General features: G+C 38.7%; 1 protein-coding gene across 1 annotated transcript; it reads right to left on the minus strand.

Moving 5' to 3' along the window:
* Positions 1–26191: 26191 nt before the first annotated feature.
* Positions 26192–27136, minus strand: LOC101415070 (olfactory receptor 2V1-like). The gene has a single exon (XM_004453744.3). It carries the CDS (start codon positions 27134–27136, stop codon positions 26192–26194), a length of 945 nt encoding a protein of 314 aa, XP_004453801.3.
* Positions 27137–72089: the final 44953 nt, after the last annotated feature.

The following is a 72089-nucleotide window of genomic DNA, read 5'->3' on the forward strand; positions in this document are numbered from 1 at the left end:
GTAATTAATAGCCCTAAAACATGAGTGTGAATGTGTTTGAAAGGGGAATTTTGGTGTATCCTAAATAAGGAAAGCTAGAGAATAAAATGGGTGACTGTGTAAATCAGTGAATTCTTTAGAGGCCAAAGATTGTGGTTATGAATACAGATAAAAAAGTGTTCTTTCAGGATTTGTGATAGAGGTGCATTGCTGATGTGTGTGTTAATAGAGGGCTGATGTGTGTGGAAAGATACACCTCAAGCATGCTTCTGTGGGATGGGAATATGTTCATATTGTCATAGATGTGTTTCCTTGAGAGATAGAGGCCCACAAATCAGCTAACAAAATTTTGAATTTCCATCCTGGGGAAGCCTTGTTACTTTTTAAAATAAAATGGCAGGGATCTCTGTAATACACAATCCATGCCTAAGAAAAGCAGATAGACCTATCTGCTAAGTCCTAGATTTTTATGCTTGTGCATATGAAACTTCCACTCTAAAAATGAAACTTACCCAAATTGTAATTAGTCCCTAATAGTTACCTCCAGAAACCTCCTTGTTTCTCAAATGTGACCTCCTTTAAGCCAAACTCAGTATATAAAAACACTACCTTTCCACTTATTTGGGCATGACTCCTGAAGTTGATTTCCCAGCACCAAGGGATTATTACCAAATGCATATCAGAGGTGCATTTGGAAAAAGACTTGACCAAATGGGAGAAATAGTAAATACAAAGGAGTTTTTATGGTTATGGTTACGGTTATGGTTATGATTGTTTTTCATATCCCCATTTACTTTATTTTTTAAGATATTTTTTATTTTTTTACAAAAATACTTAGATTGCATAAATGTTATATAAATATAGAGGGGTGCGGTCACCCCTCGGGCTGAAGTGTGGTTTGCTGGCCTGGCAGGGGAGCGGCCGCGGTAGGCCTAATTCCGCTGCCCCCATAATAGGGTGGTTGGTCGGGCCCACCGCCACCCCTGAAGGAAGCTCGGCATGGGCGCAGAGTGCCCTTGGGTCTCCCCTTCTCGGCAGCCATGCTTCCGCGGCCACCCCTCCTCCCAGATGGCGCCACCCGATGCCTTGTGGGGCGGCACCCTTCTTCTTCCTTCTCCCTGCGCAGGCGCAGGGCAGAAAATTCCAGTCTGCCCTTTTCCCCTCCCCCGACAGCAGCAACAGCCAGGTGTGGGCAGAAAAATCCAGCCCGCCCTTTTCCCTTCCCCCGACAGCAGCAACAGCCAGGCGTGGGCGGGAAACTCAAGTCTGCCCTCCACCCCAGCAACAGCAGCCACCAATCCCTAAACCCTGCCCCTTCCCCCAGCAACAGCGACAGCCAATCCCTAACCACCACCCCTCCCCCGTCCAGTACCGCCCACTGACCTTTCGCCGGCAACCAATCAGAACAGGGCGTGGCTTCGACCAATCAGCCTTCCCCAGCCCCTATAAAACTGTTGCCTCTCCCTCAGTAAAGTGGACTTGCGTGTTTACCTTGTCTCCGCGGTAGTTCTTCTGCCGTGCGCCCTCCAGTCCTGAGAGCCCCCGACAAGGGCCTGGCCTCCCTTGTCCCCAGTTCGTCGCCTGCTTCTCCGGGCGACCCCTTCGTCGCCGGCTTCGCCGGGCGACCCCTTCATCGCCGGCTTCGCCGGGCGACCCCGTCAGCCGAACCGCGCAACCCCTTGTGAGACCAATCCCTCGTCTGCTGCCGGACCGACCCCTCGTCCCAAGGGGGACCGACCCCTCGTCCCAAGCGGGACCGACCCCTCGTCCAGAGCTGGACCGACCCCTCGTCCACAGCCAGACCCCACCTCTACCGACCGAGCAAGCCGCCGCAGAGGGGATTCCCATATGCCCCACTCCATACACTTCCCACATATTCTCATATTAAAAAATCCATCACTAATGTGGTACATTGATTAAAATTGATGAAAATATTGTGGAGCATTACTGCTAAGCATGGATTATAGTTTACACTCTTTCACACAATTTTGTAGGTTATGGCAAGATATTTAATGGTCTGCATATGTCTTTTTAATGTTATTCAGGACAACTCCCAAGTCCCCCAAATTGCCCCCATATTATACCTGTTTTACCCTCTCCCTGAACTTAGAACATCCAGTGGTCACTGCCTCAACATCAATGATATATTTTTTTCCCATTCCTAGAATCACAATAAGTCTATAATAGAATATCAGTAAGTCTACTTAATCCATAGTTCATTCCCCAATCCTGAGGATTCTGCGATGGTGATGCCCACTCGACCTCTAATTGAGAGGGTGCTTTGAACCAATGAGGCAGATGAGTGGGATTCTCTTGCTTGCAGTTGTAGACTCTCTCAGTTCCATGATGATGATGGCTGTCAATCATCATCTCCTCATTAATCCAATGAACTGAATCCAATGAACTGAAGAGTAGGTATTGCAACTCCATTGAGTTTCAGGGCCCAACTGGCACATGGACAGCCTAAAGAATTTAGTCTCTTTGATGTACACCTAGAAACCCTAGTACTAATTATATGTTCAAATAGAAGGATCAGAAGTGTCATGTTTAGGGAAAACACAACTGAGTCCATCTCTGTCTCTGTCAGGGCACCAAGCTCCTGACATGTCTGCCTTTAGTATAGTGTTTGGATGTCTCCAGAGCCCTCAGAAGCCCCAGAATTTGAGGTAGTATTTACTTTGGCAGTCACTGAGATCCTCATGAGATGTGTATAAATGTAACTTCTGGAATGACTCCTGACTAACTTTGTAGACTCTTAACCATATAAACTCATTTGTTTTTATCTTTTCCTTTTTTTGGTCAATGCCTTTTTCCAGTGCATTGCTAGCTGGTTCTTGGTAGTATCCCTTAGTGCCATGGAAGCCCATCCCCAGAAGTCATGTCCCACACTGGGGAGAAGGTAATGCATTTATTTGCTGAGTCCAGTTTTGAGAGAGGACACATTTGAGCAAGAAGGAGGCTCTTAGGAGGTAATGATTAGGCACCCTATAATTCCAGGCTATGGTTTAATTTCAAAAGTAAAGTTTTATAAGTATAGTTGTCAATACTAATGGCCCATCAATGGACCATCTTCCTTCACTAATCATTGCCCCTTTTACTCAGGAGACTCTGGCTGTTCCATTAGAGAAAGTGGCAGATCTCCCCAGAAGGGGATTTTGATATTCTTTTGGTTATTGTGTGGTTCTCCACCAATGAGGAAAATGCTCTATGAACATTTGGACATATTTATATGTCTTATATGTATGCCCAGGTGAATGTCCTCCTATGTATCCCCTATCACTGACACACCAGACAAATGATCCTCTCCTGTCATAGTTGTAACTCTTCTGTGATCCAAACTTTTTAAAAAAAATGAAGCCAATTAAGTAGCCAAATGTAATTAATAAGAAAATGAAATAATGGTAGTTTTAAAAATTAGAAATAACATGAAAATCATTTTGAAAAATAAAAATAAAAAATTGGAGCAATAAAAATTAGTGAAAAATATTAACTTTTTTCGACATCATGTCTTTCATCACTGTAGTATCTGTTGCCTTGTATGTATAGTGACATTTTATTTCATTTATTCCCCCATTGTCTTCCTTTTTCCATTTTTCTTCCAAGAAGTTTTAGGTAACAGAAAATTCATGCACAGAATATAGCAGATTCCCATATATCCAACATCCTCCCCCTTTTCTCCTTTCCCCTAGTAATAACATGTTATATGTGGATGGTACATTTGTTAAAATTGATGTGCAGATATTGAAACATAGCTACCAACCATGATCAAAGGTATACATTAAGGTTTACATTTTGTACCATACACTTTTATAAATTTTGAAGAAATTTAACATGGCATGTATCCATCACTGCAGGATGATGTAGAACACTACCATTGTCCCAAAATGACCCATGTTCCATCTATTCTACTCCTCCTTAGTCTCCTTCAGTGCTCATGGCTACCAACAGACTTCACTCCTTAAAGGACAAGATTCATATTTACTTGCACATTGAGGGTTAGACATACTTCTCTATCATCCCTGTTTTAGGCACTGACAAGATGAACACACACACTCTGTAGGTGGCTGCCCATTGTGTGCCCTGTCCCAAATGCCCCCCACAACCAACACCATAAACCAATAACCCTCCCCTCTAATGTTGCCAAAAGAACATTAGCAACATTGTAGTTTTAACCGCATACCCGCCAATTCCCATTGTTTGCCTGCTTCCTCCCCCAAGCATCCCCCTAGTTCTATGGACTGTCCAACCAACCCTCCCCACCTTACCCCCTGACAAGCCAGCACCACTAAACCCAAAAGTATCACTGTAACACTGTCATGCCCCTCTGCTGCACACTTCCACCTTATCTCCTGTAAACCTAAATTTCAGACTCTAGCTGTGAGTCAGCTCAGTTTACTTAATTCATGCCGGAGAGGTCATGTAATATTTGTCCTACAATGCATGGCTTGCTTCACTCAACTTAAGTTCTTCAAGATTCATCCATGTTTTCCCATGTGTTAATACTGCATTCCTTCTTACAGCTGAGTAATATTCCATTGTATTTATTTGTTTATTTTTAAAGATTTATTTATTTATTTCTCTCCCCTTCCCCTCTCCCCCCACCCCCACCCCGGTTGTCTGTTTTCTGTGTCTATTTGCTGCCTCATCTTTGTCTGCTTCTGTTGTTGTCAGCAGCTTGGGAATCTGTGTTCTTTTTGTTGTGTCATCTTGTTGTGTCAGCTCTCTATGTGTGTGGCACCATTCCTGGACAGGCTGCACTTTCTTTCATGCTGGGCAGCTCTCCTTACAGGGCGCATTCCTTGAGCATGGGGCTCCCCTACCCGGGGGACACCCCTGTGTTGCTCGGTACTCCTTGCATGCATCAGCACTGTGCGTGGGCCAGCTGCACATGGGTCAAGGAGGCCCGGGGTTTGAACCGCGGATCTCCCATGTGTTAGACGGATGCCCTAACCACTGGGCCAAGTCTGCCGCCCTCCACTGTATTTATATACCACAATTTGTTTATGCATTTATCTGTTGATGGACATTTGGGTTGATTCCAACTTTTGGCAATAGTGAATAATGCAGTTTTGAACATTGGTGTGTACATATGTGTTCATGTCCTTGCTTTCAATTCTTCTGAGTATATACCCAGCAGTGGAATTGCTGGATCATATGGCAGTTCTTTAATTAGCTTTCCGAGGAACTATATGGCTAATAGATTTTTAAATGGTTCTGGAGGTCATTCCAAAGTTTACATTTATGCAGGTCTCAGATTTGCAAACTACCACTGTAAACAATACCTCAAACAAGGTTGCTCCTGAAGGATCTAGGGATGTTTCATTAAACCAGCAGCCCTTCAGCAGGCCTTATTTGGGAATATATGATAAGCTATTTCATATTTTTACTCATTTATATTTCCTCAACTTCTTTTCTTTGAATCTAATATTTTCAGTGTACCTGTTAAGTATATTTCTCATACACTTAAATCTTTGGATTGTTTATATGCTATATGAGTACTGTATCCCAGCAGAAATATGATGAGCCTCTACTCACCAGTCTTGGGCTGGGGCTGCACAACCAACAAAACAATTCTAAAACAAGCTACCTTTCAGAAAATAAAGGTTATCTACACATATAAGCAAAATAACTCCTTACATCTGCCCTATAATATCTAAAAACTTTTGCAGCCTGATATAGTCAGAATGGACATCATGCTAAATCACTCAAGATTTGGGGGGAATGTAAATGCTGACCACAGTAGATATATTATAATTGCAGTTATCTTGTATTAATGGAAGAAAGGTAACCTTGATAAAAAATATAGTGATTTATAAGGATTTAGAAGTGTGCAGGAGACATGAATGGGTGGTGATATTTTTTTGTATGCTACTGCAGTAATAGACACACAATATACATTTAAAAAGACCTGTCAAACTCTACAGCACAAAGTGTAACCATAATGTAACCTGTAGACTTTTTGTTAGTAAGAGTGCTTCAATATTGTTTCATTAACTTCAGTAGAGGAAGCTGTGTGTGTGAGTGTGGGGGATTCTACAATAATTCCCTATATTTTTAAAAAATATATTTTTACTGAAGAGTATCATTAATACATAAACACACATAAACAATAAATATATAATAAAGACTGTGAACTTACAAAATAAACATACACAACATCACACAGGGGTCTCATACACCACCCTGCCATTTTTTTTTTTGCATTGTTTTGCATTGTTTTGAAATACTTGTTACAAAATATGCAAGACCATCATCAAAATATTACTACAAACTATAGTTCTTATCCTACATTTGGTGTATTTTTCCCCCAACCTACACTATTTTTAAAAAAATATATTTTTGTTACAACTGTTGTGAACTTGCAAAACAATCATACAGATGTGTAGATTTCACATACAACTCCACACCCTGGTGGAACATTTGTTACAGATTATGAGATAATATAATCAGACTATTACCACAAGTCACGGTCCATAGCATACATTTGGCACACTTTTTCTATACACCTCCATCATCAACAAAGTACAGCTTTTGTATTGATGCAAGGATATTATAGTATAGCTGCTAACCACAGTCTGTAGGTCACACCAATTGTACTTTCCCCATCCTTCTCCATAATCCTCTTACCTGCAATAGTTATGTACATCTGCTCTAGCTCACAGAAGAACTCTCTTGCATTTGTACCTTCAAGCACTATCCTCATACACCTCTGGGTTCTCTGTGTTATTCAGTCCCTGTATTCTTCTTTAGCTTTCCTTCTATTGACATTTACTTCCCCAGACTATACTTTTAAGCCACAATCTCATTTATAAACCAGCTGCTACTCACTATAATGTGTTACCATCAACTCTATCCATTTCCACACTTTTACTGTCTAGTTAATTAAAGCTTCTACATACATTAAGCATCCATAGTTCTTCTCAACCCTCCTCTTATCTCCTAATAACCTATACTCTAGGTTTTAATTCCATGTGTTTATTAATCATATTTAGTTTGTATTAATGAAACCATGCAATATTTGTCCTTTTGTGTCTGGCTTACTTCACTTAGTTTAATGTCTTCAAGATTCATCCATGTTATCACATGTGTCCCAATTTCATTTCTTCATACTGCTGCATAGTATTCCATTTTATGTATATACCACATTTTGTTTATCCATTCATTGGTGGATGGATACTTTGGTTGTTTCCATCTTTTGACAATTATGAATTACACTGTTATGAACATCAGTGTACAGATGTCTATTCATGTCATAGTTTTTAGTTCTTCTGGATATATTCCTAGTAGAGGAATTGCTGGATCATATGGCAGTTCTATATTTAGCTTCCTGAGGAAATGCCAAACTGTCTTCCAATGAGGCCGCACCATTTTACACTCCCACCAACAGTGAAGGAGTGTTCTTATTTCTTGACATCCTCTCTAGAACTTATTTGTTGTCTGTTTTCTTAATAATGACCATTCTATGTGGTGTTAGATGGTATCTCATTGTTGCTTTAATTTGCATTTCCCAAATAGCTACTGATATGGAACACTTTTTCATGTGTTTTTTTTTGGCCATTTGTATTTCCTTTATGGAGAAATGTTTATGTAAATCTTTTGCCCATTTTTAAATTAGATTGCATGGTCTTTTATTGTTGAGTTGCATGATCTTTTTATATAAAATGGAAATCAAACACTCATCGAATAAGTGGTTTCCAAATATTTTCTCCCATCGACTGAGCTGCCTTTTCACCTTCTTGATGAAGTCCTATGAATCACAGAAGAGTTTAAGTTTGAGGAGGTCTCATTTATCCATGTTTTCTCTTGTTGTTCATGCTTTCAGTGTAAGGCTAAAGAATCCACCACCTACCACCAGGTCTTGAAGATGTTTCCCTACATTTTCTTCTAGGAGCTTTACTGTACTTATGTTTACATTTAAATCTTTGACCCATTTTCAGTTAATTTTTGTATAAGGTGTGAGATAGGGGTCTTCTTTCTTTCGTTTGGCTACGGATATCCAATTCTCCCAAAACCATTTGTTGAATAAACTGTTCTTCCCCAACTAGGTGGGCTTGACAGGCTTGTCAAAAATCACTTGGCCATAGATATGAGGGTCTATATTTGAACTATCAGTTGGGTTCCATTGGTCTATATGTCTATCTTTATGCCAATACCAAGCTTTTTATACCACAGTAGCTAGGTAACATGATTTAAAGTCTGCAAGTGAGAGTCCTCCAAAGTCACTTTTCCTTTTTAAGATATTTCTGGCTATTCGGGGCCTCTTACCCTGTCAGATAAATTTGATAATTTTGTTTTCCATTTGCTTAAAAAATGCTGGTGGAATTTTTATTGGGATTCCATTGAATCTGTATATCAATTTGGGTAGAATTGACATATTAATTATATCTAGTCTTCCAATCCATGATGATGGAATGTTCTTCCAATTATTTAGGTCTTTTAAAATTTATTTTAGCAATGCATTATAGTTTTCTGAATATAAGTGCTTTACATCCTTGGTTAAGTTTATTCCTAATTATTTAATTCTTTCAGTTGCTATTGTAAATGGAATTTTTCCCGACTCCTCCTCAGATTGTGCATTATTAGTGTATATAAAAACCACTAATTTTTACACATTGCTCTTGTATTCTGACAGTCTAGTGAAATCACTTATTAGCTCTAGCATCTTTGTTGTAGATTTTTCAGGACTTTCTAGATATACAATAATTTCATCTGTGAATAGTGAAAATTTCATTTCTTCCTTTCCAATTTCGGTGCCTTTTATTTCTTTTCCTTGCCTGATTGCTCTAGCTGGTACCTCTAGCAGTATATTGAACAACAGTGATGACAGTGATCATCCCTATATTGTCCCTGATTTTAATGGGAATACTTCAGTCTTCACTATTGATGACAATGTTAGCTGTGGGGTTTTTGTATGTGGCCTTTATCATGTTAAGAAAGTTTCCTTCAATTCCTAATTTTTTGTAATATTTTGTCAAAAGCCTTTTCTGTATCAATCAATAGGATCATGTGATTTTTCTTCTTTCACTTATTAATGTGGTGTATTATGCTGATTTTCTTGTGTTGAACCAGCCTTGCAAGCCTGGTATAAAATCCACTTGATCATGATGGATAATTCTTTTAATGTGTTGTTGGATTCAGTTAGCAAGTATTTTATTGAAGATTTTTGTATCTGTATTCGTTGGAGAAATGGATCTGTAATTTTCTTTTTTTTTAATATTTTTATGTGGCTTTGTTATTAGGGTAATATTGGCTTCATAGAATGAGTTTGGCAGCATTCCCTCTTGTTCAAATTTTTGAAAAGCTTGAGTAAGATTGGTATTACATTTTCTTTGAATGCTTTGTAGAACTCACCTGCAAAATCATCTGGTGCTGGGATTTTTATTTTTTGGGAGCTGTTCAATGACTGTTTCAATCTCTTTACTTGCGATTCGTTTGCTGAGGTCTTCTCCTTCTAGCTTCATTGTAAGCTGTTTGTATATTCTAGGAATTTTTCCATTTTATCTACTTTGCCTAGGTTTTTAGCATATAGATTTTCATAGTATCCTCTGATAATGTCTCTTATTTCTGTGTGGTCAGTAGTAATGTTCCCCTTTCCATTTTTTATTCCATTTATTTGCATCAGCTCTCATTTTTTCTTAATCTAGCTAAGGGTTTGTCAATTTTGTTAATCTTTTCAAAGAACCAACTTTTGGTTTTGTTAATTCTTTCTGTTATTTTTTTTCTCAATTTCATTTACTTCTGCTCTGATTTTTGTTATTTCATTCCTTCTATTTGCTGTGGGATTGGTTTGCTGTTCTTTTTCTAGTTCTTCCAACTGTGTAGCTAGGTCATTGATTTTAGCTTTCTTCTTTTTTAATGCAAGCATTGAGGGCTATAAATTTTCCCTCAACACTGTCTTCATGACATTCTCTAGGTTGTGATATGTTATATTCTCATTGTCATTTTTCTCGAGATATTTATTGATTTCTCTTGAAATGTCTTCTTTGATCCACTGATTATTTAAGAGTGTGCTGTTTAATCTCCATATATATGAATTTTACCTTTTGCTGCTCGTTGATTTCCAACTTTATTCCATTATGATCAGAGAAAAGGCTTTGCATAATCTCAATTTTGTTGAATTTATTGAGCTTTTCTTTGTGATCCAACATATGATATATCCTGGAGGAAGATTCATGAGCACATGAAAAGAATGTATATCCTGTTGCTTTGGGGTGCAATGATCTATATATGTCTGTAAGATTTATCCCATTTATCATATTATTCAAGCTCTTTGTTTCTTTATTGATCTTCTGCCTTGATCTTCTATCCAATGCTGAGAGTGGTGTACTGAAGTCTCCGACTATTATTGTAGAAGTGTCTATTTCTCCCTTCAGTTTTGTCAGTGTTTGCCTCACAATCTTGGGACATCCTGGTTAGGTGCATATATATTTATGATTGTTATTTCTTCCTGGTGAATCATTCCTTTTATTAATATGTAATAACAGTTTTGCTTTTAAGGTCTATACCAACTGATGTAAGTATCACTACCTGTATTAGTCAATCAAAGGGGTGCTGATGCAAAATACCAGAAATTGATTGTTTTTATAAAGAGTATTTATTTGGGGTAGGAGATTACAGATACCAGACCATAAAGCATAAGTTACTTCCCTCTCCAAAGTTTATTTGGAACAAGATGGCTGTCAACATCTGTGAGGGTTCAGGCTTCCTGAGTTCCTATGTTCCTGAGGCTTGCTTTTCTCTGGGTTCGAGTTTCCTTTCTTCCAGGGTAGACTTCTCTTTCCTCTGTGTGCTGACTTCCCAGGGCTCCAGCTTAAGTCTTCAGCATCAAACTCCAACATTAAAACTTCAACATTAAAAGCCCTCAACTCTGTTATTTGTCATTCCTTTCATCTCCAACATCAAAACTTCAAAATTAAATGCCCTCAACTCTGTTATTTGTCATTTCTTTTATCTGTGAGTCCCTACCCACCAAGGGGTGGGGACTGGGCAGGGATTCAATGCCCTAATCATAACTCAATCATGCCCAGGTACAGATCAGAGCACAAGCATAATCCAATATTTCTTTCTGAAATTCATCAACTATATCAAATTGCTACACCACCCCAGCTTATTTTTCAGTACTGCATGCATGGAATATCTTTTTCCAACCTTTCACTTTCAATTTATTGGTATCCTTGGGTCTAAGGTGAGTCTCTTACATACAGCATATAGATGGCTTGTATTTTCTTATCCATTCTGCCAGACTATGTCTTTTGATTGGAGAGTTTAAATCATTAACATTCAATGTTATTACTGTAAAGGCAGTTCCTATTTCATCCATTTTGACCTTTGCATTTTATCTGTCATTTATTTTTGACAATTTTAGTTATTGTTACTGATAGAGTCATCATTTGTAGACTCTTCCAGGCCTCTCTGTCTGGTCTTTTCTTTTCAGGCTGTAACAATCCCTTTAGTATTTCTTGCAAAGCTGGTCTTTTTGTTTTAAACTCTCTCAGCTTCTATTTATCTGTGAATATTCTAATCTCACCCTCATTTTTAAGAGATAATCTTGCTGGGTATAAAATTCTTGGCTGGAAGTTTTTCTACTGCAGTATCTTAAATAAATCATACCATTGCCTTCTTGCCTCCATGGTTTCTGATGAGAAATTGGCACTTGATCTTATTGGGTTTCCCTCATATGTTATGCATTGCTTTTCTCTTGCTGCTCTCAGAATTCTCTCTTTGTCTTTGGCATTTGACATTCTGATTAGTATGTGTCTCAGAGTTGGTTTATTTGGATTTGTTCAGATGACAGTGTGTTGTCCTTCTTGGACATAGATATCTATGTCCTTCAATATGGTTGGGAAATTTTCCACCATTATTTTTTCAAATATTTCTTCTGCCCCTTTTCCCTTCTCTTCTCCTTCTGGGACACCCATGACATATATTTGCATGTCTCTTTCTGTAATTCATTTCCCTGAGACCATGTTCAATTTTTTTCCATTATTTTCTTCATCTGTTCATTTGTATGTTCACTTTTGGAGGCCATGTCTTAGAGCTCACTGATCCTTTCTTCTGCTCCACAAATTGGCTGTTATATGATACCAGTGTATTTTTAATTTCATTTATTGCACTTTTCACTCCCATAAAGCCTGCTATTTTTTTACTTATGCTTTCAAATTCTTTCTTTGTGTCATCCAATATCTTCTTAATATCCTTAATCTCTTTAGCCATTTCATTGAATTTATTAAGGAGATTTGTTTGACCATCTAAGATTAGTCATCTCAACTCCTTTATGTCATCTGCAGGCTTATCTTGTTCCTTTAACTGGGCCATCTCCTCCTATTTCTTGGTATGGATAGTAATATTTTGGTGTTTCTGCATCCGGCTCAGTAGATGTATTTATTCTGGGTTCAGTTTCTCCCTTTAGTTTAGGGATTTCTTGTCTTTTCTCCCTTGCTGGTTATGTAGTAGGAGCCAAGGATATAGTTGGTGCTGTAAGCTATGGAGGCTGAAACTGCCCATGTTTCCCCAGGAATTGATGAAGCTTCTCACACATTTCTCCTCTGTCAGGGGTAGGGACAATGCTGTGACTGTGTATAATAATCCAAGTTGGGCACAACAAGACTGTAGTCACCTGGAGACACTAATGAAGTTTGACACCCCTTCCTCCCCTACTTTTGGCAGGGATGGAGCTATAGTTTTAGTCAACAATCTATGTTGTCTGGGTCCAAAATGACCACAGTTGCTCAAATAATCTGACCTAGCATGAGACCCTCTCCCTGCCAGGGATGGGAATGGACTCTGGAGTGCTCAACAATCCAAGCTCTGTGGGCTAAATATGTGTGCAGTTGCCCTGAAAGGCTGAGGAAGTATTGTCCTTTTTACCCTCTAGGGGGTGGGAATTTAACCACCCATGCTCAACAGTCCAGTCCTTGTAGGCTGAAAGTACATACCATTGCCCAGAGAGGCTGAGGAAGCATCAGCCCCCTCCTATCCTATTGGGTGGTGGGGGTGGTTCTATGGTCACTCAACAATTCAGCCCCTTTAGGATGATAATACCTACTGTTGCCTGGAGAGGCTGAGGAAACACCAGCCACCTTCTTTCTTATTAAAGCATGATGTTGGGTCCACTAGCACCCAACAGTTCGGTTCCTGTTGGCCAAAAATTCCCACTGTTGTCCACAGAGGCTATGGAGACATCAGACCCCTCCTATTCTATTGGGGGTAGAGGTGGATTCACAGACATCCAATAGTGTTGGAAATTGAGGCACAGTGGCCTCTCAAGGAGAGACATGCTGTCTCCATGCTAGTGCTGTCTCCATGGCTACACTTGCAACCTAAGGAATGTGGTAATTAAGAGTTCCTGGCAAATGGGATGAAGCTGTTAAAGGCTGAAAGAAAAGATGAGCACATACCTTTTGTAGTGAATAGAACACTTAGACTTTGTACCTTGAGATAAGATTTTTTAAATTCCTTAGACTATGGGTAATGTTGAGAGATAATACGTGTTGCTGCTTGATGACACGTAGGCTATGTGTTTATGCTTATTGGCACATAGGCTACGTATGCCTGCTTCTTGGCACGTACACTGGGGTATATATAGAGCCCCTTGTAAACAATAAAATTGTCTGAGGAGTCATTACTTGCAGGCCCCCTGATCCCAGCTCTCTTGTTCTTTCTCTTTGTTTCCTTCTCCCTTTTCTCTTTCTTTCATTCCCGATACTCTTTGGGTCCAAATCTCCAACACAATAGTCCAGTCCAAGCATGCCAAAGGTTTGCCATTGCCCAGAAAGGCTGTGGAAACACCAGCCCCCATCTTTCCTATTGAGGGGTGAGGGTGGATCCACAAGTACCGACCAATCTAGGCTGTGTATGCCAACAGCACCTGCAGTTACCCAGAGAGGCTGGGAAAACACAGTCCATCTCTTGTCCTTTTGGGGATGGAGGTTGAGTCACAGGTGTCTAATGGTCAGGTTTGTGCAGGGCAAAACTGCCTGAAGTTGCCCTGAGAGTTTGAGGGAACTCCAGCCCACTCCTATCCTATGGGGGGACAGAGTTGGAGATGAGGTCAAAGGCACTCAACAAACCTGTTTGTGTGGGCTGAAAACTTCTGCCATTGCCTCAAGAAATCAAGGATACCCAGCTCCTCTCCTATTCTCTTGGGATGTGGGAATGCAGCCCCAGGTGTCCAACTATTCAACCTGTGCCAGCAGAGAGCACTTGCAGTTGCCTGGAAAACCTAGTGCAAGTCCCACTAACAACCTCTCTGCTGGAGGTGGGGCTGGACCCTAAGCTAGGGCTTCAGTCAGATCTTGGTGGAAAGAAGCCAGTCCCTAACTTCACTGGATTTTCAGTCAGCCAGGCTTCCACTCATACTGGGGTGGAGTCAAAATGGTGACTACTGGACTCTTTCCCACTTGGACAGGCTCAGACCTTAGCTGTCTCTAGAATTATACTTTAGACAGTCATGTCCACTAATCTGTAGCTGAGGTCAGTGGACAACTGTTTCTTCCTCCACCATTTAAGGGAAATGGAACTTCCAACTCCAGTCACAGAATAGCTCCTGAGGTGGCTTGAACCCCTAGAATAAGGCACCAGCCTCTGCAGGGTGACTTGCAGCTTCTAAGAAAGTTGGTGTGGGTCCCCCCATCTTCCTCCTTGCTATAGGTGAGACTGGCGTTTAGGCTAGACTTGCAATCCAATCTGGATGGAAAGAAGCTGGTCCTTACAAGCACTGTGATTTTCAGTCAGCATTGCTTCCCCTTGTGCCTAGGGTAGAGTCAAAATGGTGGCCACTAGCTTCCCTCTGACCTGGATAGGCTCAAAGTTTAGTTCCTAGGATTCTACTTCAGCCCACCGAATTCACTAATCAATAGCTGAAGTTGAGGCCATGCCTTGTCTTTCTTCCCTGTTTTTTTGGGTGGAAATGGAGCTTCCAACCATGAAATGGCTCCTGAGGTAGCTTGCATGCCATGGGCACTGACCTTTGTGGTGTGGAGGGCTTTACTTATGAATCCTCTGTGCACATGGACAGTCTCCTCCCTCCCCACTCTCAAGGATGTTGCAGGATACACTACTGGAATGAAATGAAAATGTTTAAAAGCATAAATGTTTGCAAAACTCCTTAGTAATTAAGGTTATACAAAGTAATGCCGCAAGGACATAGTACTAAACTGTCATCAAATCCACAGTAATTTTAAAACCTTAGAGAACACATTGTTTATACTTTTGTTATAATGGGAACTCCTATTTTAGAAAGTTCTTAATTAATATAAGTAAATTTAAATAGAATTGGGCTCTTCCTATTAAATTTTATGTTTAGCATACCTATTGACATGGCAGATATATTCATAGGCATTCCCTAAAATAAAATGTGTCCATTGTTAGCAGGAGACACATATAGAAATGGTAGTGGGAGTGTTCAGAATGGTAAAGAACTGGAAGCCATCCAACTCTCCACCAATGGAAGAATAATGAATAATTTGTTTATGTTCATTTTATGAAAGGTAAAGTCTTAAAAATAAAATACAATTAAATATAAAGGCTAAGGCTTGGAAGAATGTCACTAGCAAAATTTCAAGCAAAGGAAAGAAAATAGAGAAAAGATACTTAAAGTTGTTTAATTTATATTAAAATAAAAATATTCAAAGTGTATTCCATCTGTTTTCCAGAATTGTATTTTTTGTTAATTTTTTAAATAAAATAAAGCAAAATTCCTTCTATTTCTGGTTTTATCAAGAAAGTATGCTGGATTCTATCAAAAGTTTGAGATAGCTGTGTGTGTGTGTGTGTGTGTGTTTGCCTATGTTCTATTCAAGTAGTTCATTATGTGTGCATGTGTGTGTTGAAATTCCCCTGCATTCCTGGGATCAGTCACACTTGGTAATGGTGAATAATTTTTGTAATGTTCTTTTGGATTTGGTTTGCTAATAATTCTAAATTCATAAATGAAATATGTCTGTAAATTTCATTTCTTATAATGTCATTCTCAGGCTTTAGCATCAGGACAATTTTGGTATCATATGATGAGTGAGAAAGTGTTTTTCACCTAATACATTTCTGGAAGATTTTAAAAAGGATTGATGCTACTTCAGTGAAGCCCTCTTGGCCTTGAATTTTCCTTGCTGGGAGGCTTTTGTTATTATTTTAATCTCTTCACTTGTTATTGGGTTTTTGAGGATTTCTATTTACACTTGAGACAATTAGGTAATTGTTGGTGTATTTTTGATCTTAGTAAATTTATAACCCATTTTTACTTCTCTAAGTTCAGTAATGTTTGCACGATATTTATTTCTGATTTTGTTATTTGCGACTTCACTTATTTTTGTCTACTAAAGACATTCAATTTTCTTTTTCCCTTCCCCCTCCCTCACCCTGCTGTTCTGATTTTTGGTGGTGGTGTTTTCAGTGTCCATTTGCTGTGTGATCCTCTGTATCTATTTTTCTTTTCGGTCTTATATTCTTCTCTTTCTCCTCCAGGATTCACTGGGATTTATTTTCTTGAACTTTTTAAGGAAGCAACTTTAAAATTGTTGATTCTCTGAATTGTTTTCCATTCTGTATTTCACTTATTTCCACTCTAATATTATTTCTTTACTTCTGTTACTTTTGGGTTTACTCTGCTCTTATTTTTCACCTTTGAATGTATATTATTTAGGTAACCAATGTGAGGAAGTTCATCAATTTTGACATAGGTATTCATAATATTACATTTCCATATGGCACTACATTTGTTTCATCTATAAGGTTTAGCATTCTGTGTCTACATTTTCATTCATCCTTATGCATTTTATAATTTTTCTTGTAATTTTTAACAAATTGGTAGAGAAAAAGTTGCCATTTATTATAAAAAATATTTGGAAGTTTAGTGTTTCCTTTCTTTTATTGATTTCTAACCTCACTCCATGGTGTTCACTTTATTTATACAATTTCAGTATTTTTTAAAAAATTTTTATATTTTGCTTATACCTTAACAAAGGGTCTATACTTTAGAACAATGCATGTGGACTAGGAATAGAAGGGAATTTTATATTCATGATAAAGACCACATGTGAAAAATCCACAGCAAACTTCTCATTCAATAATGAAAGTTTTAAAACCTTTCCCTTAAGACCAGGAAGAAGTCTAGGTTATTCCCTGTCAACACTGCTATTCAATAATATACAAGTAGTTCTAGCCAGAGAAATATAGCAAAAAAAAAAAACCCAAAACAATTCAAAGTTGTACAAGTTGGAAGGGAAGACACAAAACCATTTCTATATACAGATGACATGATATTGTATATGAAAAATCTCCAGGGAGTGTAGTTGGCTCAAGTCATTTGTTACCTCCCTCTGACACAGGAAGTCCTGGGTTCAGTTCCCTGTGCCTCATAAAAAGAAGATGAGCACACAAGGAACAGACACAGAGAGCAAAGAGTGAGCACAAACAATGCGGGAATAAATAAATAAAAATATTTTTTATAATATCCAAAGGGTCACAGGAAACCACTAGAGCTAATACATAATTTCAGCAAAGTGACTCTGTCGATAACATAGCACAAGATCAGCATTAAAATCATTGCATTTCTATACACTAACAATGAAAAATCAATGGGTAAATTAAATTTATTTCATTTATAATAGTTTTAGAAAAATTCAATATCACAGAATATTACCCAAGAATATGGTTAATATTTCCACTGTAATAAAAAACACACTTCTAAAAGAAATTTAAGACTTAAACAAATGGCAAGACATTGCATTCCATGGATTGGAAAACAATATTGTTAAGATGCCAATATGATCTAATGTGATCTACAAATTCATTGCAATCCTTACCAAATTAAATAATTTTTTTTGCAATAATGGAAAAGCACATTGCTAGAATCATATGGAATACAAAGGGACAAAGAAAAGCCAAGCTATTTTTAGAAAAAATGGAGGACTCACACTTTCAATTTTTGAATTTTATACAAAACTACAATAATAAAAAAAATGTGGTACTTCCACAAAGATCCATAAAGACTAATGGGAAATAATTAAGTATAGAAAAATAGACCTATATATCTATGATAAGCTGATTTTTGGATAGAAACTATGTTTTTGCAGTGGGAATAAAATAGTCTCCTCAACAAATGATGTTGGACACCTGGACATCCACAGGTAAATGAAGTAGATGAAATGGCTACCTAAAATCTGATAAAAATTTTAAATGAAAATGGTCCAATAACTTAAAAATAAGAGGCAAATGTTTAAAACACTTAAAAGATAACAGAGGGTAACTATTCAAAACATGGGTTTAGGTAAATAGATCCCTAGGTCTGACACCAAAAACATAAGCAACAAAGAAATAATAAATTTGATTTAATCCAAAAAATTTTGTAAACCAAAGACATATTAAAGAAAATAAAAGATGATGTATAGAATGGTAGAAGGTAGTTCCAGAACTTATATCAGAGAAGGGATTAAAATCCAGAATATATAGAAATAATTACAACATGATTGCAAAAGGAAAAACAATACAAATGCTAAATGCACAAAAACAGTGGGAAAATGGACCAAAAGTTGAAAACAAACCAAGTGTCCACCATCAAATGAGTAGGTAAGAAAATGTATTGCATACACAAAAGATAATATCATTCAGCAATAGGAATGAAATCCTGAGACATGCTGCAACTTGGTGGAAACTTCTGAACATGCTCAGTGATATAAACAAGACATATAAGGACAAAGTTTGTGTGGTATAAATTTAACATGTCTAGAAATATCAAATTAAAAGATAAAGGAAGTGGGTTACAGTTTACCATGGTTTGGGGGCTGAAGGTAAGAGGAAATATACACTTGTTGGGTATGGAGTGTGGATAAATAAAATTAATAAAAATAAAGATGTCATATCTCATAATTTAAATAAAATTACATGAATTCAGATGACCATTACACCTATGAGGCTTATCAGTGTTTTTCCAATTTAAATGGGTTTATGGCTTTTTGTGTGTCTTTTTGGGAACTTGTAAAATTATATTTATATGAATGATTTTTTTTTTGCTAAAAATTAAATCATGAAATTACCTTAAACATGTAAATTGGAAACTCTCTTTTAAAGTGAGGCCCCACTGAATTATCAGAAATTTATATTGGATGAAAATGAAGGCAAAGAATAAAATTAATTGAATGCTTAAATTATATAAGAATTATGGTTTTATAATACATGAATGAGTAAACACAATTTTTGTGAAAGAATAAGTGTTATACGTTTAGAGTGTGCTTCTCTTTGTTTACAATACTTGTGTGTTCTTTATATACCGTATACTTTTTCATTAGAAACCTTAGTATATATATCATAGCTATTTAAGTACCTGATCTAATAATGCTGGCATATCTGTCATAGTGATCCTGGTTCTGCTCCTCATTCTGTATCTGCAAACTCTGTGGTTTGCCTTTTATTTTTTTTAAAGATAGACTTGATATACCTAAAAAAAGGAATTGTGTTTTAGAGCCCATTAATGCTGTCTCATTTTCTTGGCTGCTTGACAAATACAAGTGTACATTGCCCTAAAACAGGAATTTATTGCTCATGGTTTCAGAGGATAGAAGACTTGTATAATCTCAAGGTTGTTAGAATTTTGGCTGACCAGAGAGCCCTGCTTTCTTTAACTTCCTATCACATGCCAATGTCCTCTCCTTTTCCAGGTCAGGTTGACTTCCAACATCAGTACCCAGAGTGCTTTTCTCTACATGAAGCTTCACTCAGATGGGCTACAACTTAACTGAAAATACCATTTTGAAAAGGTCCTATTTACACACCCAGACCAATGGATTAACCTTAAGAACACAAGTTTTTGTTTTATTTATTTTGCCCCATAGGATATACAATTCAGACATCCACAATCACACTCAGGATCCAGAAAGATATGATTTTCCCAAACCACCACATCTCAAAATCATTAAAGTATTTCAGGAATAACTCTGAAACCATATTATAATTAAAATTAATTACCTTATGCTCCATCATGGAAAGAAATTCTATACTGTCTGATGGGCCTGTATAACCTGGAAAACAATTTCTTTCCAAAACAGGCATAGGGTAAATATTCCCAGTATTGAAAGGAGTAATTGAAAGCAAAACAGGGGTCTTGTGTCCCAAGCCAGTATTAAACATCACAGGTTATACTCCATTAGATTATAAATTCTGAGTGTCATCAGTGGATCAGTGATTTGTGCTCTGGTCCTCATGTGGCAGCAGCACCATGCTTTCCTAGTACTTGGTCAATGTCCATGCCTTTCCCAAGCACAAGACTGTAGGCCCTATCTTCTCCAAAATTGGAATCATGGCCGAGCTCTGCCTGAGTGACAGAATATAGGCCCAATCAAACTGAAGCATTGGGGTGATGGCATTACCTCTAAACATAAGAGGTAAAGGACCAAACCCTCCAAGTGCTGGTAAAATTCAGCTCTCCCCTTCAAGCACAGGGTTGGGCCTGCTGTTTCCACAAATGAGAGTGGGTATCTTGTCTTGGCAGGAAATGTACTTTTGGGTCCAGGCATTTGTGCCAATGTTTCTGGTCTCAAAGCCCTTCTACCATCAATGTGTACTTCTCTGTCCCTTTTAGTCCAGGGTAGTAATGCTTCTGTTCACAAAAATTTTGCAAAGCTGTATCAGCTTTGCATGCAGCTCAAGGAGCCCAAACATCAGATAAAAGAACTTTTGAGTACTCTTTCCTGGATAACTGCATTTTAAATCCTGCTCAACTGAAATGACTCACTGGATCCATGTTCAGGTATACCTTCTTTAATAAAATGATTGTTCACTTAAACACTCACATGTAGTCCAATTCTCTGGGAATCACTTCCTTAATGCTCAAGGAAGTCTCTAATAGAGACCAATCTTGCCTAATTCTCAGATTACATTATCTGGAGAGACTGGATATTTTCAAAATCATTAATTTCTGCTTTCTCTATGCTTAATAGGTTATTTTTCAACTTATTACTTTCCTCTCACATTTTTATATGCTGCAATGAAACTCATCAATGGATTTTGAAATGATCCTAATCCCATCAATGGTCTCTGCAATGCAATCTAGGCTTTTTCTTTGAAGTATCACACATTCTTCCAGTCTTTACCCATTTCCCAATTCCAAAGCTACTTCCACATTTTTAAGTGTATGTAATAACAGCACCCAACTTTCCAATACCAAAATCTGTCTTCATTTCCTAGTTGCTATAATTGCCATATAGTGGTATAACTTAGAAACAACAATTGATTAACTCATAGTTTCTGAAACTAGAAATCTAGCTTCCTCTAGATATTTGCCGTGTTCTACCTGTCTGGTAATCCTTGGTCTCCTTAGTTTTCCTTTCATATTGTGATGTCCTTTCTTGGGTTCTGTTAACATCCAGCTTCTGGTTCTGCCACATAAAATTCCCTTCATAAAGCCTCCAGGAATAGGATTAATGCCCAACCTTATTCCATTGGGTCATGCCATAACTAAATGCATCTTCAAAGGATGCCATTTATAATAGGTTCCCACCCACAGAAATAGATTAAAAATAAGAACAAATCCCCTGGAAGGTATAATTTAAACCAGCACAATTATTAAGTGTTATTCATGTATACTGATGGATGAATGATATAAATACATGTAAAATTTTGTTCTTTCTGAATGTAGGTACTTTCTTAGTTTCCTAGGTCTGGTCTAACAAAATGCCACAAATTAGGTGTCTTAATATGCTAGAAGTTTTTTGGGTGGCTTAATACAAAGTCTGAACACTAGAAATCCTTATCAAAGTCTTGGCAGAGTGATGCATTTGCTGAAGTTGTAGGTTTCAGATAGTGGCATTTCAAAACACAACTCAATCTTTGCCTCTTCTTTGTAGCTTTTTCTTCTCTCTCTGTCCAAATATTCTCTCCTTATAAGGATGAGAGTGATATTGTGCACCCACTCCAATTTGCCCTCATCATTACTAATGAGATCATCAAATAACGTATTTCCAAATAGGATTTAATTCCTAAGACTGGGGGTTAGAACTTAAGTATATCTTATTGAGAGAAAAAATTCATAACCTACCAGGTGTAATGATTATAACCATGTATAGGATATCAGTCTTTAGTTAAATTTCATGAATTATACCTCAAAAAATTGTGAAGCTTTTATTATAAAAGGCATAGTAAACTCAGTGTCCACAGCATTGTGGCTAATAACAAACATGTTTAAAAAGTGACAGTTAAGGAAGGAGTTGAATGGCTGCAAGCTTCTCATGATTGAGGAGCTAGGATTTTCCCATCTCCATCTAATAGTTCCCTATATAGACGTAGGCCCATTTTTGCAAGACCTAAAGATCTTTTATTGGAAATTTATATTTTTATGTGACAACTGGCAAATTTAAATATTAATTTAATCAGTTTTCAAGCTAATTGAAGGGCTAAACAAATTCTTTGAAATGTTGAATACTTCCCTTGGAAGAGAAATTTGGAACCCCCTGATTTGCCAAGTAGTTCAAAACATGAAAATCTCAGGGAAGGGAACTTTCCATCCTGACTTGAGTATATGTTCATTCCTGCATCAGTAATTTTGGCTAGGCAGTTGTTGTAGATGATTCATTGGTCCTAGATAAAATGTTTATGAATTTCTCTATGGTTAGAAACCTGTTCCTGACAGGCTTTCTAAAGCCCATTTGGTGTAAAGAGAGGAAAGGCAGTTTCTATACAAGCCAAGCTATAGTTATCAGAGATACAGCAACAAGAGGTTATATGTTCAAAGGTACCAAACCAGTCCTTTTCATTGCACTTAAGTGGAAGACCCAGATATCCTGTGGGGTGGACTCAAGATTTGTCCTAGGCTATGAAAGAAAGATTTGAGCTATTTTATCATTTAATCAACATCATTTTATTTATTTTTGGGCAATTGATATTAAAATTTTATTACAGCTTTAAGATATTGGCTATCTGGTGAAAGTGAAGACAGTGAGGTTATAAGAGTGAAATGATAGTGGTTTTCTGCAAAGAAAGAAATTTTGTGTGTGCAAAAATTTTAACACATATTTCAATTTATTTTACCTTATATTTCTTAAAGTCTCTTTTCTGAGTTATTCATTAAAAGATCACTGCTCTAGAAAATTTCCATAGGGCCAATTATCCTGCAATTAATAAGCCATAGGATGCATTTGTTTAAACCTAGAAACAGAGATAAGTAATATCAAATATTAATAGAATACTATAAAATGTTAACTTAAGACTCAGTAGCTGTTGCTGAGTAGGACTTCTATGATTGTTTGTTTAATTGATCTTGTGAGACAGTTCTGCCCCAAAAATTATTCTTTTAAGAATTAATGATTTTTTTTCTTTTTAATTTTATCATTATCTTTTCTGAAAGGATACATAGATCACACAAAATGTTACATTAAAAATACAAGAGGTTCTCTTATACCCCACTCCCCACCCCCCCCCACTCCTCCCACATCAAAAACATCATTAGTGTGGTACATTCATTGCATTTGATGACTACATTTTGGAGCACTGCTACACAGCATGGATTATAGTTTAGGCTGTATACTGTCTCCCAGTCCACTCAGTGGTTTATGGCAGGCTATATAATGTCCTGCATCTGTCCCTGCAATATCATTCAAGACAATTCAAAGTCCCAAAAATGTTCCCCATATCACACTTCTTTTTCCCTCTCCCTGCTTTCAGCAACTCCCAGGGACACTGTCTACAAATCAATGATATAATTTCTTCCATTGCTAGAGTCACAACAATTCTATATAGAATACCAATAAATCTACTCTAATCCATATTTTATTCCTCTATTCTGAGGACCCTGGGATAGCAATGTTCATTCAACCTCTAAATCAATAGGGAGCTTAGATTCCACATGACTGATGGAAGGGATTCTCCTGCTTGCATTTGGAGACTCTCTCAGTTCCTTGGTGTGGTGGGTTACCATTCACACCATCTTGTTAGCTGACTTGGGTGAGTCCAATGAACTGGAGTGTAGGTACTGTGACTCTTCTGGGATTCAGAGACCAGTTGGCACATGGACAGTACAGACATTCAAGTTTCTTGAGCATGCACCAACCCCAGTGCCAATTGCAAGTTCAGTTATAATGATAGGCAAGTGTAGAAAAATCATATCCGAGTCCAACTCCATCACACTCAGGAGCACAAGTTCCAGTAAGACCCACTGATAAGATACTGAACTCCAGAATCATCTGTCATGACTGTAGGACCTGGGTTTCTCTGTAGCCCTCAGGAGTACCACCACCTGGGGTTGTATCTACTTTGTCTCTGAGATCCTGCTGAGATGTGCATAAACTTGGCCTCACAACTGATTTTGAATTATCTTAGCCACATAAACTCATTTGTCTTTACCATTTTCCCTTTTTCATTTAACATTTTTTTCTAGTTGCATTACCAGCTGGTGCTTGGTAGTAATCCCTTAGCACCAGGGAGGCTCATCCCTGGGATTCAAGCCCCATGCTGGCAGGAAGGTAGTACATTTACATGCTGAGTTTAGCTTAAAAATGATGACATTTGAGAAACTTGGAGGCTCTCAGGAGGGAACTCTTAGGTACCCTGCAGCCCTAGGACTAGTTGAAATTTCAAGCACACAGGCTCATAAGCATAGTCATCAGTACCAAGGGCCCATCATTGGACCATTCTTCTTCACTGGTCTTTGCCCTTGCTCTTGGGGCATTGTTGCTATTCCATTGGGGGATGCGACAGAGCTGTCCAGGATGGGAACTCAACACTCCCTCAGTTGCCATGTGAAACTCTACCCACTATGTCAATACCCAATGAGCACCCAAACATACCTATATACACTATATGCATGCCCTGGAAAACTTCCTTCCATCTATGCATCTCCCATCGATGACACCCCACACCAATGTTCCTTCTTTCAAATTAAGTAGATGGATATATAGATATAGAATTGCATACTGTAGCATTTGATGAATGTTGAATTATAAATAAAATATGAAAGAAAAAGACTAAACACTTCAAAGAAAATACAGAATTCTAAAAAGGATAATGTGAAATGATGAGACATATTTATAAAAAAATTAAAAATGAAAGTTGTATAATTTCAGATATCTAACATAACATTAAATTATGTATATATTAATGCTTTTTTCATTAATGATAAAAATGAATCAGTCAAATGTATATGCAAATATGAGGAAGAGATTCAAAATAAAGCTAATATTCATTATGAAAAAAAAAACCAATGGGAAAAGTTACAAGGCATTCACAGAATTTCAAGTTACAAGGCATACACAGATGCTGTGTATCTAAACATGTAAATAATTATTGCAGTTCTAACAAGGTTCCATTTCACTAATAAAATTAATTTTAAAAATTAGAAGGATGAAACTATCTTTAATCCTGTTGTGAACTGGTATCACATAAATAGTCTTGTAAAACCTACACTTCATACACATAAATTTATTTTGCTATTTCTTAAATGACCCCAAATTATAAAATTTAATTTGGAAATATACCTCATAAAAAGTAATGATATATTTGGATGTATTATTTTAATTTATGAATATTTATCAGGAGAAAAATTCCATAGGAGGTTGGAATACTAATCATATATACATATATGTGTATATAAATTTGTGAATATACATCTGAAACATTTATACACATGGGTGTTACATATATACATAAATGGATAAATTGCCATAATTGATTAAGGAAATATTATCTTACAGCATAAGAATATGTGTACTTCTAATAATTAGTTAAAAAGCAAAATCAAGTGGTGAGATTGAAGGTAAAATATGTTTTGTAGGCCACAATGGAATAAGATTTCAAATTTAAATGTTAGCTTAATAATTACAAAACTCTTATTAAAAATTAATTACTAATGTTTATTTTTAACTGATGTTAAAACATGATAACATTATATAGGAAGAATAAGCCAATATTCAGTCAATATTTCTGAGATTGTGCATTTTCCCCCTTGTCTAATATTAAAAGTAATTTGTACTTCCTACTGTTTGGTAACACCTGCAAATTTTGTATGTTGACATAGAGAGTTTGTTTAACAGTCCTAGGAAACTCAAGTGAGACTGAGCAGGAAGGAATGATCTGATTCATTATCATTTTGCCAGGAGTGGACTGAAGGAATTTGTCCATGACTTGCCTCCAGAAAAGTCATAGTTTGCTTGTTGTAACTTTTCTATCATTGTTATAATAACACCATTATCTTTAGGAGGGCCATCCTTGTATTTCTTATTCTCAATAGATATCAATATGTTAAGGAGGTGTACCTTCCCAGAACTTTCCTGAGTGCTTTGGCCACATCTCTGTTTCGAAGACTGTAGATGAGGGGATTGAGCATGGGAGTGAGTATAGTGTAAAAGACAGCTACTACTTCATCCTGCACTGGGGTATGATAGGCTTTAGGGAAAAAGTACATGATGATGGCTGTTCCATAGAAGAGAGACACCACAATCATATGGGAGGAACAGGTTGCTAAAGCCTTTCTCATCCCTAAATTTGATCCTAATCTCAAAACTGTAGATATTATCTGACAATATGAGGCCAGAATGACAGATAATGGAATAAGGAGGAATGCAACACCACTAATAAAAATCCCATTTTCATAAAGAGATGTATCAGCACAAACAAGTTTCAGGAGAGCTGGTATCTCACAAAAGAAATGTTGGATTATTCTGGAGGAACAATAAGGAAGATTGAGTGTATATATGACATGGACCAAGGCATTGAGCAAAGCAACCAGCCAGGTGCCAGCTACCATTAAGACGCAGACTGTAGGGCACATGAGAACTGAGTAATGGAGAGGGCGGCATATAGCCACATAGCGGTCATAAGCCATGACAGCCAAGAGAATACATTCTGCTGAAAAAAGAGCTGCAAAGAGGAAGAGCTGAATTCCACAGCTAATAAATGAAATGGTATTTTTCCCAGACAGGAAATCAATGGCTATCTTGGGGACAATAGTGGAGCTATACAAGAAGTCCATGATGGAAAGTTGACTGAGAAGGAAGTACATAGGAGTATGGAGTCGAGAGTCCAACCAAATGAGGATCATCATCATAATATTGCCAAGAAGGGCAACAAGAAATGTCAAGAAGATAAGAGAAAAGAGCAGACTTGCGGCATAAATGCGTTGAAGAAACCCTAGGAGAATAAAGTCAGTTCCAGTGGATTCATTGATCCATCTTCCCATTCTTGCCTTCCCAATTCATTATCCTGGAAAGAACAGACAAAAATCTGTAGTTCTATCACAATTTGGTCCCAACCTCATTTTATAATGTGCCAACTTCATTATCTTCTCAATTCTACAATGATGTTATTACATGTTTCAACTATTTTCAACTCTATTTCTATCATAGTTTTACCTAAAATTACCTATACCTTCTGTATTTTAAGGAATTATATTTTGACATTTTGAAATTTGGATAACGTTAATAAGTAGAATTTGTTTGAAAAATAAAACATTCATACATACAATCTCTCCACATTTCTATCTCTCTCTCTGTATATATGTATGTGTGTATGTGTGTGTTTATATATATATATATATATTTACCCACTACATATATATGTATATATATATATTTACCCACTACATATATATATGTCTAAGTCAATGGCTATGTATAAATCTACATGTATAGTGATTTCTATATTTCTATTTCTATGTACGTTTATATCCAACTTAGATATTTTAATATTTTAGACATTATGTTTTTGCTTATTCCTGATTTACAAGAGCTATTAATGAGATAATTGTCATAAGTCATATTATGAACACCTGTATGATAAACACCCATTGTTTTACTTGTGCTATCTTACATTTATAAGATGTTGTCAAGGGATTACTTTATTTGTTTTCAAAGGTTGTTTGATTTTTAGAGAAATTAATAATTTAGCATATTTTGATAGCTGTTAAAGAACCAGCACCATAATCATGCTTATATTTTCCCGGTTCCTGTTTCTTTGCCATATCATGTTTTCTAATTAGTCCTCTTAAAAATAGATCTTGTTTAAGTGCTCTTTATTTCAAATGAAATGGGAAAGTTTGTCTTAATTTAGTGTAATTTCATTGCTAAATACATAATACCATCCAAAGAAGACCAGAAAAAGCCAAGTATCAACCCAAATATATGCTGAGATTCAGGAATTTTACTCTGCATACTCAAAAAGATTGTTGATAATATGACAAACTACAAAAACATTGGAAAAAAGCCAGAGCAAAAACTGTTATTAGTGATGTAACTTGTCCAAAGGGATTGGTGTGTTTTTCATCTCTGCTTTATACAGTTGAGCACTGTGTGTAGGGAAACAAAAAGTGCCTAGTCCAAACAATCACCTATTCTAAAGGGGGGTAAATGTAGAAATTCTTGGGTGATTCATATACTTTTGTGGAAATAAGAAAGAAGTGACTAAATGGTCTAAATGTGAAAATATTTTTCAGGCATTACATTGTTTAAGACGATCCTCATAATTTGGGTCATATAAAACACTTATAAGACAACCTCAAATGATCAATTTCACTGAACACAGAAGGAGACTAACATATATTTTAGAAAAGTAGAGTCACTGGTTGCCACAATAGTGGCTTGATTCTTAGGGTTGGAAGCATGCCCACCTATTATGATGCTATCTAGGATATTCCATAAAATTCAACATAATTGACATCAACTCATTAGAAATATGATATTTTGGTATTAAGAATATCACATTACATTTATTATGTTTATTTAAAAGTGTATAAGTCTATCCAATATATCAGTTACTAGTTCTCTGAAAAATATTGAAAGAAATAAGAAATAACTGAACAGGAGAAAATAGTTCAAAACCTTGTGGAATTATTACTTTGGCTAAAACCCAGGGAAATTCTTCCCTGCTAAAAATATATGAGTTATTAATTGTATTTCAGTAATGTAAGATTCTACTACAAAATTTGGTTTTAAAATGTCAGTTTGAAGGACCCTGTAATAAACAGAATTAAAACCTAAATTATGTAGTATTTTTAAATAACTATATAAATATGTTAGTTTCTGAGGGTTTTTTTCAGTTGAAAGCATGCAAATTGTGTACTTTATTTAAGCATTTTTTCAGAGAAGTACATTCAATAAAAGTAAAAAAAAAAATCCTTGATTTGAGATTCATTTGATATATATTCTTGTACCCTGACCTTACTATCGGTGTTTGTGAGCTGCATGACTTTGGTCTTAAAATAAAGAAGGGTGAGAATAAAAATGGTTCAATGAGAAAATCAGAACAACAAATGCACAAAGCAGTTCGATAGATCAGAGCAAATTAATTTTGTCTCAAAATATAATTTCTGATTGAGTATTAACATGTAGATAAATTTAAGGAAGTCAGTGGCACATATTTCAACCTGAAAAAATGCAGATATAAACTTGGTAAGATATGAGCTATATAAAATAGTTAATTATTAAAAGGCTACCTTCTTGCATACTTAATCATCTCCTTCCTACAAAGTGTTTTACAAAACATCAAGAAACTTTTGACAGTAAGAAAGAATTTTTTAACTTTGACTTACTTCTGATGCCCTATTCTTCCTGTTTTTACCAACAAATAACTTGTTATATGAATCTCCAGAATGGCAAGGTTTTAGGAAATGAAAATTTTGTTCTTGTCAATGGATTTCATACTGCAAATCCACATGTAGGTAGATAGATACAATCACATTCTGTTTTCAATTTTAATAGGAAATGTGATCTTAACTTGTTCAAGTGACTTTCAAAAATGATGTTCATAAATTGGTGAAAAGATTATTTATCCCATCAATATATTTATATTTTTTTAATTTTTAAGACTATTAAAAAGTATAATTTAATTTGACAGTTTAATTTATTCATTTGAAATTAAAATTAAGATCTTAGAATTTGAAGAGCTTTAAGGCACATTCATCTTTATATCAACTAGCTAACTTGTACATTTTTAGGTCATATGATAATAAATCTAAAAATGTATCCATTCATTTATGCTTAAACACTAATGAGGGTAAAGGATCTAGTTTTTTATGTGTTTTCTCCCATGTGAACATATCAAATTAATATGCAATTTTTAAATTTAATAAATACAAAATTCTTGCATTTAAAGCTTTCAAAATTTATTTCTAACTTGAACCCCAGGGGCAAATAAATAAACATATAAATAATCTTCTTCAACCATCTATTTTAAAAGGTAGTCAATGGCTGTGCATTAATGTATTTTTTGTAATTCAAATATTGCTAGGACAATGTTCCTTTTCTTGTTATTAAAGAATCTTTGTAGGACATATGACATCAAAAACAAGTCATAAATAGAAAAGCTTGTATTTAAGACCAACTTAACTGAACTTATATTTATACTGACTCAGAGATTACAATTTATTATATAACATAACATTATTAGCTGTGCTGTAAAAGCAAGGTTGATAATGTAGAATGAATCGACCACTCACATAAGAGAAATCATTATGCCTACCATTTAAATGAATATTATTTTGGATTAAAACTAAATTCTATTTTCTTCTCAGAAATATTAGATATAGACTACCTTACCTTTCACATTTTCTTTTACATAACACCAGAACTCTATTTATTTATATAAAAGTAGAAGTTGCACAGAAAAGTATCCAGAGATATTTATGTTTCTTTGTTGTCAGGACCATACATTACCAATAAATTACAGATGTTAAATAAAGTACAAAATTCTCTACTACAGATAATAGGTCCAATTTACAATCTCTACACGCACTGTCATCAGAGAAAATATCCCTTGTCTGACTCACCGTCCTCAGAGAAAATATCCCTTCTCTCACTCACAGTTCCCTTAAATTGGCCAAGCCAATTATTCCATTATAATTCAAATGGTAAAATTAAAGAAGACTTTCCTCTTGGAAACAAGCAAAAAAAAAAAAATCAATCAGTCTCATAAGCTTTCTTAAACAAGCCACAACTAGCTCCATCTGAGAACTGGAAAATTGCAGTGGTGAAATCCCAAAGCAGAATTTAACAGCTGTTGCTTGAATCCAGAGTGAATGGATTTCCTTCCAGGCTTCAGATATGCTACTTAAATTTTCTTTCCTCAGAAACTTCATCTACAAATGAAGATGAAAAGAGCATGCATATTATAGGGTTTTATGAGTATAAATATACTGATAAATGCAAACCTAATTGAACAGTACCAGATGTTAGGAGATGCAAAATGATTCACAAAATAATGATAAGGCTTTTTATTTTTTTTATTTTTTTTATTTCTATGAATTTGTATAATTAGGAATGTGAATTGATCCATAATGTGTAATACTTTTCCTGCTAGTTGATATTTCCTATTGGTGGATATTTGCTGTTGGTGGATCTCCCTTTATCACTTAAATCAAATCATTAAAAAAGCAGATCATCTCCTGCTATCATTGCATACAATTGTTTTCCTTTATAAACCCTATAACAATATTAATTGTTCATTTAATTGTTTTTCATTTTTCAATTGAATTTATTCTACAAGAATCTAACTCTCTTATTATTGGTACCACCAATAAGGTGTCCAATATGATGCCTGACACAAAGTGCTTTATCAATAAAATTCTCAAAAATATGAATGGTTTAAAAATTAATATATTATTAATGAATTTCTGCTGAAGATACAAGAATACTTTCATTCATCACAAAGTCCATTTGGGGAATTTATATAACCTCTATAGTGTGATTGTGCTGAAACAGCCTCCTAGAATATTTTGTCAAAATCTGAGTAGTGAAAAAAAAAGTATTTTGAGTTCTTACTAGGCACCAATTTTTTGGCAGCCACATGTTTGGAAATATTTAATAGTTAAGAAAAAGGTCAGTACTCAAGGTAAACAAAAATAGAATAAACTTTGGTGTCTCAACGGTCCTTATTTTATTCTTTTTTCCTAGCATTGACCTCAGAATCTAAGCCAAAGACATTCCAGTATATTCTTCAGAATTAGATATCATATAGAGGCAAGTTTGAGAAAGTAACAATTCTTTTTTTTTTTTTTTTTTTAATTTTTTGTTGACTTTGTAATAATATTACATTAAAAATATATATGTGAGGTCCCATTCAACCCCACCCCCCCACCCCCCCTCTCTCCCCCCCCCCCCAACAACACTCGTTCCCATCATCATGACACATCCATTGGATTTGGTAAGTACATCTTTGGGCACCTCTGCACCTCATATACATTGGTTCACATCATGGCCCATACTCTCCTCTATTCCATCATGTAGGCCCTGTGAGGATTTACAATGTCCGGTGATTACCTCTGAAGCACCATCCAGGGCAGCTCCATGTCCCGAAGACGCCTCCACCTCTCATCTCTTCCTGCCTTTCCCCATACCCTTTGTCCATTATGTCCACTTTTCCCAATCCAATGCCACCTCTTCTATGTGGACACTGGATTGGTTGTGTCCATTGCACCTTTATGTCAAGAGGAGGCTCAGATTCCACCTGGATGCTGGATGCAATCCTCCCATTTTCAGTTGTAATCACTCTAGGCTCCATGGTGTGGTGGTTGTCCTTCACCTCCATCTTAGCTGAGTGTGGTAAGTCCAATAAATCAGATTGTAGGTGCTGGAGTCTGTTGAGGCTCAGGATCTGGCTATCACATTGTCAGTCCAGAGATTCAAATCCCCTAAATATATCTTAAACCCCAACATTAACTGCACCTCCAGCACATTAGCATGAAAGTCTTATGAAGGGAGATCCCATCTGAGTCCAGATTCATCACACATAAACACCATTTCCAAAGAGGGGCCATCTGCCCTGGTAGTTAATCCCATCGGCCATGACCATAACTCCCATGGGTCTCTTTAGCCCTCAAAGGAACCAATATCTGGGGGTTGTATCTGCTTTATCTGTCTCTCTGACTCTGCTCAGTTGTGCATGAGGGCAAACCTTCTGCCAGCCTCCAGACTCTTTTTTAGAAACTCGTAGCCATATAAACTCATTTCTCCTTTCCATTTCCCCCTTACTTTAGGTCAAACAGCATTTTAAAGTCATGGTATTTTATGTAGACATGGATATTCTGCTGATCCGCATTGAACCTTCCGTATAAGGTCATGAGAAAGTAACAATTCTTGACAGCAATTCTTTTTATGTGATTTGATTCAGAATTTTTATTATTTTACAATAGGGCCAACTTTGAAGCAGTTGGGCAAATTGTGATATTATCTTCATCCAAAGACTTATTCTCCCAGGATATCAGAAATTCAGGTGCTATGCTTCCCTGACTTTGACGAAAGGGAACTGATGTTCTTCCATTGATGTGGGCTATGGGTGGGAGGCTCTTTGTCTCTTTGGAGATAACCTTAACCTAAGCTGTCTGTCCTGACTTGTGGGTATGGGATGGTGAGAGGCTGCAGCCCTGCCCTTGGTAACCATGGCAACAACTCCAGTCCCAGGAAACAGTTGTCAATGTAAACCAAATGCGCTAAAAGCTTATCTAGAATGTATGAAGTCCATCCTAAAAGCTTACGTAGGATGTGGAAGATATATGCTAATTCAAGCCTATTGAGAACCAAAACAAAAGAACCATTTGGCCTTTCCTTTCCATATAAAAGGAACTCAAAAATCTTGTTCTGGGCTCAGGTTTGAAACTGAAAGCTCCCAAGTCCGGCCAGTCATCAATAAACCAGTTTTCCTTCTCAAAATCATTCCTGAGTTCTGGCCTTTCTTTTCACAAATAATTGAACCTCTCTCAACTTCTAAAACACCATGATGCCACAGTATCAGAATAACCAATTTAATATTATCAATGGATGTTTAGCTTTACATAAACTTATTCTGTATCTGAGAGAATATGACTCCTGGAAATAAAAAATGTAGCACTATATTAAGCTTATTTACTATGTTCTGTACTAGGTGATATTATATCAAAATCAAATTTAATTGAAAAAGTATGAGAGAGAGAAAAATTTGAGACTGTCTTCCGGGGAATATGGCAGGTGGGGAGATCCAAGACACATTACTACCACCAAAATAACTGTTAAACAGGTAGGAACTGTCTGGAACAACTATTTTGAAACTTCATAGGCCAGAACATTGTATAACATTGAGAAAAGAGCCAGACGGGCAGGTAAACTACTGTAAATAATGATGAATTGCTCTCTCCATGCAGTGGCTACCAGCATCCATACCCCACTCTCATGGCAGGCTGCTGTAGGATCCAATCTCTGGCTACCTGCTGGTGATAGAAAGGGATTTAAAATCCTTTTCCTCATGAATTGGGGGTGGGAGGGCAGGGCTAATCATTTATCACAGCTTTTGAAAGTTCTTTCCTTGGTCTCATCTCTGAGGGAGCCATTGTTTCAATCTTGCTCTGGACAAAGGCAGCAACAGCCACTGTTCCAATCCTCCCCAGACTGTGGCAGAGGCAGTGTTGATTTAAAGATTCAAAACTTCCTCAAGGTGGAAGGGCACACTTTGCTGAAGGGCTATAGTTGCTGGAAAGCCAGGGAGGCTTAGCCACAGGAAGCCATCAGAAAAATTTTTGGAGTCTCTCCTGATATCCAGAACAGAAGCATTTTCAACATGTCTGCACTACCTCTTGATCTGTACTCATGTTTTGTCTCAGGAACAATTACCTAGGAATTTTCTCTGATGTGCCTCCCTCCCAGAATTTGCCTTCCAGGCAAAAGTCAAATGAAGAAAAAAAAATGAGTATAAAAACTGTAGAGGTAGTCTATGGGGAAAAAGCCTACCACTGTCAAATACCCTGATAAGGGAGGTCTGTCTCCTGGGAAACAGAAGGGGCCACCTAAGTCCTGTAAAGAGGGGAACTCCAAAGCAGTTAACAAGCAAAAACACAGACAACACAGAGGCCCAGAAAGACAGGGAAAATGCTGCAATCTGCAATCACCTTGGGTAGACCTTCCTGATAGGAGAGCTGAATCTCAAGAAAAGCTATGTCTTCTAATCAGCTGCTGGAAAAAAAAAAAACAAAAAACAAGAAAAAGACTGGGAATAAATCTTAGAGTTAACATTTTAATATATTAAAATATATAGTGTTCAAGAAAATAGCACAAGACAAACAAAGAAACAGGAAATGATGGCTGATCAAAGGGAAGAGGATAAAAACACAGAGAACACCAACAAGAAGACAAGAATATGGAAATAATGAACAATTAAAGCCTTTTTTAAGAGAAAATTGAAAAATTAAAGGAGATGAAAGAAACTACAAAGAATGGATAAAAGATATCAGAAAAACAAATAATGAGCAATATGAGAGTCCAAATAAAGAGATAGGAATCTGTAAAATTTAGCACACAGAACTACTGAAGTTGAAGACCACAATAACTGTAATAAAAAATGCTTAGGAGGGTTTCATGAGCATATTGCAGCTGGCAGATAAAAGAACCAGTGTGCATGGAGGACACGCATATTTTCAAGTTTTTACCCACTCAAAAATACTTATTCAGATACCTCTTCCCCAGACCTCTTTGCCACCAACTTGCCAATCATATTCTTTCCAAGTCCCTGACCACCCAGTCAAACAGTTGGCAATAGCCCATGAATCAGTGTACAACATAACATAAATGTACAAACATTCACCTTCCAAGAAAAATGAACAACCAGGTGAACCACTCAAAGTTCTGTCCATGGGGAGGATTTGCCCTCACCTCTGTTGTTCAGGAATGTCCCAGACATGGACTACAGTGTTTCAGCTGTCCACTTTCAGGTGATACCTGCATATCATGCAGAATCATCTGTAAAACAGGGGTGAGTTTTCTCTTCTTCAGTCAGGTTATTATAAGGAATTCCCTTAAAAGACCATATTTGTGGGCTGGGAAGGAGAAGGTAATGAGGCAGGAATGGTGACCATGGACATTTGGGCCACTTCCTCATGTAACTTACTTGTGCCTTCAGAACCCACTAGAACCACTTATAAATTCCACTTCCACTTTATGATGGAATGCTGCTATTCATGTCTTACTCATTTTATGCAACTCAAGTTTCATGGTAACTTGACCCATGGTTAAGCATTCAGTCTCTACTAAGGTCCAGTAGCATGCCAAAAGCAGTTTCTTAAGTGGAGAGTAGTCAACAGCAGAGGATGTTAAGACATTGTTCAAAAATCCTTATGATACGCATTGTGATTCTCCTATAGGGGAGGGCTAAAGGCTCCAGATGACATCTATATTTACCACTGAAAATTTTGGCTCACTGAATCTGTTGGATCATATAACTCAAGTGGTAGTGCAGCTTGCAAGGCAGCCTCAACCTGTTATAGATCATCCTTTTGTTCCAGTCCTTACTCAAAACTAGCAGTTTTTCTGGTCAATCAGCAAATGGGCTGGTCTAACATATCCAAATGAAAAATATATTTTTTTCAAAATCTGAAAACTAAAACTAAGCAGTATGACTCATTTTTGGTCATAGTACAGGCAAGGAGCAACAGCCCCTTCATTTTAGAAAGGATGTCTCAACATGCCCCACACCACTGGACACCAAAAAATTTCACTAAATGGAGGGTCCCTGTACTTTTGTTGGATTTATCTTCCATTCTTTCTCATGCAAATGCATTACTAATAAGTCTAGAGTCTTTGCTACTTCTTGCTCACTAGTTCCTATCAACATGATATCATCAATATAATGGAAAAGTATGATGTCTTGTGGTAGGAAGAGAAGATCAAGTTCCTTGTGGACAATGTTATGACAGGGCTGGAGACATTTTATATCCCGAAGGCAGGACAGTGAATGTATATTGCTGGCCTTGCCAGCTGAAAGCAAACTATTTCTTATGGTCCTTATTAATGGCAATTGAGAAAACATTTTCCAGATCAGTAGCATCTGGGACAATATCTGCAATAGCAGCCATCCTCTGATTAAGTTTATAGTAGTCTACTGTCATCCTCAAAGATTCATTTGTTTTCTGCACAGGTCAAGTAGGGGAATTGAATGGGGGTGTGGTAGGAATCAGCAGTCCTGATTCCTTAATGGTGGTACTGATCTCAGCAATCCTTCCATGATTCTGGTATTCATTTTGATTTTCTATTTGGATTGGTAGGGGGTGTTCTAGTGGCTTCCACTTAGTCTTTCCTAACCTTATTAGCCTTTATTCCATAAGTCAGAGGTTGAATGTGGGGATTCTGCCAGTTACAATCTATGTCTATTCCAATTACGCATTCTAGAAAAAGGGAAATAACAAGAGAATGGCTTTGTGGAACCACTAGGCCACTGAGATGGACCTGAGCTAAAACTCCATCAATCACCTGACCTCTATAAGTCCTTACTCTGATTGGTGGACCACAGTGATGATTTGGGTCTTCTAGAATTAAAGTCACTTCTCAGCCAAAGTCTAATAATCCCTGAACTGTCTGATCATTTCTTTTCCTCCAGTGCATAGTTCCCTTGATAAGAGGTCATAGGTCTCTTTGGGGAAAGCTGTGAGGAAGAATAACAGTATAAATTTTTCATGGTATGATATGATCTCTTCCCCAGGGGCCCTGGCCTTCCCCTCATTCAAAGGGCTCTGAGTCTGTAAACTGTCTCAAGTCTGGGAATTGATTAAGGAAATGTGGCTCTCTGTTTCTGTAATTCATGTTGAAGTTTTGTTCACTCAAACTAGAGTTATTCTCCTTATACAGATAACATAGGACTTCAGTAGATGACACATTTATTTTACCTCTAGGTACCCAATGATTTTTCAGTCAATGCCATAAGCCTATGCAATTCACTCTTTCAAATGCAGCTTTGACTCTGCCTTTCATTGTGGTAGCCAGGCCTAACTTGTCTTTGGAGACTAGGTGCTGCCACTTGACTCTACTAGGCTGGGATCCAATCAAACCCATAATGTTTAAGGATTCTAGTTCTGTGATAGCTGTTCCCATAGTAATATCTGTTCTACACAGAGGAGCAACCATAGTGTCTTCAGGGAACATAGAGTAAGTCTCACAAGTTTATTCTTCATAGTGCTGGTAAAAGCTGCATCCTTTGGACATTGCTGGGGTGGGTTAGCAGGTCTTAAATAATAATCCATTCTAGCATTCCAGTCTCTCTAAGCCTTTTGATTCCCTCATCAACATCATACCAGGATAAATTGGAAATCTCAGCCTCAGCCATCGTAGGCCATCTTTTGGTCCATGTTTCAGTCAGCCACCAGAACAAACTACTAGAGACCTTTCTCACACCTTAAGCTAAAACACTAAATCCAGAATCTCTGATTAGTGGTCCTAGATCAGTAAATTCAGCCTGATTCAACTTTATAATCCTTCCAATAGTATATCATCCCCTTAATATTCATTCCCACATATATTCACTTCATTTCTGTCTATATAAAATGGAAAACCCATTCAGTTCTTTTAGATTATTGCATATCTTCTCATGGGCCACATTTTGTAGTTTGCCTTTGGGATTTTGTTGTAATTTTTGTCTAATTATAGTTCTAGAAGAGAAGGGGTATTGGGGGTGGATATGGAGAATAATTATAAGTGTTTTGAAACTCAGTTACCTCAGGGCATTCCCTTGAAGTTTCAACTGGGGAGACAAGATTAATCTCTTTAGTTGGGGATTGTATGGCAGACTCCTCAGGAGGAGGTTGGGTAATGATTTTTTGGGGGGTAGGTGAGTCCAATACTCATTGAGGCAGGTTGGATATCCTGTAGTATAGGCTTGAACTGAGCTTGTACCCACCTCAGGGCAGGGAGTATGGTTGGACTCCATGGGACAGGCTGAAAGCTGGGTGATATAAACTTGGAAGTGTGTGGTCTCCACAGGGCTGACCATTACATGTTTATCTGGCAAAATCTCAGCAGAATTTTGAGTTTCAACATCCCTACAAATATCATCATCAACCCATATCTTTCCATCCCATCCTCAGGGTTCCACTCATTTTGAATCAATGCCCTCATTTTAACAGCTTCCACCATGCAAGCCTGAGATTTTTGGTTTCCACTGTAACTTTTTTATGTGTACAGGAGGATCTGGGTCTGGTTTCAGTGATATCAAGTCTACAGCTGCACAAAACAAAATTTTCCTTCAGAGTACACAGAAACTTACACATCATTTGTGTGGCAATTAAGTTGCAAATTTGAAACCTTCAGCTCATGCCTTTCTTTGGGTAACTGTATCTAGTATATTTAAGAACAGCCAGCCAACATTATTGTAGCTTTAAAGTGTTAAAAATAATTTGACTCAGATCCTTGCCTCTTATAAGCATGGAAGTGGTCTTATACAGTAGTGATATTTTGTGTATCTTTTTTGTCAACTCTTGCCATGGACTGTCAAAGACCTCTTAATTATTGGAAAGAGAGACAGTGACCTTGAATCTAGGCAGAGTAGTGTGGCAGGTCAGAATAAGGAACTGGGAAAGGGGAAAGGGTGTCAGTGAGCACAACACCTCAGTGGCAAGAAAAAGCATTGTGGGCAGTCAGGTCTGAGCTATTGTGGACAGCACATATGAAACTTGGAAAATAAGTGATAGCATCTTGTTCTACCCACTGGTGGGGCAGAACACACTGGCCCTAACCACTTCCTTACCAACCAAAATCACAAGGCAAGAAGACCCTCCCATTTCATTCCTACTTAAAACCCAGCCCCAATTCATTAGGGGTGTCTCTTCACTAATAATAAGAGAGGCCACAACCATGTCTTAATTGTGTAGTTTCACTTTTATCACTTTGAAATAAATTCTCTGCTTGCTTTCCTAATTTGTAGTGTTTTCTTGAATTCTTTCTTGCAAAGTAACTAAGAACCTGGAAGCCACAACCAGTAACACTTCTTGGCAAGCACCAGAAGATAGTCTGTGGTAACCTTCTCCTCCACCTGAAGGGACTGGTGAGTTTTGCCCTCTAACCAAACCTGCTTATGCATCTCTCTCTCTCTATCTCTCTGCTGTTCTGAATGGGTCCCCAGCCCTGCTCCCAAAGGGCATTATCTCAGTTTACTTAGAGTTCTCTGGTTCCCCCTTTGGAAGTGTAGGGGCCAGCCCTTGTGCCATGCTGATTCAAGGATGCTCTGGGTGATGGGTGACACCATCCTTAAAACCTGACTGGGGACATTCCCTGAGTTAAATAGGAGCCTAATGGGAGCGTGGGAGTCTAGGAGATCCATCTCATCCTAAACTGATTTCTAACTCTGATTACCTCCTCTAAATCCATATATAACAGGGTACAGCACTTGCCCTTTTCTGCTCCTTTGTCCTTCTCCAGGACTTTCCTGTTCTCTCCTTATGCCTCTGTTCAAAACATGACAATCATCTTCTAAGGTGCCTTCTTCAGACTCCCTTAAGTTTTGCTCAGGATTGCTGGATCTGCTTTTGTCTCTTGGCTGGCAGAAACAGTGTTTACACTCAGCCCCAGCCTGGCCCTTTAAGAGACCCTAATCCATGGCCATGCCCAGTCATCTGTCTACTCCTTCATTTTCTGTAAACCTTATGATCCCCCCATCTCCCTTACCTCACCTGTCAGAAGGGAACCCATGTCCCCAGACTTCTTGTCTTTCTCCTTGGCTCCTGAATGTCTGGTTTGATCCCAGAACATGATCTCTCACTGAGGCTTTAAATCATGTCCCAGACCTTCAATCTTTCGTTCTCTGGACATTCATTAATGTTCTTCACAGGCCACTTTCTAAGTCCCTCAAGTCCATCAGAGATAAAAGGCCTCAAGCCTGCCCCTTTTCTAGAAGTTCCATAACTTTAGTCTGGAACCTGGATCCAGATGTTTCCCAAGTCCTCAGGTGCACAGAGATGCTTGGAAACATGGTGTCTTTATTCTCAGGATGCCACGAACCAGAGAGGCAACTCCAAATATCTCCCAAGATCTAACCAAATTTGGAGCTTTGGTCTGGAATCTAAAATTTCAGTCAGGACAAATCTGAGATGCAGGATCAGCTGACAGACTGTTTTTTCCTCTCCTCCTTTAAACAAAGTGTAAAGCCTCTAGGATATGAGCAGACTCCTGACAGGGGTACATTCTTAAGAGCTGGATAATCTTATCCACCACAGGATTGTAGAAAAAGCAACTGATTTTCTTCTCTAACACCACATGACTGCAATACTATCTTAATGATGCCTAACAATGGCCTGCCAATGACACCCTAAGATATAACCCTATTTTACAGTTTGACCTCCTGTGTAAAAGGGAAGAGAAGCAGATCAGTAATTTCACATGTCCAACTCTACATGGATCTATATCAGAACACAGGTTCCAAAGTTTGCATTATGCTCAGGTCAGGAAACTGCCCTGAGAAAAGAAGGAATCTGAAAGGAAAGAACCTGAAAAAAGGATGATATCTTAGATGATCCCTTCTCAGTTCTCCCCTGCATTATGACACAGTTCTCAAACCTGAGACCCCCTTGAACCCACCTCAACACATGGCCACTGCACCCCACCTTATGCACCTGGAGTTAGTCCAGCAGGATTCACAATGAGTGGGGCCTCATTTCACCCTACCAAGGGGCCCAAAAATTGCCTCTATCCAATAGGAAAAGTAGCAAATGATGATGCAGAACCAATTAGAGGCCATTTTCCTTCTCCCTGAAGACTTAGCTTAATGTAAAAAAAAACAGTTGAGGAAGTTCTTGGAGGACCTGACACATTTTACTGAGGAATTCCAATATATAGCTCTAGCTTTTGAGCATTATGGGGAGATGTGCATATTTTCATGGCTATATACCGCATCCTGAAAAGAAAAGCCATATTTGGACAGAGCCCCAGGAACATGCCAATAAAATGGTGGCCCAACAGACTCAACCACATGCTGTGAGAGTTGTGGCAGTCCAAGATACTGACCCTAACTCAGACAACCAAAGGAGAAATGCAGACCTAAGGAAAGGACCACATGATAATATGTTTATTAGAGGATGTATTAGTCAGCCAAAGGGGTGCTGATGCAAAGTACCAGAAATACGTTGGCTTTTGAAGAGTATTTATTTGGGGTAGAACTTACAGTTCCAAGGCCCTAGAGCATCCAGCTTATGGTACATATGAGATATTTTCTCACCCAGTCTGTTGCCATGTATTGATACAAGATAGTGGGAAATATCTGTGAGGTTCAGCCTTCCTCTTTCCTCTTAAGGCTCCATTGGCCCAGCTTCTTCCAATATCAGTTGTAGACTAGCATAGGCTTCATCTGCTCTGTTCTCTTCAGCTGCAACCTATCAGGCAAATGGCCATCTCTCTTCCCAGGGCCACAGGATTCTCTTCCATATATATGGGGCTCCCTTCCTTTTTTCTCACATATCTGTTTCTGTGTTTCCCCTAAGTGAATATCTATCTATCTATCTATCTATCTATCTATCTATCTATCTATCTATCTATCTATCTATCTATCTATCCCACAAAGTGGGCAGGGACACAAACTGAGTCACCCTAATGACATGGTCAAATCAAATTCCTAATCTTGATTTAATCAAGTAAACATGAAGCCTTTGAATTTAAATTAATCAAAGGGCATCATGCCCAGAGGAACAGAAATGTTTACAAATGTAATCAATATCTTTTTGGAAATTCATAAATAATATCAAAGTGCCACAGAGGAAATGAAATAAATGCCACCAAGCCTGTTAATTATAATAACAAGAAATAACCCAGGAAGAAAAGGAGAGCCCTGCCCTGTTCAAAGTTTAGTGGAAGCTAAGAAAAGATACGCCTGGGTTAATCCAGACTCACCAGAAAGATAGGTTATGCTACAAACCTAGTTTATTAGCCAGCCAGGTCCAGATATGAAAAGGAAGCTCTAAAAGCTAGCCCTAGTGCCCCAGATCCCAATGAATTCTCTTTTAGATCAGTTTTTCCATTTTCAACAGCCACAACAAGGCCACCAAGGAGCAAAAGGTAAGGAGGGGCATGAAAGAAGACATACTGTATAGCAGTCACCATGGTTAATGGCCTGCCACCTCAGGACCACCCTGGTTTAGGCTCAAAAGCATCAAGAACCTGCTTCAATTGTGGAGAGCCTGGCCGCTAGAAGAAAGACTGCCCCAGAACTCTGTATCCTCACAGGGAGCCTCCCAGTTCCTGATCCTGATGCAGGAAAACAGGCCATTAGTCTTGAGAGTACACCAAACCCCAAAGGGGGCACAGAACATGACTGTGGGCCCTTGTGGTAACAACCATGATGACAGAAGGGACTGCACAAAAAGTTATTCTTTGGACAACCCCATGGAACATCAACCTGGAGGAGCTCCAGGTAACCACTGATGTGGTACATAAGATTTCTCACTTTTTAATTTATATGGGAGCCACTTACTCAGTTCTGACATGTTACTCCAAACCTCCATCTTCCCAAACCTGTCTGGTAGTAGGAGTTGACTATAAATCTACAATTAGGTCCTTTACTGAGCCTCTCCTCTATCAAAAGAAGAACAAATAATAAGGCATCTATTTTTAATTGTCCAACAATGTCTACCCCTGAACTGGGAAGGGGTTTCATTCATACTCTGGGGGCACGCATCCAACTAGTAAGAGTAAAAAAAGAAACCTCTAAGATGCCTGTAGCCAACTGCTCAAAAGAAGAATATGGAGACTTTTACTTGGCCATCATTCTAAATAAGTAACTAGATTCCATGTCATTAGCTATACCCAGGAAATAAGTAGTAAAAGTAAATCCTACTGTCTTAGAAACCAGAATTCCAAAGGCAATTCTCCAAGGTCCACCCAGTTTCTTTCTCTTAGAAAAACAACCAATCCTACCCCCATAGAAAACAGCATACCTTGAAGGAGGAAGGTGTCAAAGGCCTTCAGCCCATAATTAAAAATTTCCTGGAGAATGGTCTTCTGGCTCTCTGTCAATCTCTTCATAACATTCCTATGCCTCCCATCACTCTTCTTCCCCTTCTTTTCTGGGCCAAGTTAATTTTTCCTTCTGTAACAGTATTTTCTGGATGGCTCCTCAGCTGGTCAAACAATTTGGTATGCTGGTAACTTCCCTCTATCTGAGGGTCAAATGCCTACTTAATCTGGTACCCCAGTAAGACCACATCTTTCCCAGTACTAGAGATCCACTCAAAGCTCAGTGCTCAAAGAAGTAATAGTAAGAAACTAAAATATTACCCACTAATGTTGGGGATGCCCTGCCAACTCTTGTGATTGTATACTTCTAAACACAACATATGCTGACAAACACTCCTAACCAGAGATGCCATGGGCATGTCATAGACTAGAACTCTATGGCCTGTGGGGAGAAGCAAACCTTGTCTGTGATACCCAAAGATGCATCCTGTTTTATGACCCAGAACCCAACAGGTGTATGTCAGTACTGTCCGCTTGCAAGTTGACCAGTGTGTTGGTAACCATAAGTCTCAACATGGCTCAAGTTCACCAATAACCAGTCTCACATTTGCTGCTACTTTAAACTATCAAGATGGGATTTTCTTTCTTTGCAGAGACAAGGCTTACCTCTCCTTACCACCTCTCTGTACAGACTTGTTCTCACTACCACACATCACCCCTCAATATACAAAGGTTCTTTAAACTTCACCCTACCCATTCCCATATTTTTAAATATGCAATAACTAAGAGGATAGCAAAATTCTAACTAAATTTATATCTTCAAGATTGCAAGCCTTCCAGGACAAGCTAATGTTCCTGCCCAACTTCCAGCCACTATCTACTACTATCCTGGTAATCCTCTGGCCCTACTAGAATAGCCAAACATTTTTATACTATACATCTTCACACAGGGATTAATGCACCTAAGCAGATGGAAGCAGTTACTGAAGAAGAGACTTCCCACTCTTAACAACCATTGAGATTAAGATTTAAATCTCTCTGAAGGGGAAGTAGAGATCTGTCAGAATAGGGTACTGGGAAAGGGGAAAGAAGGCAGTAAACACAACATCTCAGGGGCAAGAAAATACACTATGGGCAGCCAGACCTGAGATATTTTGGACAGCTAAGCCTGAGCTATTACTTGTGGAACTCAGAAAATAAGTGATAACGTCTTGTTCTGTCCAACTGGTGGAGACAGAACACACTGACCCTGACACTAACTGAAGTCACAAGGTAAGAAGACCTTCCCATTTCCTTCCTACTTAAACCCCAGCCTCTAGTCACTGAGCACACCTCTTCACTATAAGAGCTCCCACACTCACATCTCAAGTGTTTATTTTTACTTTTTCACTTGCAATAAATTCTCTACATGTTTGATTAATTTGTGGTACATCCTTAAATTCTTTCTCCAGATGTAGTCAAGAACCTGGAAACCACCCCTGGTACCATTTCAGAGCACAACTGCAAAAAATCCCATAACCAATTCAGAAATCCCAGTTTTTAAGATTCTGTTTCTTAGGAACCCCATTCTGGTTACCAAGCTGTATTGGTCAGGATTCTTTATGCAAAAGAAAACCGAAAGGTGATATCTATAAATAGTATGAGATTTTACAAAATTCTCTGACACAACCATGGGGATGCACAGGTCCAAATACCACAGGGAAGACTGCAATCCAGAGCTCCATTGAAGGTCTCTAATGAGTTCCCAGGGGATGCTTGGGGTCTGATGTAAAGCTGAGAATTCTCTCCCTGAATGTTGAAATCACTTCCCCCTCTAAGGCATTCAACTGATTGGATGTGTCAACACTAATTGCTGAAAGAAATCTTATCCATTGGCTGTAGAAGTAACTGGCCATATAAGCAAAGAACTCACTGATATTTAAAGTCCATGAAATGCCCTTTTATTGCATTTAGTTCGGTGCTTGCTTTATCAAACAACCTGGCCGAGCTGACACATTAGCCTAACGGTTATAGATGCTAATATTCTGCTAAAATTTAATGGAGACTGTTTGACCAGTTGCTTACTACAGGGCCTTTGTAGGTAGTGGAGCAGGTAGTACAGATTCCTTACTTTGGAAATTCAGCATCCTTGGGTTCATTCATAGAAAAGCTCTTAAGTGTGCTTCTATTTCCTTGATTTTTGAAACCAGCTTTCCTATTTAACAATTTGTTCTAATGATGTGTCACTCTTGGGGCATTTCTGGATGGTAGAGAGAGTTGTGTACGGTGCTTCCAACTTCATAGGCTTTGTCTAAAACTGCTGTAGTGGGCAAAGAGCTTTCCTACTGCAGTTTTTTTTTTTTAAATTTTTTAGAGGTATCCCCCTTTTGACTCAGTTTTTGACATAAGGTACTTGGCAATGATGCAAGGCAAGGGGGTCTTTCTCAGGCTTCTGGATCTATCAACCAGAGGATTGTGCCACAGATGGAGGGCTCTGAGACTTGGGTTTGATAGCTCTTTCTGGTAGATACCCAGGCTAATTTTGGAACCTCATACATGAACCCCGAACAAATTTTCTGTCTTTGACCTTCTCACTCTTACAGGATACAGTCATCATAGACTATCCACCAAAGAAAAACTCTATACTATTTTAAAAACATCTTCCAGAATACCTATAGTCTTCTAGAATACCTAGAATATTTGCTTATTCTAGGTATTTCATGTAATCAAAATCATACAATAGTTGACCTTTTGTATCTTGCTCAGTTCACTAAACATGATATTCAGTCATGTTTTTGCATATCTAATTTTTTAGATACAAATAATATTTCCTTATATGTATGTATTGCATTTTTAGTTTATCCATTCATCTGTAGATGTTCACTTGAGTTTCTACCATCTTTTGTTTATTGTGAGTAATGCTTCAGTGAACACCGATGCACAAAATAACTGCTTAAGTTGTGTTTTCAATTCCTTTTTTTATATACCTAAAGGTGTGATTGTCATGTCACATGATAACTTTATGTTCTACTTTGAGAGGAGCTGCCAAACTTTTTCTGTATCATCTGCACCGTTGTTCATTCGCACCAACAATGTCTGAGGCCTCAAATTTCTTGTCAACACAGATTATTTAAAATTAATAACCATCCTTGTGGGTGTGAAGTATCATTATGGTATTGATTTGCATTTCTTTGATGATCAATGAATAAGCGCATCTTTTCATAATTTTAATAGGCATTTGGTTGCTTCCTTATATACAAGTTGAAATTGACATTTTCAAACACACAAAACTATGGACTATACTATGATAACTCACCTCTCCCAAACCCATGAATGCCTCATGTATTTGAATTCATCAGACAAGGAGCCAACCTCATTCTGTCCATATCCTCTTTGTAGTCTCTTTCCTTTGAGCTTATTTATTTTTTATATGAGAAAACTAATTTTAAGTTATTTTAATCAAGTGTATTGAGGTACAGTTTACATAAACTAAAATTACAGTTCTATGAGTTTCTGACAAACACATACTGGTATGTAACCACCAACAAAATCAACATATAAAACAGTTGCAATTCCTCCCAAAATTCCCCTGTGTCCTTTTATGATCAGCTTCTCCCAGATGACCCCACCTTTGGCAACAATTGATTTATTCTCTGTCCCTATACTTTGGCCTCTTCCAGAAAATGTCACTCAAATTTCAAAAATCAAATGTAGGTAAACTTTGGGTCCAACATCTCATACTCAGCATAATACATTTCAGTTTCATTCATGTTGTTGTATTATGTCTCAAGAGTTTTTGTTCCTTTTTAATGCTGAATATTCCATGGTATTGATGTATTTTATGTGTTAATTGACCAGTTGAAAGACATTTAGACTGTTTGTACTATTGGGTAGTTATACAAAAAGTTTAAAATATTTATATATATACTTTTGTGGATAAAAGTTTTCATAAGACATTGAATTTAAGATTTTAAAAATTATTGTGGTTATGGATATAACAAAATTTTCCACTATAACCATTTTTTAAATGTATAGTTCAGTGCCATTAATTCCATTTACAACGTTGGACTACCACTACCACCATCCATTACCCAAATTTTTTGATCACCCCAAATTTCTGTGCTCATTAAGTCATAGCTATCATTACCTCCTACCATAGCTCTTGAGAACCTATTTTCTATCTTTGTGAAATTGCCTATTTCAGCTGCCTCATATAAGTGTAATCATACACAATTTTCCTTTTGTATGACTTATTTCATTTAGCATAGTATTTTCAAGGTTCATCCATGCTGAGACTTGTATCAGAAATTTACAATGTCCTTTGATGCACAAAAACATTTTTGATGAAGTTCGATGTATATTTTCTCTTCTGTTGCTCATGTTTTTGATGTGATATCTATGAAGCATTTGCCAAATACAAGGTAGTAAATATTTACCTCTTTGTTTTATTCAAAGAGTTCTGTAAATTTTGTTCTTGAATCATTTTGTGTTATATAGTATGAGATATGGTTCTAACTTCATTATTTTTGGATGTGGCTACCCAGTTGTTCCAGCACCATGTATTTTTTTAAATGTCACATTAAAAAAATATGAGTTTCCTGTATACCTCTCACCACCCTCACCCCACTCCTCCCACATCAACAACCTCTTTCATCATCATGGCACATTCATTGCATTTGGTGATTATTGCTTCCCTATTGAATGGACTTGGCACTCTTGCCAAGATTAAATTGAACACAAATGTCAGATTTTATTCCTGAACTCTTAATATTATACCATGAGTCTATATGTCTATTCTAATGCTAATGCAACACTGTTTTCATTACTGTAGTTTTCTAGTAAGTTTGGAATATGACAAGTATAAGTTTTCATTTTTTTCTCCATTTTCAAGATGTTTTGTTTATTCCATATGAATTTGAGGATTGGCTTTTTCATTTATGAAAATGTCTTTGACCTGTTTCTTATTTCTCTCTCTTGATCTCAGTCAGCAAATATATATATATATATATATATTTGGATATGCATTGCATGCTAGTCCCTGTGCTATAGGCTGGCAATGTATTTTATTTCACCTATAAATAATATTGGCTTTCAAATTTCAGTTGCCAGTTGTTCATTGTCAATGCAAGGTGTATAACTGATTTTTTTAAGAACATTGATCCTGTTCCCTATGATATTGCTTAACTCACTTATTAATTATAGCAACTTTTAAAATTGATTTTATGGGATTTCCATTCATGTCACCTGAATATTTTTTGCTTTCCAATTATTATACTTTTATTTTACTTTTTCTATTTTTCCATGGGCTAAATTTGTTAGTAAGATATTAAATAAGAACAGATACCTTTCTCTTGTTCCATATCTTAGGGGGAAATTGTTAAGTCTCTCAAGGGAAGGCATAATTATTGATGTATTTTTGCAGATGCCCTTGGTCAGATTGAGGTAGCCCCTTGAGTTTTGGGTTTGCTATTTGTTTTTATCATGATTGGCTGTTCAACTTTGTCATATGGTTTCCTCCATGAATTGACATCATTGCACAGATTATTTTCTTTTTTTTAAAAATCTGTTTATCTAGTTAATTACAATGACTGACTTTCAAATGTTGATACAGCCTTCTAGGCACAGGATAAACCCCTTCTGGTCAATATGTCTTAGGTCTTTATATACATATATACAGTCCAATCAATTTGCTATATATTCAGTTGAAGAATTTTCATCTATGTTCATGAAAGTTGTTGGTCTATAATTATGATTAGGCCTTTGTATATTTTTGGTTTTGACATTGTTGAATGTCTGGGTATAATATTTATAATATTCTCATAGAACCCTTCAATATCTGTAGATCTGGTCAACAGTACTTTTATTCATTCCTGATATTGGGGGTTTATCTTCTCTAATTTTTCTGGTCAGTCTGGCAAAGGTTCATCAATTTTGAAAGGAATATTAATGAGAGTGGATATTCATGTCTCATGTACACATTGATATAAATGGTATTGAAGAACAGAATGTGTCAGCAACTGTAAGCAAGATAGTTCCATTCATCTGACCCATGAGATCTAAGCCCCATTTCAATTAGAAACACAGTGAGCATCACGATCCCCAAATCCTCAAGATCAGGGAATTAACAATGGACTAATGTAGACTTAATTTATTCTATTTTAGACTTATTATTATTCTAGAAATGGAAGAACTTTTATCATTGTTGTTGTCGCAGTGTGGGCTCGCCTGGAGGGCCGCTGCAGGGGCGGTGTGGGCTCAGGCGGAGGGCTGCTACACATGGAGGGGCCTTCCGAGAAGGCGCTCCAGGGCTGGCAAGGTGCGGAGGACGCGCGGTAGGAAGAAGGCTACCGAGGAGACCAGGATCTGTGCGCAAGTCTGATTTATTCAGGAAGTACAGCGGTTAATCTAGGGCGAAGATGGGGGAGGGACAGGGGGCATGGCCGGGGGGTGGCAGATGGCTGATAGGTTCGTGCAGGGGTGCATCACTGGTTGCGGGCAGAAGACGGGGTAGCCAGGGTTCTCGGCGGCAGCGAGGCGGGGCTGTCATGGCGCGGCGGTGGCCCTCGGGGGAGAGGCGGGGTTAGGCCACCAAGGGGGAAGCGGGTGCAGCTGGGCAGAGGGGCGGGCAGTACACCTGAACCCCAAGCAGAGGGCCTTAACGCCCATTCCCGCCACCCGGGTCCGACTCGCACCGGCGCCTGGAGACGAGCTGACACTTGCTGTCGCCACGCTCCCACAGGGTGCCACCCTACATTTCCCTCTTTTCTTTTATTAAGCGCCGAAGAAGGTGGAAGAGGATGGGCCAGCGCTCATTTTGTTGGGGGGGGCCTCGCCAGGCAGCACATTCGAGAAGCCTGTCTTGGGGGGCAGTGAAGGTGGGTGGTGGCGGCCGCTGGGCCCTTTCAGCTTGGGCTATGTGGAGTAGCTGCAGAACTTGTTGGCGGAGAGGGTCGGGTTTGGCATTCAGGGTCATCATGGCCATCCGAGGGGCGAGGTGTCGCTGGTGACATTTCTCTCTCCGGGTCAAGCGGTTCGGCGGTGGTGGGCCAGATGAGGCGTTCTGGGATCCAGATGGGCTGGGCGGCATCATCTGGAAAGACTCAAGCAAAACCCCTTCCCTGGGCAAGGAGGGGGGCAGGCCCTGACCAGATGTTAGTTTTGGGGTCTTTCCACTGAACAAGGGGGGCCTGTGTGGGCCAGTAGGATGGGCCCCAATGAGCATGTACTGGGGAAAGGCCATCCTCATCAAAGCAGAGGAGGTTGTGGTGGATTAAGGCAGAGGTGACAATTTCTCCAGGTGTGTGGCGGGGATGGTTGCTACTTTCCTTTTGAATAAGAAGCTTGAGGAAGAGATGAGTGCATTCAACCATGCCTTGACCTTGGGGGTTGAACAGAATTCCAAAGTGATGAGTGATGTTGTATAGCCTCAGGAACGCGGCGAAGGAAGCCCTGCGATATGCTGGTCCATTGTCGGTTTTCAGGTCCCATGGGACTCCCATGAAGAGGATGGCTTGTCTGAGGGCCTGAATGCAGTGCCTGGCTGTTTCTCCTGGGAGGGGAACAGCATAGCACAGGTGGGAGAAGGTGTCGATGGCCACATGGAGATACTTGAGCCTGCCGAACTGGGGCACGTGGGTGACATCCATTTGCCATTGGGCATTGGGGCATAGCCCGTGCGGATTAACTCCTTGCAGCTGTAGTGGCCCAAGGGGCAGAAGGGGTGCACAGGTTTGGCAGCATCTGACCATGTGCTTGCAGGCCTGGATGGAAAGTTCCGGGAACAACTTGTGAAGCCTCCTGGCAGAGAAGTGAAATCGAGAGTGGAGTAGCTTGGCTTGGTTGAGGAGGTCGCCAGGTGGAGGGGCGGGCGGTCAGCCTCCCGAGCGCTCTACTGAGGCTGGAAGGGCTTGGACGGCTTGATCGGCGAGGTTATTGCCGGCGGCGATAGGTCCAGGAAGGCCAGAATGGCTCCTCACATGGGCGATGTACCAGGGCACCATACGGTTTTCCAAGAGACTCTGGAGAGTTAGGAGTGCTTGGTTGATAGGCCTTTTGGCAGGAAAAAACGTGGCGAAAGCCAAGACTTGGCAAACTTGCAAGGTGTACAGGCTGTCGGTGAAGATGTTGAGGGGTCTGTTGGGACAGGCACGGAGAGCTAGGACGACGGCTTGGAGGTCTCCTACCTGGACAGAGTTCACGTTGATGTGGATGAGTATTTGAGGCTCTGACGTACCAGGCGAGTAGATGACAGCTGCGAACTTGTGCTTGGAGGCGTCAGTGAAGGCGGTGGTGGCATGTGGGTAGGGGCGGTGAGACAGGAAGGGGTGGTGCAGCGGAGGGATGAAGGATAACTGGGAGATGCCCTGAAGCAGCCAATGGCTGGGGTAGTGGTGTTCAAATTCGCCATGGAAGAGTTCCGCAAGGACTTGCATGTCTGGACTGGACAGAAGCAGCGCAGTGGTTTTCTTGGCATCAAGCGGCCACACAATGGTGTCAGGGGGAGTACCATATGTGTGGGTGCATTGCTGGATGAGGTCAATGGCCAAGGAGATCCAGAGGGTGACTTGCGGGCCGATTTTTCTGAGCTTGCGATTTTCTTTGTTACGGCCTGCGGAGGGTCTTGGTCGGTTTGCAGGAGGGCGAAGAAGGGTTGTAGTTGAGCGGTGGTGATCGGGAGAGCCGAACGGAGCCAATTGATGTGCCCACAGATTTGCTGTAGCTCTGTCAGAGATAGCTTCTGCGGAATGGCCAGTTGGGGGGCTGCAGGCATGATGGTGTTGTGGATGTTGAAGCCTAGAAAGGTGAAGGGGAGCTCCATGCGTACCTTATCTTGTTGGACTTGTAGGCCAAGGTCGTTGAGATGGCGCAGTAATGCTGTGAGGATGGCTTGGAGGCCTCCGGGGATTTCATGCGCCACGAGAAGGTCGTCCATGTAATGAACAATGTATGCAAAGTTCTTTAATGGCTGAATTGCCTTATTGACATAAAGCTGGCAGATGGCTGGGCTGTTTCGCATTCCTTGCGGGAGGACTCGCCATTGGTAATGCTCAGCTACTTCTTGGTGATTGGTGCATGGGAGCATGAGGGTGAATTTTGGACGGTCTTTTGGGTGCAGTGGAATGGAGAAAAAACAGTCCTTGATGTTGATGGTGGCGGTGCACAGTGTGTAGGTATAGCCGTGGGGTGGGAGCACCCCGTTTGGGGGGAGCCCATTGGGCAGATGTGCTTGTTGATCTCACGCAGGTCGTGGAGGAGCCGGTACTTGCCTGACTTCTGAATGACGAAGACGGGCGAGTTGTATGGACTGGTGGAAAGCTCAATGTGTCCTGCGTCGAGCTGGTCATAGACAAGAGCTCGGAGAACTAACAGTTTCTGGGATGAGATGGGCCACTGCTCCACCCAAATGGGCTCCTCGGTATCCCATTCAAGAGGAGTGGGTGCTGGAGGTGTAATGCGAGCAGTGGTGTATATCATTGGGGGGGAGCCGTGGATAGAATGGCTCCGCAGTTCGAGAGGACATCCCGGCCCCAGAGGATATTGTCGATGCTGGGCAGGACAAGGGGGTGGAAGGTGACTTGGCGGCCTTCCTTGTCCTTCCAAATAAGATCTCGGCTGGTTTGGAATGAGGGAGCTGTTCAGGTGGCTCCAATGACGCAGGGGCCGGGGAGCACACCCCAGTTGAGTGCGGCTGTTTCTGGGAAGCAGGATATTTCTGCCCCGGTGTCAAGGATTCCCTCAAACCATTGGCCTTCAACCTCTAATTCCATTATTGGTTTCTTGGGTCCCAGTGGAATGGTCCACATTACGACAGAGGGTGGTGGTGTGGGTGAGCGGCCTCTTGCTGGTGGGGCTGAGGCCTTCCCCCTCTCACGTTTAAAGGCTGCCATTGGCTGTTGGTGGTGCGGCAGTCACGGGCCCAATGGTATCCTTTGCCGCAGCGGGGACATGGGGTGGAAGGCGCGCGTGGTCTGGCTCCTCCGGTGTCTCGAGGCGTGTTCATGGATGGTCGTGGTCGGGCGGCATGAGGGCATTCACAGGCAAAATGTCCGGTTTCTCCACATTTGAAGCAGTCGGAGGAGAGGGACATGGCCGTGGCTATGGCCTGAGCCAGCGCGGTGGCCTGTGGGTCTATGTGGGAGCAGGCCAGGATCCAGTCGTGTACTCCCCTTTCCTTCATTGGTAGGATGGCTTGTCGGCAGGCATTGGTGGCCCCTTCCAGAATGAGTTCCCGGGTGAGGGCTTGTTGCACACGCTCGCCAGGGACCTTGCGCTTGCAGGCCTCCTGAACCCAGAATACAAAGTTGGCGAAGTCTTCGTCTTTTCATTGGACTAGCTTGGCAATTGGCTCAGGTCTGGTGGTGGAGCAGCTGCGGAAAGCGCGGAAAGCCAGCTCGCGAAGTTGGAGCCAGAACTCGGGGGGGGCGTTGTGACATTGGGCCGGATTGGCGAATTGGCCTGTGCCTGTGTAAGCGTCCGGGGGATGGTGAGCCCCGACACGGGCATTGTGTGCCACTTGCTTTTCTGCCTCTGATGTAAAGTGAGCACACCAGTCGATGAATTGGCCGGGGGTTAGAGTGGCCCGAGCGAGGGAAACCCAGTCATACGGAACCGCGAGCTGAGTGCTAAGCTTCTCAAGCAAATGTTGGGCATACGGGCTACCGAGGCCGTCCTCTTTAACAGCCTTGCGGAGGTTTTTTATTTCGTTGGCTGTAAAGGGGTACCAATCCTGCAGACAGTGCCTCGAGGGGGCGGCATTCAGCGGGTATAAGAGCGGCTTCTGATGCATGGGGGCCTCTGTCCGCGGGGGCCAAGTACCCATGGGCCCTCTGGCGGATGAGGGATCCGCGATGGGGGGTGCCCAGGGGGTGGGGCGAGAACGTGGCTCGTCCCAAGATGGTGGCGCCTCACAAGATGGCGGACTGCCCCAGGGGGTAGGCGGCTTGTAATATGGCTGCCGCTCCTCTTCTGGCAGGGGTCAAGATGGCGCTGTGGCCAGAGGGGGCGGGTATAGGGGGAGGGACTTCCCTTTATCCTCCCAAGAAGAAGGCAGAAGTTCGCCATCTTGGGGCGAGGTAGGCACGTCCGGTTTGGGCGGGCAAGAGTCCAGGGCATTGTTGAGGCAGCTGGACAAGGACTCGGTGTCGGAATCACTGTCTGACTGAGACCCCTCTCCCTTGCTCTTACCGCAGGTGCAGTGGAAAGCTTCCCGATTGACGGGGGTGCCCTGGAGGCACGAGCGAATGGCGATGAGTGTGGGGAGAAGGCTGGGGGGAAAACACTTGTTCTCATACTCCATAGCTGCTGTGACGTGGTCAATGAGGTTAGTGTATGTGTCTGGGTCCCACAGCTGGCAAGTGGAGAGCCAGGGGTTGAAAGGCAGCAAAAGGTCCCAGTACGTTTGGAGCTGCTTTACTGAGACATTCATATGATTGGTGTCTAAAAGGCCGGCAAGAGCCCTAACCTGAGGCATCTGGCGGGAGGAAAGATGGCCGCCCATGGCGCCGATGGCGGGGCCTAGTGAAGACGGGGGTCCTTATCTTGCGGGCGAGGCGGGTGGGGGTCCAGCCGGAAAGTTGTTGCCCCCACGTTGGACACCAAAATGTCGCAGTGTGGGCTCGCCCGGAGGGCCGCTGCAAGGGTGGTGTGGGCTCAGGCGGAGGGCTGCAACACACGGAGGGGCCTTCCGAGAAGGCGCTCTGAGGCCAGCAAGGTGCGGAGGACGCGCGGTAGGAAGAAGGCTACCGAGGAGACCAGGATCTGTGCGCAAGTCTGATTTATTCAGGAAGTACAGCGGTTAATATAGGGCGAAGACGGGGGAGGGGCAGGGCGCATGGCTGGGGGGCGGCAGACGGCTGATAGGTTCGTGCAGGGGTGCATCACTGGTTGCGGGCAGAAGACGGGGTAGCCAGGGTTCTCGGCGGCAGCGAGGCGGGGCTGTCATGGCGTGGCGGTGGCCCTTGGGGGAGAGGCGGGGTTAGGCCACCGAGGGGGAAGGGGTGCAGCTGGGCAGAGGGGCGGGCAGTACGCCCGAACCCCAAGCGGAGGGCCTTAATGCCCGTTCCCGCCACCCGGGTCTGACTCGCACCGGCGCCTGGAGACGAGCCGACCCTTGCTATCGCCGCGCTCCCACACGGTGCCACCCTACAGTTGTAAAGGCAGTCACCACCAGAGGTTCTGAGGGGACAGAGAGGGAATAATAGGTATAACATGGGGCATTCTGGGGACATTGGAATTGCCCTGAATAATATTGCAATGATGGATACTGGCCATAATACATTTTGTCATAACCTATAAAATTGTGCAGGGAAGAATGTAAATGATAATGTAAACTATATACTACCTTTAATAGGAATGCTTCAATATGTGTTCATCAATTGTAACAAATGTATTACACTAATGAGAGATGTTAGTCTGGGAAATTGTGGGGAGGGAGGGAGGGGGAAAAATGAGAATGTCCTATAATATTTATGTAATCTAAAGCTTTTTTAAAAAGAAAAAAAAAAAAGAGAAAGGAATAAGGAATGAGGGAACATGTCAGCAGTTGCACTGAGTATATCCTGAAATTGAGATTATATGGTTCAGTTTTGATAGCACCTAAAATATAGACCAGACAACCACAGGACCAAGAAAACATTTGAGAAACATTGTTGTGATGGTGAAAATTTGTTTTCACAATACTGCATTTTAGTGTGGCATTGATCCATTTCCTAAATGGATATATACACATTTGGATGTTTACTCTTTAGTTAGTCTTGTTTCCTTATTAAAAAATTAAATCATCTTTTGGGTAAAATCCAAAAAATTTTTTTAGTTTATCACTTCCAGAACACATTTCTTTATCTTACAGAAAATTCAAAGGAAATTTTTGGAAATTGATCTCAAAGTTCATGACATTTATTGGAATGGAAATATAAACCTAAGACCCATAGAAGACAACCATGACAATACTTAATATTTGAATTCTAAATTTTACTAATTCATCTACTTAATTTATGTTCGTGATTCATGAAATAGTGCATATTTTTCTGCTGTAACTATGTATCAACAATGAAACAAGCAGAAAAATTTTAACAATAAGCACAAGTCATTTTTAATAAATGTGTTGTGTTCTAAGTTTTATTTGCTTTGCTTAGGATAAACTGAAACAGTGGTATTGCCCAGATTCATCACAAGACAGATTCTTAGAAAGCCTTGAACATCCTTAACTAAATTTGTAGGAGCAAATATTGGGCACATGGTAGCCAGAGGTCAACCAAGGGGTGTCAAGAACACAAATTGATTAGAATCATTCTGCAGGTTCTTCCTCATTGTTTCACAGGCCCACATTTCACTATACTCAGGTTATCAGAAATGATTAGGTAATTTAAAAACTTTAAAGTTTTCAGACATGCCACTATCTCTTGTACATCATTGGTCTAGAGTTAGACATGCTCCAACTCTCCCAGATTGTCCAACTCTACTGTGGAAAAAAATTCCATAACAGCAACTGAGAATTTTAAGTCAATAGTGGAAACTCAATTCACCTCTGGTAGAGTAGCCCATCCTGTGATCTGATTAAGGAAAATGGTGCATATTCATTTCTTCTGTCTGGATATTGAAATTTAGATTTTGACAACTGCTTCTGGAGAAGGGATCCTAAGCATACCTGAGGGTACACACTGAAACTGGCATTGAGTTGGTGGAAGTAACATTTCTTTTTCCATTCCCTGGAACTTACTTTCTCAAATCTGTGCTTCATAGAAATCAGAGAAGTAAAAAATAATAATTACAAAAGTCTGGACTCAAGTCTTCTTGCCTTAGTTCTCCTCTCACTTCCAGCTATTTCCAGTGACAGCTCAGTTCTGGAGAGAGATCAGTCTACAAGTTGCTTTTATGTAGAGGGTCCCTACTCCCACCTTCTTCACATCCTGCTTTAACTTAATCAAGTTTGATTTAATTATGACAGAATTAGTGATGTTAATCACAAATGAAGCAAACCATTTTATCTTGAGTGTTTTTTTCCCTATTAATAAAAACAAAATGCTTCCATATTATCATTATAGATTATATATAGAATATTAAGCCTGTTAATAAGATTTAGAATTAGTACAGAAACTTTTAATACTAAATATTTGGCATCATTATTTATCTTTATAGAATGAATGGCGGTAGCTCCAAATACTTTTTGTTTGGAAGAGAAAAACCTCCTCTTTAGATCTAAGAAATTAAACCTACTCAGAAGGCTTTTCTAAAATCACACACTCTCTAGGCACTTCTTTAAAAGGGCTTTTTCTCTTAATTTTCAAAGTCCAGGTTTAAAAGCTTGATAATTCAATCCTAAAGTGACCCCTCTATAATCAGTTAAGTAATCAAGGTCTTCTTTTAGTTAATTACAGAAACAAAAGTTAATGGTATTTTTAGAGAGTCAAAGGTATTTCCTTTTTATAATATGTAAAAAAGATACATTTCTTTTATTTTAACATTTTTTCTCTTTAGAAAGGATTCCATGTGATTCTAGATGACTCATAGGTGATCAGTATTTGCAGAGGGAGAAGGAAAAATTAAGAGAGAGTAGTATGTTGGAGGAAGGAGTGAGTGGTAAGTTAGTTTACATTTGTGATTAAATTAAATTGTCTTTTATTTCCATGGTCATCATTTGCTGGTTTCTGTTGGATACTCTCTTCATTTCAAATTCAAAGCAAAAAAGGCACATACCAAGCACTCATGTCTCATGAAGGCAAACTGAAAATCACACAGTGCTAAAATTATGACCAATTGGACTATAAAGTTCCATAATCAGGTCCTGCTTTCTGTAGCCCTGGGTGTCTATGTGGGAAGTACTAGCTCCATGCAGGAGATGGGCAAAGTCTGCAACTACATATGAAACCCAGATATATGTGACACCCTTCTCTTCTAATCCTTGGTGCAAAGTCATTTAGGGTGTAGCTCCAATGACCCCCAGGTACAAATCTGTCTGCCATAGCAATGGTGGGACAAGGAGTTTGCAAGAAGGATGGGAAGCAAGGGCCAATTATGCCCACAATTGTCTAATTTTTTGAATTATGCAAATATTGAAAAAGTCATCATGAAAATATCCGTTAGCTCAACATATGCCTTTTGCAGTCTTCTATTATGTTCATTTTATTTCATCGTTTTAAAAATAATTACCCTAATTCTGTTATCTTTTATACATTAGATATCAAGTAAAAATGAATTGTTTCATCAGATATTTCTTTTGTTTGCCAATCTCCCAAAGTATTCCTTGTTTCCAATTGTTAATATTTGATCCATGGGAGGAAATTAATTTTGTACACAAAATTAAATCTGGAAATTCTATCCTTAATATTAATTTATATATATATATTAAATATATATATATAAATTTATATATATATATCTGTGGGCCATTCATGCTTAACCATTAATAAATCTGATGGTGTTTTTTAAAATCTCATATTCATTAACTGACAGATTCTTTCAGTGGTAAAAGTTATTAATATTCATTCTCCACTATTTATGATATACAAATCTTCTCATTTTAGCTAGTACATATAGAAAGTTCATATTGTACACATTTTAAGTATCTATCAATCCACCCATCCTCTGTCATTCGTACTAAAGCCCCAATGAAATGCCAAGATTCTATTGGTTGTTGTTAAAAAATGTTCACTTATTTTGGCATTTATTCTCCAAAAATAATAAGCCTGAATAGGTTTTAGGTTTTCAGTGACCATTTTAGACAATTTGATAACATTTGATTAATTGATTAATAAGACGTGCTTCAGGTTATCTCACAGCAGGCCTCGAGGTGGCACCATGTTGATGTTTACAAAGAGGTTTTCTATACCCTGTTCCCATCCAGGATCTTGCCACCGTTCTACCTCCTGAAATACCCACCAGAGGTCCAAGATGCATCAATGTGATCACTGTTCAGTTCTGGAAATATTTATGTCTCCTGATACCTAAGGACGTTGTGACTACCTGATCCTCACATGATTATTTATAATCAGTTTAAATTCATAGATACATGGTCAGACCTTCCTTCTCTGCCTAGAAAACTTTAAACCTGAAGGATAACCTGCAGAATCTCCACAAAACTCAAGTTCCTGATCAATAGTTTATCCTTACAGGAACATTTCCTGATATCCCAAGACAAATCATTTCCTCACTTTTTTACCCAGGACAACTTGTAAAGACCTCTGATAAAACGCGGCCCTGTGCTACATAATTTTTTTAAATTTTATTGATTTTGTAAAAATATTACATAAAAAAAAAATGAGGTCCCATTCAACCCCACCACCCCCACCCCACTACTCCCCCCAACAGCAACACTCACTCCCATCATCATGACACATCCATTGCATTTGGTAAGTACATCTCTGGGCATCTCTGCACCTCATGGTCAATGGTCCACATCATGGCCCATACTCTCCTCAATTCCATCCAGTGGGCCCTGGGAAGATTTACAATGTCCGGTGATTGCCCCTGAAGCACCATCCAGGGGAACTCCAAGTCCCAAAGGCGCCTCCACATCTCATCTCTTCCTGCCATTCCCCATACCCATCAGCCACCATGTACACTTTTCCCACTCCAATGTCACCTTTTCTCTGTGGACCTTGGATTGGTTTGCACTACATAAGTTTGCATGTTGTGTTTGTGATATTAAGACAACCACAATGAGAACCGAGACTGTGGCTTGATTTTGAATATGAAATAAATGAGTATCCAGCAAAAAGTAGAGAGTAAATAATTTCAACTTAATAATTTGAAGTCAATCTTTATTCCTTCATGTTTTCTCCTGATTTTTCACCCTCCCTACAAAATTCCTGGTCATTTGGGGTCATCTAAAACAATAATATATCAAAACTGAAGAGAGTAAAATTGATAAAAATATAAAGAAGGAAGCAAAGTAGAATCATCTGAATTGTGATTCTACATGGGGAAGGAAAATACTAAGAATCTTCCACTAAGATTCATTTTTTCTATGGAATGTAAAATTAACAGTTGTCATTATGTATATTATACTTCTGTTTTCAAACAAATCCAAACTTGAGATAAGCAAATTTAAGGAATATTAAACAAAAATGTCAATAAAGAGAATCTGTGGTTAATTTAATTTGTGGTACATAATTCTAATCAATTGCAAACACACAGGGCTCACAGTTTTGTTAAACCACCAACAGAATAAAAATACATACTAAACTCCACTCTATTAGGATTAAATAATGGATGAAGAGTGTTTGAAATAAGGTGATGAATCATAATTCTAATTTGGGTATGTTTTTTAATGCTTGGATAAATACACCAGAAATGTTTTATTGGAATATAAGATGTCTTCATTATTGTTACATTTTCGGGCAAAATTTTTAAAAGGATAGGTGATTTTCCAGCTCCATTTGGTCCCAGTACAGTTTTTTATTTATTTTTTAAACTAATTTCTAAAAATACCTGATGTTATTGATAAAATAAGTGTCACAACACTCTGTATGTCAATATAGCTGGGAGATTTATTTTTAAAAAAATATTTAGAGAAGTATGGGTTTACAGAAGAACCTTATCTGAAAGATTTAACATTATACACTTTTGTCATTGATCCAGAGAAAGATTAGATTCAGTTGCTCTGTGTTCTTACTAACAAAAGTGTGTTTCCCACAATTTGCAACTACACCTTGTGTTTGGGCTAATTCTAACAATTTTCCTTGGTAATTCTAACACACTTTAAGTTTTAAGAATCCCCTGTGTAGACCATGACTCAGATACATTAGTAAATTTCATTAAAAATCAACAGGTGATTCTGTATGCATTCAAGACTGTGAAACATAATTTTAGGTTCCAGAATCCAGCTAATTTCCATGTTGGATGTAGAGCCCATTGCATAACTGCTTTTTCCTCCTCTGTTAGTAGGATGAATTCAGATGGTACCTATTCCTTACCTAAGATCTTTAGAATCTTTGGGTTTTCTGTAGAATTACATTCAGGTGGAGACCCTGTTCCTTATTCTGGGAAATTAGCTCACCCAAGAAGCTAAATGGGGCTTTGTATCATTGTCCTAAGAGACTGAGGGGTAGAAAGGCCAACATAAACAATCCCATGGATATCTTCTGCAATTAATTGATGCCATGGAGGAAGAAATCCAACCACATTTCAGGTATATTTCTCAATATAGGCTGGGCAGATGGCACATCTGCTTGGCTTCTTATATGAGTTTAGCTGTGTCCATGACAAGGAAAATGTACATGGTAAGAGATTTTCCCCAAGTTGAAAGACCATGAGTTCTGTCATGTTACAACCATTACATGAATAAGTTCTTTTGTTCAAACTATTGCAACATCTGGAACTAGGCAATAAGAGTACAAACATGACAGCATAACTTTTTTGGGGGAACTTACAAAGTTTCATGGTTCTTTGAGTTCAGGGAGAGGAAGAGCCAGTGTTCATGGGAAAACACCCCAGCCCTACTGGCATATTCAACCTGGCTTTCTTACATGAGAGCGTTGAAATCAGAAACAGTTAAGGGAGTTGAATTTTATCACCTCATAGAGTAATGAAAGCTACAATCTGATTGCAAAATATATATATATATGTCATTCCTGCAGCCTTTGAACTGAAACCATATAACATTTTACCATTCCCAGAGTGGCAGGATCCATTGTGGTGAATTTCCAACAAAATGTCTGACATAGTGTCAGTCTTTAAAAAAACATTTTTGAAAGTAAACAAATGAATAAATTCCTATTATCTTCATAGATCTTAACTGGCAAATCTACAGATTTGAGAAATACGAAGATATTGCCTAAGATTGGACTTCTATCGCCTGCGCTTGATCTCCTCTGACATTTAGCAGCTTCCAATGGCTCAGACTTATTGGGGAGGGCCCCTCTTCACCCCTCTTCATACCTGATACATTTTTACATAATTAAAATTTGAGTTAAGACTGGGAAAGAGATTTTTATCTAGAGTTCACAATAACGGTAAAGATATCTTTAATCTAGAGAATCTATTTTTTCAATGTGTATAAAAAACAGCACTGCTATCCTTTTAATTAGATTAAACCTAACTAATTTCACAAGTTTATTTCAGAGATTTTGGTCTCCTCATCTATTAAAAGTAGTCATGTTTCAATATATAGTATAGTTTAAAGTTTTACTTATAATCCTGAAAGACATTATTCATTATGAGTACATTTGCATTTTTACAAAATAGTACAAATTTACTCTGTACACATTAAAACCAAAGGTAATCAGTGCTTTAATTTGGTTAGTAAGACTAAATAGTTTTAATTTACTTGGGTTATGTGTGAAGGTTTTGAAAAAAATTTGATAATTCATGTGAATAGTTTTTTTTTTAATTTTATTTTGTTCTTTCTCTGTCCCCCCCTACAGTCTCTTTATTTTTTTAAAATGTTACATTAAAAAAATATAAGAGGTTCCCAAATACCCCACACCTCCCCTCACCCCACTCTTCCCACATCAGCAACCTCTTTCATCATTGTGGCACATTCATCACATTTGGTGAATACATTTTGGAGCACTGCTGCACCACATGTATAATATAGTCTACACAGTAGTTTACACTCTCCCTCAGTACATTCAGTGGGTTATGACAGGATATATAATGTCCAGCATCTGCCCCTTCAATATCATTTAGGACAACTCCAAGTCCCAAAAATGACCCCACATCACATCTCTTCCCTCTCCCTACCCTCAGCAAATACAGTGACCACTTTCTCCATATCAATACTACAATTTTATGTGAATAGTTTATAAAGGTGAGAAATGAGCCATTAAATTCTTTCTCTGAGTGAACACTTAACCTAGCAGTAAAACGCAAGCCAGTTTGAAAGAACAGAGGTTGTTTTCAAATAGAGTTGTTAATTCTCTAGTCAATTGTACTTTCTTCCGTTGGCACCAGCCTGGAATCTTTTCTTTATAATTTCTATCAAATATCTTACCTTTCTCTATTTGTTATTTGGTGTCTTTACAGCTTTGTTTACAAATTTCAAATAATTGGAATGTAATGTTATTTCCTCTACCTCAATACTTACCAAATATAAATGAATATATTTGCTTTCTTTATACATACATACATATATTTACATATATATGTAATAAGACCTAATTTCTGTATTTTAATATGGTTACCCATGAAATGTGATCATTCCTAGAAATTCACTGTTTGAGTAAAGGGAAAGAAAGTGAGAAGATAGGGTGGATGATGCCAAATTAATTTTAAATGATTAAATTTAATGGTTTTAATTTAGAAAATATTCATTTGCCTGTTAATTTTTTTTTCTGGGTTCCCCTATCATTCTATCTCAAATACAAAATGACAGAGCCCAAACTTCTTGTATTCTAGTTTAATTAAGACCAACATAGAAAGCATATTTGTTAAGAAATCAGATGTACTATGAGCCAAGTGAGATAAGATGGCATTTGACTGTATTTCATTCCCATTTTTTTAGGTAAATTCTTCCCCTTGTTTTTTGAAGCATTTTTATTTATTCACACACTATACAATCCATGAAAAGTGCATAATCAGTGGCTCTCAGTAGAATAATAGAGTTGTAATCCATCACCACAATCAATTTTTGTACATTTTCATTGTGCCAAAAAAACTTATGATCCTTCACATTCCTGTAGTATTGAGTCTAAGTATTTGTGTGGTAACTTTTTTATAATTAATGAAAGAATATTACCATATTACTGTTAGCTATTGTCCAAAATTTGTATTAGTTGCATTTTTCCAATATACCATGCCATCATCAACAATTTATAATAGCAATATACATTGTTCCAGAATGAGATATATTTGAATGCACACTGACATCCTTTTCAGAATGGCTTCCTTCTCTTAGGAATATGTATCTAAGTTTTCTCCATATCTTTTCATGGATTCATAGGTTCCTTTCTTTCATCAATGAATACTATTAATTATATGGATAGTTTATAGATTTTTTTAACCATTCACCTACTGAAGAAAATTTTAGTTGCTTCTATTTCTCAATAATTTTGAACAGAACTTTAAACAATTGTGTGCAGCTTTTTCTGTGGATATAAGTTTTAAACTCATTCAGATAAATAACTAGGAGCACAATTGCTGGGTCATATGGTCAGACTATGTTGAAGTTTGTAAGAAATGGTAAACTATCATCCAAAGAGGCTGGGCCATTTTACATTCCCACCACCAATGGAAAACAATTTCTGCCTCTCCACAATATCACCAGTATTTAAGAATGGGAGTGCTTTGTTTTTAAAAGTATTTTACCCTTCCTTCTTCAACTATAAATCATCTGGTCTAATTTTACCTGATGGCTAATGATTGCAGACAACTAAATACTCTCATTAATGAAGTAATAAAATCTTCCTCCCGTCATCTCACACAGTAACATATCAGGTGCTGTCATATTGACCATTACAATGAGACTCTCTGCTTCCCTGTTCCGAGCCTCCATTCTACATTCTGAATCACCCATGAGATTTACAGGAATCATCTGATCACAGCTCTGTTCATTTCAGTAATCATTTATGACCCTTGATACCTAAAGTCCTCTTGCCTATGTCCTCCTGAGGAGATTATTGAAGACTATAGTAGTTTAGGCTTTTAGTAAATATTCTGATGTTTCCTCTTCTTGGAAAACTTGAAGCCCGATTTACCCAGCAAAAGTTCACTAAGCCAAGTACTCCTTAATTGTTTCTTCCTATAAAAACCTATCTATTACTAGCAAGATACATCATTTCTCCAGCTTGTTTTCTTAGGGTAATTTCCAATCACTTCTAAGGAACCCATTATTATTTTAACTTAGATTTATGAGTTCTTCAGATTTTCCTTAATAAAACAAATGTATCTGACAGTTGGAACTGAGGCCTTGATTTTAGATAAGAAATAAAAAGTGTACTTCCATTGCTAGAATAATTAGTCTATAGTAGAAAAAGAATAAATCTAATTTATTCCATTTTTCATTCCCCAATCTTGAAGATTTTGGGATAGTGATGCTCACCCTGTTTTTAGTAGAGAGGGAACTTAGATCCCATGGGGCAGATGGCTGTAACTACCTTCCTTACAATTGCAAGACAATCTTGGGATGGGTGTTATCCATCATCATCTCCTTGATAGTTGTGCTGAGTGAGTCAAATGCACTGTGGAGTAGGTGTTGGAACTCTGCTGAAATTCAGGGTTCACTTGGCATATAAACAGACAAAAGTTTTAACTTCTGGGATATTTATCAAGTATAGTTCTAATTATAGGTTCAAATAAAAGGGCAGAAGAGCCATGTGTAAAGAGCCTATGAGTCTAATTCTCTTACATTGAGGAGCATAAATTCCAAAGTAAGTCTCACTGAGAGAGTACTAAATTCCTGAGCTCTCTGCCCTAAAAGTTTCTGTATTTCTCTAGATCCCTCAGGGTCCACACTCTTTGTGGCACTGTTTACTGTGGCTGTCAAAGAAATCCTGCTGAGACTTGTATAATGTAGCCTCTGGAAAGACCTCCCACCTCACTTTGAAGTCTCTTAGCCATAACAACTCACTTGTATTTACCACTTCCCCCTCTTCATAAAGGTCTTTATCCAGATGCATTGCTAGTTGGTACTTGGTAATACTTTCTTGATGCCAGGGAGGCTTTGCCCCGGGAGTCATGTCCTACACCAGGTTGGAAGGTGATACATTTACATGCTGAGTATGACTTAGAGACAGGTCACATTTCAGCAACAAGGAGGCTTTAAGGAGATAAACCTTTGGCATTGATATAAAAGCGGGGGCCATCATAGCTTCTGAGGAATTGGAGAAGGAAGAATAGATGTAACATAGGGACATTTCTTAGGACATTGGAGTAGTCCTACATGAAATTGCCATGACAGATACAGGCCATTGTATATTTTGTCATATCATGCAAAATTGTGCAATCCAGAGTATAAACTGTAATGTCAACCGTAGTCCATGGTTGGTAGCAATGTTTCAATGTGTTCATCAATTGTAACAAATGTACCATGGTAATAAACAATGCTGGTAAAATGGGAAAATGTGGAAGGGAGAAGAAGTGAGGCATATGAGAATCTCTTATATTTTTAATGTATTATTTATGTGATCTGACACTTCTTTAAAAATTAAAATATGTATTCACCAAATGCAATGACTGTCTCTTGATGATGAAAGACTTTGTTGATGTGGAAGGAGTGGGGTGAGGGGGTTGGGGAATATATGGGAACCTCTTATATTTTTGAAATGTAACATTTGAAAAAAAATAGAGAAAAAATTAAAAATAAATAAATACCATGCAAATTTTTTTAAAAAGTTAAGAAAAATATATACAAACATATCTAATAAAAAATAGACAATGAAGACTTACAATTTAATTAAAAATTTTTAAAACAGTCTTGTTTCTTTCATGTTTTTCCCTGATTTTTCATCCTACCTTCATAATCCCAGATCTTCTGGGGATCATCTAAAACAATAATATAGTGTAATTGAAGAGAACAAAAGTGATAATACATCAAACAAATAAGAAAACAATGGAAATATTCCTGAGTTAAGAAATGTCATCCAAAGGGGAAATATTAAGATTATGTAAAATTATTCAAGCGTTCCTATCTCAGATGTAAGGATTGAAATTATTAGGTTACTTATATTTGAGAATTTTCAAATGTTTCTAAACCTGATATAAAAAAAAATGAGAGTAAATATGAAACATGTAACATGAAGATGAAGAGAAATTGTGGTTCCATTTGAAATTTTAAATTCTTCCAGACTACTGTGAATTCACAGTCTGGAGATTTCCCTGTCTTTATGGAAAGAGCATATTTCAATTATGAATTAGTCATTCTTAGGTAAGCTCACATGGTGTAACATAAGTCAAACTCTTAAATCTTTCTTCATTAAACTTTTTAAAGTTTTCTATAAACTGCAGAGAAGTTAAAAAATTTAACTGTGTCCTCAAAATATCCTTGGCATGGGGAAATGACCTCTGATCAGAGCATCTATAACTAGCACACAACAGTGATGACTTATCAGGTGATGGATGGAGATAAGCACAAATCACTGAGGATATTAAATGGGCAAAGGAAAGGAGGAATGTATAACTGAGCATATCAGAGTTGCCAGCAGTATTCTAAGCATAAACTTTTTAATTTCTCCAGCACTTGAAGATTTGTGATTGACATGTTCAAGCACAGGTCCAAGATTTTGTTAGATAAGTTGTGTGATTGTGGTTAAACGGTGTCCTTTCAATTCTGTATATTATACAGGCATTTACCCTGTCCTCTATGTTCTAAATGACATCATTATTTCACCATAAATAAAAGGTATTATTTTCCTATCATTTAGAAAACTTACACAATCTAGTAAGTCAAGTCCTAATGTTTATGTAATTCATAACCTACATACCATGTGAAGTTGAACTTTAAAAATTAAAAGAATAATATTTGGAAATTGATCAGGGAGTTTTGGACATAGTTTTAGATTGAGAAATATAAAGAGAAAACCCAGAGTGTTTGACATGATAATGTGGAATATTTTAAAATGCAGTTCATATTCTGATTAGTCTAATTTTTGTATTTGTAAATAATTCACTAAACCATATTGCTTTATTTTTGGTGCAATGTGTGTGCCTATCAGTTAAAACTGTAGCTCAGAGCACAAAGTAACTATCAATAAATGAGTTTATCATTCTATCTTGGGTTGTGATGGAGAAAGGGATGCTTGTATTCACTACAGAACAAATTTACAAAGAACCATTACCACCATTACCTGGCCTCGAAGGACAAAAGAAAGGATGGAGGGTATCAGAGGTTGAAATATTGGTAAAGGTAAAGATATGGGATCCATCACTAATGTCACAAAAGGAAATATTTCCAATATCCATATCAAGGAAAATCCCCACTTTCTGTAAATGGGAATTTAACAAGTGGGCAGACAGAGGTTCAGTGCAGGCACTCAAGGAAATTCCTTCTCTCAAATTCAATGTCCAGAATACAAGTTCAGTAGAGAGTATGAGCTCTCTTTGTCAGTGAACAGCTTCTTTACAAAGCCCAAGATCCCATTCTTTGTTTGTTTCAACTTCCACATCCCAGTAATGCTGGCCATGAATGAACTGAGAAGACCCCAGGACAGAAGTTGAGTAGCTGAATCTCTCAGCAAGTACATTCAACTTCTGTTTGATAGTCCCACATTGGGCACTCCTCAGGTCATCAGAAATGATGATGAATTCATTGACTGTGTCAACATCAAAGGTCATATCCAATATAGAAAGAAAAAATAATTAGCTAGACAAAAGGATAGATTATAGGCCCATTCTTCACTTCTTCTTCAAAGGTCCATGTATCTCATTCACTTCAACTTGTTTAATTCTACTCTTTCCTGAGGAAGCATTCCCTGCGTAGGTCGAATTATCCTATATATGATTGTAGCAACATGAATCTTGTATTCGCACTGGGAATTCAGTTTTTAATAAGTAATATGGTTATCTGATTAAAGGGTTTTCTTCTCATAAATGCGTTAGATCCATTAGCACACAGAGGAGTACTGGAACTTAAACTTTAATATATATGCTAGCATGTGTTGTATCAAAATATAAATAACATAGAAATTTTGAATGAAGAAAAACAGCTAAAACAGAATAATTATGAAATAGTAAACTTGCTGTTTTGTTTGTTTTGTTATACTTTTCTCTGTATCATTTTTTGTCTAAGCAACTGTATTCGTGGCTTTTGTTTTCCTAATGTAATAACAAATGAAGATATGATGCCAGGAGTCCTGATGCTGTATGGGATGCCACTTATGAAGTCATGATAAAGGAGGGATGGACTGCACTTGAGTATAAATATCTTTGTGATTTGGCAGCAGCTTCAACGAGAAGATGCATTCATCTAGGGCTTAGGGAGCAAGGAAACTTGGAGAGGCTTGGCCTTATGGACTGCTGACCCGGCCCGCAGGTCAAACGAACCGGCACCTGAAAGAGGGAGTGGGAATTGGGGGACAAGAGGTGAGAGAAATGGAGACAAGACAGGATTCTGATCAAGTCTCCATTTATTGAGGGTAGAGCATCAGAATATATACTAAGGGGAGGGTATTTAGCAGGGGGTGATAGGCTGATGAAGCGGCTTTTCCATATAAGGCAATAAAATGCTGTTACACCACTTGCTATAGGTTGCGAGTCTTCAATGCTGGTCATGGCTTCAACATCTTGTTGCGCAGGCACGACACTTTTTGCCCGGGGAAACTGGGGAAAGGGGAAGAAGAAGGAGGAAGCACAGGGGTGGAGTAGGCATACTTATGAAAACCGCCATATTGCTGGAGACCGCAAATGCACATAGCTCTGGGCAGCTCCCCACAGACTGCCAATATCTCCATCCAGCCCTAATCAGCAATTCACAGGAAAGAATTGTTTGTCTTAATGTGATCATGTGAATTGAGCCAATGGGAATCTGAACATTGAAACTTTGGGACAGACAAATAATTACTTCACTCAGATCCATTATGACTTGGCCCAATGGAAGAAGCTGAGACATGAATGACACAAGGAGAATGGGTTAATAAGGACAAAAAAGGCCTGGGAGGGAAGTGGATTTGGCCCAATGGATAGGGCATCCATCTACCTTATGGGAGGTCCAAGGTGCAAACCCAGGGCCTCCTGACCTGTGTGATGAGCTGACGCACATGCAGTGCTGATGTGCACAAGGAGGGCCATGCCATGCAGAGGTGCCCCCTGCATAGGGGAGCCCCACACACAAGGAGTGTGCCCCTCAAGGAAAGCTCCCCAGTGTGAAAAAAGTGCAGCCTGCCCAGGAATGGCACCACACACATGGAGAGCTGATGCAGCAAGATGACACAACAAAAAATGAGACACAGATACTGGGTGCCACTGACACCCAGACACAAGATATCTGATGCCCAGATACAAGCGGACACAGAAGAACACACAGTGAATAGACACAGAAAGCAGACAACTGGGGAAATGGGGAAGAGGAGAGAAATAAATAAAAAATAAATCTTAAAAAAAAAAGGACTGGGAGTGATTTCAGCATGCCACATTAAGTTTATAGGGGCAGAAAATCCACTCACTAAGGAAATAAAGGAACTCACTTTCTCATAAGTGATATTGAAGCCTGGGATACATCTCACAGCAAACATCATATTCAAGTCCATCAGGGTCACCATTGATTATATGCCGCATAACAGAGGTAGTGAGAAGACAACAAGGAATGACTTAGCACCTTAGAACGAGCTGGCTTGTGGAATGGCATAGGTCTAGGTTACCCTTAATGTTTGTAGTGTCATTATACGTGTAGTTGAGTTCAGATAATTCACTTCAAACATGTACCTCTCTCCAGATTGGATCACGAGAATACTCATAGCTGAGGTGTGATAGTGAATCAATTAGAATGGAAGCCTCAACTCACTGAGATTTTGGATCACCTAGGATTTTAAACATTGCTAATTACTGGACCTACCACCCAGTAGGGGTCAGATTAAGTTGGTACAAGGCCTTTCTATTCATAGTGTAGTCCAGGAAATAGAAACAGCACTAAAAATTGGGCTCATGATAGAAATCAAGATAGTCAGGGCAGCCTTGACCTTAGAATAGAAACCAGAATTTAAAAAGATCCAAGTAATTTACCACATATTCAAGATTGAGAAGCTAAGGCCTAGGCCAATCCTGCCCAATGGAAATATAATGTAAGCCACACGTATATTTGTAAAGTTTGTTGTAAACACATTATAGTAAGTAATAAGAAACAGGTAAAAATTATTTTTAGTAACTTATATTTCACCTCAATATATTCAAACCAAAAACATTTCTGCTTGTGGCATTAGTCACATTTCAAAATTCTACAACCACCACGGGCAATAGTATTGTATAACAGAATTCTAAGGCATGACTTGATTGAAAAACCCCAGATAAATCCCAGGTGGTACTAATCTATTTTAGAAATGAAAAACAGAATGGGTCTTGGGGCAGAGAAATTTTTAGTGCAAACATGCAACTAATATTTAACAAAGAGCCTCTGCAAGAGTTGGTTTTCAAGGGCTCCCTATATGTGTATGGGAACAAGTGGCTTAGATTCTTTACCTTGGAACTTTAGCAGCAATGGGTTCATCTGTAGAATAGCTCTCAGGTGAGGCTCCAATTCTCTGATCTGGGAAACCAGCTCCCCCAATTTCAAATTGGGCTTGATGTCACCCTTCTGAGAGACCACAGGGCTAAGGGGCATAAAAAATTCCACCCATGGGGCGTCTTCCTCAGTGACTTCATACAGTGCAGGCAGCAGACATAGCCACATTTTATTTGTGTGTGGGATTTTCAAGATAATCCAAACAGACAAGACAGTACAAGTTTTGTACTCATTAATCAATAACTGATATTATCTCCCTCCACAGATGCTGAAAAACTATTTTCTATCTCTAGGAATTGCCTATATTAGATACCTCATAAAATGTTTTCATATAGCATTAGTCAGTTTATATATGACTTATTTCACTTAGCATAATATTTTCAAGGTTTGTCTATGCTGGGACTTGTACC

The sequence above is a fragment of the Dasypus novemcinctus genome, chromosome 22 (assembly GCF_030445035.2).
Source record: "Dasypus novemcinctus isolate mDasNov1 chromosome 22, mDasNov1.1.hap2, whole genome shotgun sequence".
Taxonomy (NCBI): Eukaryota; Metazoa; Chordata; class Mammalia; order Cingulata; family Dasypodidae; genus Dasypus; species Dasypus novemcinctus.

What these genes read in the sequence shown, in the direction of transcription:
- LOC101415070 (XM_004453744.3), bottom strand. Translation starts at nt 27,136, where the DNA reads ATGGGAAGATGGATCAATGAATCCACTGGAACTGACTTTATTCTCCTA.